At 52.0% G+C, this 51123-nt stretch overlaps 1 protein-coding gene across 1 annotated transcript; it reads left to right on the top strand.

Annotated features, from left to right (window-relative positions):
• Nucleotides 1-7343: 7343 nt before the first annotated feature.
• Nucleotides 7344-31600, top strand: RPH3A (rabphilin 3A). Its single transcript, XM_069870880.1, has 19 exons — nucleotides 7344-7482; nucleotides 8796-8939; nucleotides 16966-17095; nucleotides 17368-17454; nucleotides 17927-18092; nucleotides 18533-18562; nucleotides 20858-20998; nucleotides 22075-22161; nucleotides 22383-22445; nucleotides 23318-23539; nucleotides 24558-24637; nucleotides 24955-25029; nucleotides 25760-25869; nucleotides 26397-26523; nucleotides 27040-27096; nucleotides 27278-27429; nucleotides 29138-29219; nucleotides 29802-29898; nucleotides 30243-31600. Exons 1-19 carry the CDS (start codon nucleotides 7406-7408, stop codon nucleotides 30371-30373), a joined length of 2058 nt encoding a protein of 685 aa, XP_069726981.1. The 5' UTR covers nucleotides 7344-7405; the 3' UTR covers nucleotides 30374-31600.
• Nucleotides 31601-51123: the final 19523 nt, after the last annotated feature.

Below are 51123 nucleotides of genomic sequence, written 5' to 3'. Positions count from 1 at the left end.
TTGCTCATTTCCCAGGACAGGTGAAAGTGTTGCAAATGGCACTAAAAAGCTTTCTGGAGTTATAGCCTGAAATGTTCTAGAGACAAAACCAGCCACCTCGGAAAATAGGATGAGGCTGCTAACACTGCTCTTCCCAGGGTCAGGCTGCCTCAGAGAGAGGACCTGATTATCTTTCTTGTGGGTGTCTTTGTATTAATTCTAGCTTCAGGTATAAACTGGAGCAGCAATCTGTCTTTGAGCAATTAAGACTTCTTCGTTCCACTGCTAAAAAGCTCTGAGCTCTGCTTTGGGCTTGGTCCATGCTTCACCACTCCCGGCATCTAAAAAGTGTATGTGCATCAGCCAGATTCCTGCTCCCCCTCCCCAACCCTGTACCAAATTCTCGGGAGGCTGCAATAAAAAAAAAAAAAAAAAGATAATACAGGGCTTCAAAACCTTTAGAGTTGGCTCTCGGGATGAAAAGATGATAACAGATGAACCATTTGCTTTAATTACTGGTATCAAAAGCCCAGGCTGCAGCTTAGCCTGAAAATAAATATTGTTAATGTTGTGATTCTGGGCTTTATTTGATAATGCATCATTCATCTGGTAGGGATTTAGCGAGCTGCTCGCTTTTGCTGTAGGGGCTGACACAGGAGATCTGTGCTCAGCCCTTCCGTGGGGATCAGGCTGGGGTACGTGGAGCTGTGGGGCTGAGCATCTGTGGGGCTGTAGCATCCCGTGGGCACTTTGCTGGGAGAGCAGCGTGGGGTGGGTGATGCAGCCCCGCAGCCAGGCGAGTGCCGGCTGCTTCTGGAAGAGCTGTGCTCCATCCCTGCAGTGTGGTGGGAGCTGTTTGCCATCCCCTGCATGCAGGGTCTGCAGGGGGGCTTCCAGCAAAGCCCCCCCAGCATCAGACCTATTAATCCCATGAGGAGCAACCCACCGGGGTGCAAACGCTGCCCTCTGCTAGGCACTGTCTCCAGCTGCTGTTCTGCTCTCTCCTCCTTTGCAGTCTTGCTTTTGCACAGCCCTGGCTCCTGAGGAGAGCCAAGAAGGATGCTGCATGTGGAAAAAACACATTTTATTTGTGGAGCACCCTTTGCAGCGAGAGTGAAGCCTGGGAGCCCATTGCAGGGCTGCGTTTCCCCTTTGTGGCTGTGTGGGTACGTGTGTGCTGGTGTTAAATGTTTCCTGGTCTTGGGAAGGGCAATGGGAGGAAAACTGCTGAGGGAGGGTGAAGTGACTCACAGCTCGGGAGTCTCATTTTGTGCTTAAGTTCTGAGGGACTTTCTCTGCACCCTGAAAATGAGATGGTCCTCCGTGCCTGCCACAGGTCCCAGGGGCTGTGCTGGAAGCAGAGACCCTTGGCCAGCTCGCCAGCACTGCTGGTGGCCCCAGCCCTGTGCCCTCTGCCTGCCTCCTGGCAGGTGTCCCTCTTGGAGACATCACTGCAGTCGTTACTAATTAGTGATAATAGGTAATGAATGGTTCCAGGTGGTCCCAGTTGAGCACACAAGGTCTGGGCAGGGAGGAGGGCTCTGCTCCCTCAGGCAGTGCCCCAAGGCCAGCCTCATTAGTTCCTCCTCCTCATTAAGTTGGAGACTGGGGAGTGGCTGAGGACCATGATGGCTTATAACCATGCACTGGAAGATGCCCTGGCTCTGTCCTGCTTGGTACCTGGGTGGCTCTGAGCAGGATTGCTGTCCTCCAGCCCTGGGAGGTGGGTATGGGCTCTGGGTCCAGCGTGTCAGAGATGTGGGGCAGCTCTGGCTGCGTGAAACCAGATGCTTAATGAGGGTGTGTGGGGAGAGAAAGGAGATGGATTAGTCCCTGGGAAAGTTGGGAGCCCGCTATTTAAAAGATGAGGTGCATAGGTGGACGAGGTGCTGAGGGGCATGGTTTAGTGTTTGATAGGAACGGTTGGACTCGATGATCCGGTGGGTCTCTTCTAACCTGGTTATTCTATGATTCTATGATTCTATAGGGATATGATTTAGTAGTGTATAGGTATGGTTGGACTTGATGATCTCCAAGTCTTTTCCAGCCTAGGGATTCTGTGATCTCCTGGGGAGGTGCAGACACTGAGCTGGGCAGCCGTGGGCTCCTCTCTGCTGGTGCCTGGGCTCTTGGGAGGATCAGCTGCAGTGCCAGGAGACCCCTCTGCATAAACCCTGCCTGGGCATCCCTGTGGCCCCTGAGGAGGGCAGGTTTGCAGCCCTGAGCATCCTCTGCCCAGGGTTGTGGGCTGGGATTGGATGCAGGTGCCCTCCTCCAGCTCTTGCAATGCGGCGTGGTGCCATGGTCCTCAACCGCTGCTGGGGCATCTTGGGGCAACCATCCCTGCCTTGGGGAAACCGCTCCTGGCAGCGAGGAGAACTTCAGCCTCCAAGCACGCTTGGCATTGCCGGGCTGGTGGGTACTTCTCTGCCTTTTCACGTTGCTAAACTTTCTTCAGCTGCTGCTGCTGTGGTTGCGCGGGGGTCTCGGTGCTGCCCTCCTGCCATCCTCCCCGGTGGGTCTGGTTCATCCTGGCAGCTCTGGCTGCTTGTCCTGTCCTCGGCGGTGCCCGAGTTGAGGGCAGGGTGCCAGCTGGGTGTGCTGAAGCGGTGCAGCGATCTGTTGCTAAGCAGCCTTCGGAGTAGCTCTGCCGCGGCGAGGGGAGCGATGGCAATGCCTCCGCTGCGTTTAACAGCTCTGGGTAGGCTCGTGGTGAGCTTGGGCATCGCCCGTCTGGAGACCCTCAGCTCTAGCAGCCACGGGTAAGTCGTACAAACCCAGAAATGATTTTTTTTTTTCTTTTTATTGTTGTCTTTCCTGCGATTAATCGATGGGAGTAAATTCTTGTGACAGCATCATAACAGTGTTTGGTTTGTGAAGGAGCTGCTGGAGGAAACGTCAACGTGCCACTTAAATAAAATTGACTGCGCGCTGCTGCTCAGCTACCTTGGGTTGGGTCTTCATCTGGAGGATGATAGGGAGCTGGGAGTTCAGGGGAAGGGAGAAAAAGGCATCTCTCAGCGCCTTATGTGAATTTAAAGGCAGCAGAGGCTTTGGCCAAACCAAAGGCATCTGCATTCAGGAGGTCTCCCTGCCCGGTTGCTCTGGGCTGGGCTGTGGTGTTCATTTAGCTGGAGGGCAGAGGAGGCAGGAGCAGCCCGTGGGCACCAGAGGATGGCTGAGGCTTCATTGCTTTGCATTTCTGGTGTGCCTCAAGTCTGTGGCTCGCTGTCACCTGTGGGCTGCGGCCACCCCCGTCGGTTATCTGTGCGGCCGCGTTTAGCATTAATTAACCTACTTGTGCCAAGCTGGCCTGGAGAGCTGCGGGGCCTCGGTTCCCTCTAAGGGTCTGGCACAAGGATAGTGGATGAAGCAACTTGTCACTTCTGGGTCAGAGTTGCTGGGCAGTCGGGTCCTTGTGGAGCTGCCGTGGCCAGAGTCTCTTGGTGCTTCTCCTGGAGTCATAAAGTCCCATTGCCCCCGTGTCAGACCTGTCCAGGTGTCCGTGGGCTGAGCTCTATCTCTCTTCTTTCTCTTTTAAAGACTTGAATGTGGGCTGTTTCCATGAAACGGCTTGCCCAGTTTTGCCTGAACTTTCTAAAACGATTTGCATCTCAGATGAGACAAAGTGTGGATGCTGGCTGTCCGGGGATGCTGGGACTTGAGGGAGTCTCAGAGCGTGGGACCCTATGGGGCTGAGCCACCTTCTTGCTCCTCCATCTGGTCCGATCAGTATTTTGCAGCGTTGTAGGGCTGGTTTGGGGCTATTTACACCTTCCCCCATCCCTGCAGGTAAATCCAGTCGTACCAGATCCTGCCTGACCCTGGAGGGGAGTGAGCACCGCGTTATCTGCTCAGGCAGCTCCCTGTGGTCCCTGTAGCCACGCGGAGATGCTGTGCAGGGGATGCTGTGGGGTGTGTGTGTGGCTCCTGTGCTGGGCTCTCTTTTTCCTGGGAGATGAAGAGCCTGGATGTTGAGATACTCAGAGCAAAGCTGGACAATTGGACATACAGTGTCTGCCAGGTCTCTGGTTGGGACCTGGGGTCTCCTGTGGCTTGCTCAGCTCTCCTGAGTGCCAGGCACCGACCCTGGTGCTGGGATGTAGAGGGAAGGGTGGAATCCAATCCAGACTCATGAGATGGTTGCAAATGTCCCCTAAAAGTGGTGTCTGGGCACACATGTGCAGGCTGAGAGGTGAAGAGGCACGAGTCCCATCCTGGAGCTGCCAGTGCACCACGACTTCTGCATTTGCTCTTCTCATTGCTCAGCTTCAGGGGTTCCTACTGAATTCTTACCACACCAAAATATTCCCCCTTCTCTCTGGGTGTGGGGCTGGGGAGCTCCATTAGGTGATCACTTGCTTGTATCATATTTTTCCCTCCCCATCCCTGCTATCCGGGTGGGGAGCATCAATTGGATCCCGTGCCCAGGCTGGACCTGGAGTTGGCATAAAAACCCTGTCAGCCTGACAGAGGATGGTGGTTGGATCCATTTGAGTTCAAAACCTCCCGTTCAGTGATGACACGCAGAAATAATCTCTCGCTTGGCATCCGAGCAGCAGTTTGGGTTATTTGTTTGGGGTCTGGCTACTGGCTGTGAATAACAAGCCGATGCTCTGCTTGGAAGCGTGTTCTGCCAAGTGAATGGACGGGCTCTAAAACCTGCTCTTTCAAACCAGATTAATCGCATTAGGCTTTGTCAATGCAAAAATTACCTCATCATTGGCACTGGCAGGTGGTGTAGAGCAGCAGACTTATTCAATATTTAAGAAAGCTGCATTGCAGAGCTGAGAAGGCTGGAGAAATAGGTTGCCTGTGTCAGTGTCTTTGCTGGTGGAGACGATCTCTGCAGACACCGCTAAGTGTGAAATGTTGAGCTCACCGTAAAAAACTGATTATTGCACTGGGAGTGTTTAAAATACTGGTTTTTTCTGTTTTATACCCTGGTATGTTATTTCCAGATGGCTAAACTGGTGCTTTTGGGCAGCTCGTTAACGGTCCCTCTTTGCAGATGCCTGGTTGGTGGGGGCAGTGTGGGCGCCTCGGGTGGCTTTGGGTCCTGCCTGGGGCACCCTGTGTCCTCCGTGGGGCAAGGGGAGCTCCTGCTGCTTTTCCCTGCCCGCTCAGGGCTGCGGGAGGGCGAGGGGCACCTGCCGGTTGCTGACACTGCGTGTGCTCCAGCTTTTGGGTGCTGGCGATGGGCACCTCTTGGCTCAGAGCGAGTAGTGTCTGTGCATGGGACGGCAGCCCCGATGGCTCAGGGAGAGGCAGAGTGATTCATGGAAGACGTTAAATCCCTTTTTATTAAGGCATGATCAAATTCATGGGCTCCGTCATACAGAAGTAATGGAGCGGCGTGATTAGAGTCATGTGGCTCTTCCTTAAGGCCAGAAATTAAGACCTCACTTCTATTCCTGGCTCTGCCCGGGATGTGCTGTGTTCACGCCGGCGGGAGCTGCCGTCTCGCTCCTCCTGACCTCTGCTTGCCACCTAGGAACTCGGAGCAGCCAACGCCGTGGGGGGACAAGAGGGACCTGGGGGAGCAGGTCTGGGGACCCCTTGGGGGCAGCCAAATCCTGGAAGGTCTCAGCATCCTCCTAGGGTGTGGGATATTTCCATTTCATTAACTACATGCTGCTGCATCCCATTGATCACAACTTGGATTGCCACATCCTTTGGCTAGTGAGCGAGGACTTGGTGGAAAAAAGCCACTGTAAGCTGGTATTTTGCTCTTCACTATGCGTTAAAAATGCAGAACGAAGCAGTAGGACAAGCAAGAGTAGTTGCTGGAAGTAATGCAAAGTAGATCTTCACAATCTATTATTTATAGGCGGAGGGAAAGGCTTGTGTGTTCCTCCAGGAGCCATCCCTGGGCTCTTCTCCATCCGCAACAAAGCCAAACACCCACAGCCTCTCTATTATTAGCAGAAAGTTCTAGTTGGAGGAAGGAGTTTTCTTCCCTGCTGGTTGAGGTGCCCGTGATCGCTCTACTCTGCGAGGAAGAAACAAGCATTTCCCCCTATTCTTTGTGGGGCCAGGGTGTCTGTCCTGCTCTGTGTGACCTTGGATAAATCCCTTGTCTTCCTGCATCTCTCAGAAATGGGTGCTGGCCACAAGCTGCTGTGCTTCCAGGGCTCCCGCTGAATCCACGCGCAGCCCCGCGAGCCCCTGGCCGCGGCGGGACCCTCCGTCCCCAGGAATTCGCTGCTGCAGTGCAGAGCGTGGAGCTGGCAGAGGGGATGGAAAGGAGCAATTTGCTTATTTAACTGACCTTGTCAATCAGAGCCGTCTGCTTTGGCGTGGGAATAGTCGCCGTAAGACACCAGCAGAGCACTAATTACCCCACGTGCTTCGCTGCTTTTCTATATCTATCTATCTCTCTGTATTTTTGGAAGTTATCAGTAAAGCAAAGGTGATCCTCAGATCTCTCTGACTCTTCAGAGACTGAAGGAGAAACCCCTGCAATATCGCAGAGCAGAAAGTGGGGGATGGGAACTCTGTTTTTGCCCCTTTCTGGGAAAACTGTGCGTTTCTTTTGTGGCTCAGAATTTGTGATTTCAGTGGGGTGGGATTGCAAGCCCCCGTTTTCCATCGTCTCCTCGGGGCAGCCTCCCCAGTGCTCCCTTCGGAGTTTTGCTGAGAGCTGGAGTCGCTTTTTGCCCTCCAAAGGTGTGTCTGCAGAGTTTGGGCTGAGCTTTGGTCCTTCTGGGATGCACAGTTTGGTTTTTTTTTAATTAAACCTGGCAGTTTTGTGGAAAGGAGAGGGGTTTGGAGAGGTGTGTTTTTGATGAATCTTCTGGAGATGAGCAGCCAGAATATCATCTTTGGGTCCTGTTGCCACGTCCTCCTTCCATGCCTCCCCAGGTTTCATTTTGCAAAAACTTCAGTCAATAGAAGTGGGAAAAGGAGTTTTGTCCCAGAGGTAATGTGGTTTGGGGCAGGACAGCGAGACATGCTGGGTTTGGGGAAGAAAGTTTCCTAGTTTGTAGATTTTTCTCTGAAACAGAAACATCCTCTTCCGTCCCAGCTCTCAAGCCTCATAATTAATGTGAGGTCATGTATCTCATTAATTACATCCGTGCTGAGCACGGCTGCGTGGCCCTCCTGGGAGGATGGGGGTTGTAGCTCCTGTGTCTCACGCGTGATATTGAGACAGCAACTGAAATGATGTTCCTGTTCCTCTTGCTGCTCCCGCTCCTCTTAATACCAAAAATGAAGCCCTGCCTGGTGTAATTTTTTGGGTTTTGTTTTTTTTCCCTTCAGGTTGGCTAAATCCACCAGGTTATCTTTGTCGGCTTCGGTGCTATCGGAGAGCAGCAAAGCAGAGCGATTGGCTTCCCAGTCGTGCTGAGCCGACACTCGCCCAGGGAGCTCCGTTGTGCCCAAACTCACTCTGCACGTCCCCGGGCCCCCTCGGCTGCCAGCGATGACTGACACAGTGGTGGGTGGCAGCTCAGACCGCTGGATGTGCCCTAGTGACAGGGCCATGTCTCTCCGGGCCAGGTGAGGCGGCGGGGGTGTGGGATGCTGCTGGTACCAGAGGGAGGAAAGTCGCTGGGGTGGGAGGTGATGAGGATGCAGCGACCCTGGTTCCTCCTCTGAGGATGATGGGAGTTGGGTTTGTGCCATCGATGGGGACTTCTTCATAGAATCACCAGGTTGGAAGAGACCCACCGGATCATTGAGTCCAACCGTTCCCATCAATCACTAACCCATGTCCCTCAGCACCATGTCCACCCGTCCCTTAAACCCCTCCAGGGAAGGTGACTCAACCCCCTCCCTGGGCAGCCTCTGCCAGGGACCAATGACCCTTTCCATGGAAAATTTTTTCCTAATGTCCAGCCTGACCCTCCCCTGGAGGAGCTTGAGGCCATTCCCTCTCGTCCTGTCCCCTGTCCCTTGGGAGAAGAGCCCAGCTCCCTCCTCTCCACAACCTCCTTTCAGGTAGTTGGAGACATCAACGAGGTCTCCCCTCAGCCTCCTCTTCTCCAGGCTAAACACCCCCAGCTCTCTCAGCTGTTCCTCACCTAATCCTTGTTTCCTCTCTTTCCCTGTGCCTCCCAGCAGCGAGAAGGAGCAGTAAGTATCTCGCTTTTTTTGGCCTCTTGCTCTTTACCTGCCACTCAAATGATCTTAAGAGAACAGGAAAAAAACCTGCCCTGGGTGCAAGAAGAAAACAATTAATTTTGGGAAGGATTGTGCAGGGTTTTAGTGGATTTTAAGCTTTAAGACCTTGCGGGTCTGCTCAGCCCAGAGAGAAAAGACCCAGGAAAGGTCTTTAGATGAGGAGAAGAATGAGGGGAGGAGAGGTGTTTGCCTTTTGTGTCGTTCTTCAGTGCTGCTGATTTGCAGTGTTGAGTGGCAAACGTTGCTGTGTCACCAGGTTAAAGCTGCTTGCTGTTCAAAAGGTTCTTTGGAAATGATGATAGGAGAGGAAAAACTCTTGTGTTTGATGAAATGTACCCAAAAACCTGTGTGCTCCTGCAGCCATCGCCCCAGTACACAGCTCACTGGCAAACCAGGGTGACACGGGATGCAAGATGAGCCGTGTCAGTTGGTGCTTAACATGGAAAAGGATGGTATTTTTGAAAAAGAAATTGGTTTTCTCCATATGAAACGAGTGGTTCCATATGAAAACCCCTCCAAAATGGAAATAAGAGCTTCCACTTAGTGGGTGGGGGCTTCCTGCTATAGGAAGGAGCTCAGAGGATGAGGGGGTGTGGTAGCCCTTCTTCCCTGGGCTTGGGAATTGATGCCTGGCTGTTGATACCCGCGTGCGATTGCACACGCGTGAGGTGCGTGCCCTCTCCCTGCAGGCTCCCCGCTGGCTGGGCAGCGCAGGGCGGCCAACCCGACCGGCAGCGCAAGAGCGAGGAGCTGACGGATGAGGAGAAGGAGATCATCAACCGAGTCATCGCCCGCGCCGAGAAGATGGAGGAGATGGAGCAGGAGCGCATCGGGTAAGGCGCCGGTGGCACCGTGCTGGTGGGATGAGAGGGACCTGAGCCTCGCCGGTGCTCCAAGGGAGAAGCGCCTCGCTTGGCTGCTTTCCTGGCCAGCAGCTACTGCACTGCAGTGTTTCTCCTGAAAGGGAGCCTGCAGGGGATCTTTTTGAGCTGGCGTTGGTCCTTGGCCAGGAGGAACCTGTGAGCAGGGGAGGGAGCTGCTCAGCGTGCTGCTGTGTTCTGGACCAAGAATTTATAGTCTCATTGATTTTTTTTTTTTTTTTTTTCTTTTTCCTTTTGGTTCAGAAGGGATCATTAATAACGTCTCATTTTGGGAAGTGAAGCTGATGCTGCTTGCCTGGTACTGAGCCCGAGCACCTGTGAGCGCAGGCAGAGCCGTGGCTCGCGTAAAGGTGTTTTATCTTGTTTTGGGAGCACGGATGGATCCATCAGCACCTCCAGCCACATGTCCTGATGGTTAATCCCTCCTGTCACCCAGAAATGAGCTTCTGTGAAGCTGAATAGGTCCGAGTGCTGCCCAGCCGTGTGTTGGAAGCAGCTCCTGGTGGGGTAACCGTGGTGGGTGCTGCGGGCATCCTGGTGCTGATGCGCCTGGTGTGGAGCAGAGGGCGAGGGGTGCCTGTGTCTGCTTTTTTTGCTGCCTTTCCGCCCTGCCTGGGCAAAGGTGCCAGGTGAAATAATTCTAATAATTAGGTATTGACTTGCTGTGTTGATGGTTTTCTGGAGGGGGTCTCCAGAATCCTGTTTGTTGGGTGTCATGCCTTTTTTCATTAGAGAGGAGCACTTTATTCTTGCTGAGCTTAAGCGGCGACAGCTTTTTTCCTCTCCTTGCAGGGAAAATACTCGGGCCCAGGCAGGAACTGTGCTCTCTGCTGCCTCAGAGAACATCAAAGCCCCTCTTGTAGCTGTGGGAAGGGTTTACTTAGCAAGCAGGCGCTTGGCCCTGCAGGGCAGCTGCTTGGTGAAATGGGGAGAGGACCTGCCTGCTCCCGCAAAGCTCACACCACAGCAGGAGCTTTAATCCATCACCTCAGCTGCTTAATAACCCTTAAATATTAAGTGTGTTTGCAGTGCAGGCATGGGGTGTGCTAGCTGCAGCACACAGACTTCCTTGGTGGCTGCAACCTGTTGCCTCTTATGTGGTGGATTTATTTACTTCTATTTAGAAATAGACTCAGAGAATGGTTTGCTTTGGAAGGCATCCTGAAAGCCCACCCTGTTCTAACCCCCTGCCACAGGCAGGGACCCCTCCCACTGGATCAGGGGCTCCAAGCCCCATCCAACCTGGCCTTGAACCCCTCCAGGGATGGGGCAGCCACCCCTGCTCTGGGCAACCTGGGCCAGGGCATCACCACCCTCACAGGAAAAAATATTTGTTAGTAAAAAATACTTTGTTAGGAGCAGGTCTGTGAAGAGCTGTGGCATCGCCTCGGTGGGGGCTGCTTGGATGCGGGAGGGCTCCTGGCTGGCGTTGCGTCGCATTACAACATGCGACGCTTTGCTGGCTTTCTAAAAGAAACCAGGTGAAAGTAGCTATGAACGGTGGTGATTCATTCCCAAAAAGTGCTTACAGACAACATTTGTCCATTTTCAGCCTGGTAATAATTACTCTCCAACACCATGCTCTTTGGATTATGCTTAAATGAACTTTAGCAGTGGGGGAGATACATTTTTTTTTTTTTTTTTTTTTTCTTTTTTGCATTGTGCATCCCTGCAGCTGTTTGCAAACTGGCAGAAGCTCCCCCTTTTCCCTTCGTTAGCCGAGTCGGAGGAGGTTTCTCCTCCTCATTCATGAAAAAGCCGGGTGGAGGACTTCGTAGCGCGAGGGAAGGCTGGCGGATGTGCAGTCGCAGCTGATTTGCCTCCTGTGTGTAGGCGTAGCAGGAGCCTTGCCAACTCCTTTGTGTTTGTTGGCTTGCACAACAAGAGCTGTAGGATGTGCAGCTACAGAAATATGGGACAGCAGCTATATCAGTCTCGTACAGAATCACCCGTTCAGGAGCTGCTCGGACGTTATCCAGAGTAGCTGCTTATATTACAAAATAATCTGGGTTTGCCAGGCTGTCCCTCGGCTGGATGGGCTGCTCCGGGGAGCTGCCACTGGAACACCTGATTTTCTGCAGTTGTCTGGGATTTTCTATTCCTGTAATAGGGGAAAAAAAAAGAAAAATCCATAAAAAATCTGGTTTGAGGCTAAATTAAGGAATAGCTTACACAAAAAGCATGTTCCCCCTTTGGAAGGTACATTCGATGAACACTTGGAGTTGTCTTCATAAGTGAATGGGCTTGAGGGGGTGGGTTTGAGCTTCACAGAGAATACCTGAGCCTTTGTGAAGTCTAGAGCTGGATGCTGGCTGCAAATGAACTTCCTCATGACTTGAAGTCTCTCTTCATTTAGTGCCATCCGTTGGAGTGTCCCCTCTCCTGTATCCATTGTCCCAGGTGTCCCTTGCCTTGGCTGGCCAGGGCAGGGTGGGAAAAAATTGATGCTGCTTGTCCAGACGATGTTTGTGAAATAGGACTTTGTGTCAAATCCAGCTCAAATTAATCTAGCAAAGGAGTATTTTTAGCACTGAGGGTGGATGGAGGCCCACGGGATACGTGATCTGGATGCTGATGAGGATTGTAGGACGGGGACACTTTGGTGTGTGGGTTGTTTTTTTTGGCTGGGTCATTGTCTTATAGCACAGAGAAGGATAATAGGAGCTCAGATCATCTTAAACAGTGATACAGTGTGAGGGTGTCAGGCGTAAGTTGATGAAGGACTTCAGAGCTGTCTGGGGATTAGGATGATCCTTTGGATCAGTGCAGGGGTTGGAAGCTGGTGGGCGAAGGGCTCGGGGGGCAAAGCGAAGCTGCTGAGGGACAGATCCATTCTCATCCCTTCATCCTCCCTGCTTGGCCTGGGCTCGTGCTTGGGGAGTCTCTGTGGCAGCTCTGCCATGTCCTGCTGTGATGATGCTTTGGGGGTGGTGATGCTCCAGCTCTGGTCCGCGAGGAGCTTATTCCTCCTGGCTGCTGTGGGAGCAACTGGAGGCGCTGACTGGCTCTGTTATGGACCTATAATTGGGTGCCATCAATAACCCACCGAGCCTGCTCCACTGCCTAATGAGGTCCACTGTGCTCTCAGCATCGAAGAAAGTATCTTCAACCACCCAACGCTAGAAATTATAATTTCTGGAGAGCGCTTTGCGGCATGAAGCTGTTTTTCCCAGGGGCGATGTGACACATCGCTCTTGGATCTGGCCATGCCTCTGCCTGGGTGCAGCTATTCCCTCCCCTCCAGTCCCCTCTAAAAGTGCGATGGTTTGACTGGTCTCCCTTTGGGTCACAGCCCCTCACCTTTCCTCCAAGGGGACCACCTATCAAGCAGGGTTGCATTTTAATTTGGCTGCTTATTGCTGGGATGACACATGCATAATGCTGGAGCAGATGGCTGAAGTCACAGGGGATTAAGTCATTAACCTCGGTGGCCGGCAGCAGGGATGCTCTCTGGGGACCACAGTCTCATATTTTCTTCCTCGTGTTCAGACAACACGAAAATAAAAATAAGGGCTAGGAAGGGCAGGGTAGTTGCTGGAGGCAGACAGAAACGTCTCCTGAGATGCCAGCTTCTAGAAAAGATGAGGTTAATTCATGGCCAGAAGACAGTTCACGTGCTCCTTGAATTTTTGTGGGGCTTTGGTTCGTGTTTTCTCCCCGAAGCCCCTCCTCTCTCACTTCTATGGGTGGAATAAGCCTGCAAAATAACAACTGTGGTGTAACACATTGCAGGAGGCAGCGGGCACCCGGAGTGATGCCCTAGCACGGCGCTACATGCTTTGAAATGCATGAGTCCTCCAGCCTCCTTGGGCATCTTCCTTCCGTGGCGAGGGCTCTCAGCAGAGGGTGAGCTTTGCAAGTTGACCTGTAAAAGCTTAAACGATGCTTTACCTTTAGTTACCTGTGCGCTTATAAAAGAAGGAAATAGCTTCTAATTTTTCATCCTGATTTTAATTATATTTTCTTTAATCTGTAGCTTGGCTTCTTTTCTTGTCTCTTTTATACCATTAGAATTAGCCTTAATTTAATATTCAGCCCTTTAAGGCACATGATTTCCCCATGGAGGCAAGTCAGTGCTTAATTCTGGAGGCGTTTTGTGACCTCCTTTGTGTTTTACTTGATTTTTTTTGCCACATAAGTGGTGGCTGAATCTGTTCCTGCCTTGAGCTGGGGAGCATCTAGTCCTGGACCAGGTCAGGTCCCCAACTCCTGTGCAGCAGTTCATTGTCTGCAGCATTAAACATCCTCCCTGATGCAGTTTAAAACCCATTAGGTGTGTCTTTAGCCATTCATTTCTGCAGAGTGGCAATGAATATTTAAACACAACAAATTCTTGCGTGCCTGCCCTGCTGTTAGGTCTTGTTTCCCGAGATCATCTGCACTTAATGCCAGTGGCTTTCTGTCCTTTGCTGGATTGGTCCTGGCACAGGGGAAAACGCTGATGCTGTAGCACTGCAGGTCACTCTCTTACGTAGCATCCATCCCAGCTTGAGATGGTCCCTCAACCCCATGAGCAGCCTTAGTTGCACCCCCGTGGGACCCTCCTCTGATATCACAGGAGGTGTTTGCAGGTCTTGCTCCAACCACGAGCCCTTCCCCTGTCTGTACCGGGGCAGGAGGAGGTCTCCCACCAGCCTTTGCTGTGCAGGGACCGCTCGCCTTTCTCTTCCCAACCATATTTATGGTGCCAGGCGGTTGTTAGATTATCAGGGTACTGTTTTATTGCTGTTATTGACCTAGGTGCATGTTAAGCATTTCAGATATAGCGTATCACCTGGTTCTTATGTTTTGTTCCCATCAGCGACTAACACGCGTCTCCGTGGCAGATGATGGATGCTCTCCCTCTCCTAGAGGAGCGATGATGCTCCTGGGTGCTGGGCTTAGCCAACTCCCTGCCACTGGCTCCAATTACTCCTCTCACTGTTTTTTTTTGTTTTGGTTTGGTTTTTTTTCCTCCTATTTTAACAATTTGAAGCGTATTTCCTGCTCTTTGAAGTCCTTCAGAGGCCAGAAGGATGGGCACTTTGAAGTGCATATAATGGTAAGGAAGACGTTGCAGTAGTTCTAGGGACGCGCAAGGGAGAGTGATGAATTGGCTGGCTGGCTTATGGGCAATAAAAATAAGAAACAAAAGATATCTAGGGGAGAGGGAGAGAAAAGCTCGTTGCTGGCTGCTGCGTGGGCAAGAGCAGGATATCCCTGTGGTTATTCTAGGGCAAACAGCCCGTGCACGGGGCTCTGGCACGCGTGCAGTGTGGTGCTGGATGAAGCTGAAGGGAAAGCTTGGCTTTTTGTTCCCAGTTACCACCTTAATCAGGAGCTTCCCAGCCTGTGGGTCTCGATGTGGTACCCCCTTTCCCAAGTCATCCTCCTTTCTGCAGGGTTCATGCCAGGACTTAAAGTGTAACTTTTTATACGCTCCTCTCGCTGCAGCATTGGCATCAGCAAAAAAAAAAAAAAAGCCCAATTTCTCTGGCTTGAATGGGTATTTTAATTAGGCAAAAGTGCTTCGTTTGAAACTGGTGCCACAGGTGTGTGTACTGACTGCTGAAGCTCTTCCACTGGGTAAAAAAAAACCTCTTAAGGAGCTGCTTCTGGTAAATGAGAGGCTGGGAAAGATTTTGCAGTTAAATAATGAATCTCTTGAAATGCAAAGGCTCTTTTTTTTCCGCTTTGATTGTGCCGTTTGTTCTGGTTTCTATAATAAGTTTGTTTGGGCTTGCAGATTTCCAACTGGAAGCTGCTTCTTTTGGAGCTGAGCTTTTGCAGCACTGCAGGGGAAGTGCAGAAGACACAGGCTTGTACTTGTGCTTTGCTGCTAGGAAAACCAAGGGTTTTGCCCCAAAAAATGTTTCCACTGCTGAAGTGGGAGCAATGAGCTGTGAGAGACGCTGGATGATGTGGGTTATTTGCTGCTGGGGGGTTTTCGTGGGGACCCTGCGTTGCACGTGGTGGGACGTAGGCTGGGAATAACTGTGGTGTGATTCCTTTCATTCAAACAAGAAATATTTGGGGAACAGCCAGTTTCCAGGTTTTAATGGGAATAATGCTCATTGTTGGCTGGGAGTTTATGGGATGATGCAGCTTTTTGAAATCACTGGGACCTCCGTGTTTTGCAGCAAGGTGTGTCAGAGCTTGGGAAGGTACCAGGAGCGGATGATGGCTCTAGCAGCTTATTCTGTAGGAAGAAGTTGCCTCTGGATTATCTGGAAAGCACTAAGCAGATGCTCAGGGGCAGGGATAGGCAACTACATCAGGAATAAAGCTGGAGCAGGCAGTTAGGCTGTCAGATAGCAAAGTAGAAAGGCATTAAAGCACCTCACTGCGGTCCAGGGATGTTATTTTTCAACAAGACCTGTTTTGTTCAGGAGACAAACTAGCTCAGGAGGAGAACAGAACTGGTGTATTTAAAGAGCCTGTGGTCCTGTCGCCGCTGAAACTCCAGGCGATGAAGACTGAAGGAACTTGCAAGCTCGTCCATCTGCCGTCTGGTGACACCGTAGCTGTGAACACAGCGAATCCTCCCAGCTGCTGGTTCTGTCTGGCTCTGCTGGCTGCCCAGCTCAGCTTTCTTGTCTCCTTGCTGGGAACGGGCTGCGGGTTTGTTATGACCACCAGGAGCCTCCTCCACATCAGCAGGGGAGGAGAGGGAAATTCCTCAGTGGGTTTTAGCACCGCTGATGTCTTCCACCTAAATGAGAGGTTGCAATAACGCGGCTTTTGTTGGGTAACGTTAGGTGAGTCATGAAGCTGCATCCCCCTTTGGGCTTGACGCAGTGGCTGATGATGCGCTTTGAGATGCAGCGAGTTTCCAGTGGGGCATTTTATGAACTGGAATAGGCTGCATGTTCCACGATGCTTTATTTTTTCCTCTTCTTACTGTTATTTCTTTATCAAGCACCCCTGTACGATAACACTGTGCTTTTCCACGTGTAGTCCGTGGGTGCCAACCATCCTGGGAGTGGCTGGAGAACAACTGCAGGGGCACCGTGTGTAGAGCGGAGCTCATCTATGGTTTATGAGCCATTCCAAGGTGCTGGCAGCCGAGCTGTCAGAAATCTGCAACTGTCGCCAGACATGTAGAAAATGTCTTTTAGACATCGGGTGGTTTTTATGGCTGTGTTAGTGGCTCGGTCAGATCTGGGTCAGGCTGCCAGGGGAGCGGAGGGCAGCCCCGCGGGCGAGGGGGCTGCTGCTCTCCCTGGTGGGCTTGGGTCTCCTCCTCCTTTTCCTCATTCCCTTTCCTTCCTCACGGAGTGGCATAAATAATGCATCCTTTCTCCCTTCTAGTGCTATTTTTAGGGCCAGGATTCTGGGTTAACTGAGCTCACAACTTGCTGCCAGCCCTTGGATGCTCGGCAGCTCCTGCTCCTGCCTTGCAAACTGCTTTTGCTGCTGCTGTTTTTTTCAGAAGTTGCTTAACTGTTGTTTCTTTTTTTTTTTTTTTTCACCTTTGCAGGAAAACAGATGTGTTTTTATAGCCTGTTCTCCAGCAGGCTTTTGCTTTTCACTCAAAGGGCTGAGGATTTCTGTAAAGTAAATTATACGCAATATTTTTCCTAAGCAATGAGAAAACCAATTAATTCATTCGGTCATCCCACCAGAGGCCTGCCAAGGTCTCCTCTCGCAGCTCCTCTGCAGGCAGTCGCTGGCACTGGGTGGAAAGGTTTGGGGAAAAGCTGCTTCGTTGATGCCAAACTGCTTTGTGCGAAGGTGGATTTTATGTGCGTGTGTGTTTGTGGGAGCTGGGACTGGTGGCAGTGTCCATGGCTATAGGGGAATGTAATACTTCAATGTGTCCCCTGGGATGTGTCTTGTCCCCTGGTTGCATTCCCAGAGCTGGAAAGGAGAGGCTCTGCTGGAAGCCGTACCAGGAGAAGGAGCAGCTGGACCAAAGGCGGCAGCTGCCGTGTGGGAGCGGGACCCCTGCACCCAAGTGATGCCTTTGCTCACAGCCCCGTCCCCTTTTCTCTGCCAGGCGCCTCATGACCCGGCTGGAGGACATGCGCCGCAGCGTGCTGGGGGACGGGGTCAACCGCTGCATCCTCTGCGGGGAGCAGCTGGGGCCGCGGGGATCCGCCTGCGTCGTCTGCGAGGACTGCAAGAAGGTGAGGAGTCATCTCTCAGCCCCTCAAGCTCCTCTGTGGTGCGAAGACGTGCACCTCAGCCTTTCACTGTGCGTTTCGCTTGCCAGCATCCTTCCAACGTCACCCCGGGGGACGTCCCTGGGGCTTCTTGCCATTGCTGACTGTGCGCCAGGATTGCTCTGGTTGGGCAGCTCTCATTACCCTTGCGTTCCCCAGGGTGATGCTGGTGCCACCGGGACCTCTCGGTGGCTGTGGCGTCCCCGCTGCCACCTGGTGCTTTGCTTTCCCTGCAGAACGTCTGCACCAAGTGCGGGGTGGAGACCACCAACAGCCGGCCCCACGCCATCTGGCTCTGCAAGATCTGCAGCGAGCAGCGAGAGGTGAGTGTGGCGGCCTGGGTGCTTCTCCTGCCCTGGGTGCTCCTCATGCCCGAGTGGGGATGTGATGCCTGCCTTTGAGTTTTCACTCTGTGCACTGTCCCCACCCCAGAACTCCAAGACCGGACCAGTTCCACACTGGGAGATGCTCCCAGGGACTTTCAGCCTGTCCCCTAGCATTGTTAGGTCTTGCCCAGCTGCTTGAGTCTGGTTCTTAGAGGATGAGCTTGTTTTCTAGATAAAATACCATTTGGGTTTTTTTCCCTCAAAACCAAAGTCTTGGGGTTGAAGAGGCTCTTGTGGGCAGAGATCGGCTCCTTGCCACCCACAGTGTGTGAAAGCTGAAGAGTTATTTATCAGGAGGGGCTGTGGGGTTGCTGTGGGGCAGGGGGATGTCGGGGTGCGTGTCCTCAGCGTTGTCGGCACCCAGGATCCCCCCGAGATGTGGTTTCCACCCTGCTGCCTGCCCCCCCAGGTGTGGAAGCGCTCCGGTGCCTGGTTCTTCAAGGGTTTGCCCAAGCAAATGCTGCCCCAGCCGATGCCCATCAGCAAGAACAAGGGACCCCAAGCCCCGAGCGAGCCCAGCCCATCAGAGCCGCCTGCCCAGGACCAAAAACTCCCCTCCCGTGCGCCCACCCGAGGTAGGTGACAGCGGGGAGCTGACCCCTTCCCTCCGTGCGAGGGGCAGGATCCAGCCAGCGTGGTGCTGGGTCTCCTTCCCGTTGTTTGCAAAGTTTGCAAAAAGCATCCAGAGCAGTTGTGGAGCTGCTGCCTTGTTGTCTGAAGAGTGCAGAGGTTGTCCCACTGCTCTCCCTGCCTGCTGAAGCTTTTTCCAGGCTGTCCAAGTCAGGATGGCTGGCTTTGCAGGGATGTCCTCAAACCAAGCAGCCCTGGGTTGGGACCTGGGGTGCCCAGCTGGGGGTTTAGGCAGCGCCCGGGTATGAATACGATGATTCAGAAGCCTAGAAAGAAAATAAGAAAGGAAACGGAGGGGGGAAGGAGTGGTAGCACAGCCTGGGTTGGCATCGGTGGGTGGGTGGGCTGCAGCTTCACTGCTTCTTGCTCTGTTTGTGCCCCCAAGGCCAGGCGGACGCCGAGCTGGACTCTGATGGTAAGCGCTGGCGTTTGCACCCTCCCCTGTGCCGCTGCCTCGGTGCCGCCTGTGCTGAGCCCCCTCTCTCCTTCCCTCCTTTCCCCATGGTGTTTTCCTCGGGGAGGCTGCAGGCAGGACCCCTTCTTGCTGCTGCCACCCACTGCGCGGGAACCGAGTTATTCTGGGGCTTCCCCACCTACCGCACATGCCTGGGCTTGGAACGCTGCAATTTCAAGTGCTGAGCAGAATTGCCTCCGTAGGAGTCGTTTCCTGATGCTGATTGATGGGTGTTTTTCTGGTTATTTAATGGCAGTCCTTAGAAAACCTCCCTTGGAAACTTTAGGAGGCTCCCAGGGCGCTCGTGTGCGTTGGTGAGCGATGGGGCAGCTGAGCTGCTCTGCCCCTCTTGGGTTTTGCACTTAGAAGCTCCTTGTGGTTCACACCCAGGCTTGTGCTGGGCTTGGGTAGCAGAGCAAGGCGAGGATGCAGCAGCAGATTTTTATGGATATGCTTTGCCCCCACAGCACTCGCAGCCCCCTGAGTCTCTGCCTACATCACATTTAATAGCGATGCTGGCTGAGGGAGCTGCGATAAGTGGCAGCAATCGGTGCCTCCTGCTTACAGGGATGAAGCCACGTTCCTTGCCAGGGCTCACCAGTTTCTAACCTCATACATGCTCTGGACCCGCATCCCTTGGATGCTGCTGCCGGCACCAGCAGGAGCCAGAGTTGGTGCTCCCACTGCTCCAGGACCGGCTGTGCTGCCGGGGGTTCATTTCGAATAATAACCCCTATTTTCACGGTTCAGCATCAGAGTCCAGAGGTGATGAGATTACCTGACCCTGCCTTTTGCTGCTCCTGCACGGGTGATGGCGAGGCTGCAAACCCTCCTCTTCCTCTCCCTTTCCTCAGTGGTGTGGAGGAGGCAGTTGAGGGGCTGAGGGCACAGCCTTGTCCCCCCTAGCAGCCCCCTCTGTCCCACCCTTCCTTTAGCCCGGAGTCCGTTGTGGCAGCGAGAACCCGGCTGCCAGATGGCTGGGGGCACACAGGAGGTTTTAGTGGCTGAGTCGTGGCTGGTGGGGGCTTCGCTCCTTGTTGTGTTGCAGGGAGGTGGCATCTCGGTGGGTGAGGTGGGTGGCACAGCCTCGCGCTGAGCTGTGCTCCCTGCACCCTGCAGTGGGGATGCTGGGGCGAGCTCCGCGTAGGGGTACCCGGGCTCCGCTCACGGTGCTGGTGGGAGGCTCCAGCTGAGCCTTGGCAGAGCTGTGCCCAGACTGGTTGTGCCGAGTGATGATCTTCATCTTCCCACACGGCAGCAGTTGGGGAAACCACTTAATTAAGCCTGTTTAATTGCAACGGTAATGGGCACCATTAAGCTTTCTGGCCCCACAACAAGCTGCTTTTATTAAACTGCTGGCTTGCCTGCAAGTTGGGGAGGTTTGTCAGGCTCCACAGGTTCCTCCTGGTGATCAGCATGCTCCTGATGTGCCCATGATTTTCCTAAAGCTCTCTTGGAAAATTATTTATCGCACCGCTATTTCTGCACTGTGGGGCTCCTGGATGTGGTTGCTCATTTTTCCTCTTCCCTTCAGCATCGTGGCTTTTCTACCTCCCTCCTTTCCCCCACCCGCAATCTGTTGCGTTTTACTTTTTCCTTGTGCCCGGTGACCCTGAGAGCCCAACCAAGGATAAACATCCCATTTATGTCACAGCAAAGATTTATACCTGGTGTCTCCGCCACGAGCCAGGTGAGCGCCGAGACCTTTTCCATCCCGTCGGTGGGTTGCAATTTATCACCACGAAGCGGTCTCAGCACCCTGGTGCGCGCGGCTGGGATTTATCTGCTGGGGTGGATGGAAATGAGAGGCAAAGGCAGCTGTCACTGTTGTCTCGCTAATAAATGGAAGATGATCAGCAAAAAGAAAATATCATCCCCCTGTCCCAGGGACTGTGAAGCTGTAATGACATTAGGGGTTTGATGGGTGCTGAGGACTGGATGATGGATGCCTCTGCCCTTGTTTTCCTGTGGGGCTCTTGTGTCTCCTGGTGTCCTCATGGTTTGTTGTGGTTTTTTGGGTTTTTCCAACCACCACGGGCAGGTTTGATGGTGCAGAGCCCTCCTGTTGCCCCAGACGTGGTGGGTGGCTGGCAGTGCTCGATGCTCTGGGAGTCACGCTGCGCATCATCTACCCACGTGCTCCTCCTGCTGATAGCCAGACTGGGCATCACCCAAGCAGCTCCTCTCGTGCCTGGCTTTGGGGACGGTTGGGTGGTCGGAGCATGACCCTCACTGCCTTTATCGCTCTCCCCGCAGGCAGCAACGCGACGGCAGCTGCCCGGGGGAGCCACGCAGCGCCCAGCCGTAAGCCGGCCGAGGGCAGGCAGGGACCGTGCGGCAGCGAGGATGCTGACGGCCACGACTACAATGCCGAGAGCGGGGTCAGCAGGGGCCCTGGTGAGAGCTGCTCTTCTGTGGGCTTGGGAGGAGAAGGAGGGCTGGGGAGCACAGAGCTGGCAGGGGTTGTCTCAACAAGGGTTGTCTCTGCTCGACGTGCAGCACTAAGTGATGCTGAGGGATTTCACACTGCAGAGCATTGGTGCTTGCTGCCCTCCAGTACCTGGAGGAGGCTACAGGAAAGCTGGGGAGAGACTTTTTACAAGGGCATGGAATGATAAGACAAGGGGAATGACTTTAAATTGGAAGAGGGAAGAGTTAGATGAGGCATTAGGAAAGAATTCCTAATTCCAGGGAAGCTGTGGCTGCCCCATCCCTGGAGGTGTTCAGGGCCAGGTTGGATGGGGCTTAGAGCCCCAATCCAGTGGGAGGTGTCCCTGCCCATGGCAAGGGTGGAACGGGATGATCTTTTAGGTCCCTCCCATCCCAAACCATTCTGCAATTCCCACACCACTTGCCCGCTGTTTTACACCGCTCATGTAGGCACTGAGCTTACAAATGTAATTGGTGAAGCTAAAGATGGCTGGAAAATGTCCCAGTCCTCTCTGACTCCTTGGGAAAGAAAGGAGTGTTCAATGCCAGGATAGTTGGCTCATGCCTGGATGCATTTAGGGCTGCCCGGGCTTCTGCCATGAGAAGCCAGTGTTTTAATTCATGTTAAAATTAACCCTTGTGAGGGTGCCCCCGTGCCCCATCGCTGCCTCGGGATGTGCGTGCGCTCCGGGGATGCTGTGCAGCTGCTGGTTGGGTGTTGAGGTGGACGGGGGTGTGATGGGTATCGCAGTGATGCTCACGGGTTTGTTCACCTGCCAGCTCAGCCCAGTGCCTGGCTGTATCCGCATCCATCCATCCATCCTTGTTCCACTTCTCCTGCATCTCCTGCTTCTGCAGGCAGATCGGCGTGGTACGAGGTCCCCCTAGTGAAACGCTCCCCGCTTCAGCCTGGGCTGCGCATCTCAGCACTCGCCATCTCCATCCATCAGCCAAACCTCTCTCCCTGGCTGGAACACTCTCCATCAACAGGCAAAGCCCCCAAAGCCTGAAAGGCTGCGGCTGATTCTCCTTTCTCCTTGCAGGCGTGAAGCGGACCAACTCCCTGCAAGCCCAGCGGCCGCCCCCACCCGCTGCTGCCAGCCCCGCGCCTGGTCCAGCAGCACCCCAAGGTAGGACGCGATGGGGATGCAGCCAGGATGCTCAGTCCCCGGGGGGGACACCCCAACGCGCTGCTGTGGGCAGGGACCCCCCTGCTTGGGACAGCGTTGGTGCTGGGTGAGAGGGGGATGGGGGCTATCGCTCCGGTGAATCATAGAATCATAGAATCATAGAATAGTTTGGGTTGGAAGAGACCTTTAAGATCATCTAGTCCAACTGTGTCCGTCCCCAGCTCCGCCAGCAGCAGGAAGACCGGATCCCGGGGTGGCTGGCCGGTTCGCGGAGAGACAACAAGGTAAATCTGTGGATCTGCTGTGGAGGGTAGGGAGGCTCCAAAGGGGTCTGAGCAGGCTGGATAGCTGGGTTGAGACCTATGGCGTGAGGTTTAACAAGGCCAGATGCCGGGTCCTGCACTTGGGGCACAACAACCCTATGCAGTGCTACAGACTAGGAGAAGTCTGTCTAGAAAGCTGCCTGGAGGAGAAGGACCTGGGGGTGTTGGTTGACAGCGACTGAACATGAGCCAGCAGTGGCCCAGGTAGCCAAGAAGGCCAATGGCATCTTGGCTTGGATCAGAAACGGCGTGACCAGCAGGGCCAGGGAGGTTCTTCTCCCTCTGGACTCGGCACTGGTGAGACCGCTCCTCGAATCCTGTGTTCAGTTCTGGGCCCCTCACCACAAGAAGGATGTTGAGGCTCTGGAGAGAGTCCAGAGAAGAGCAACAAAGCTGGTGAGGAGGCTGGAGAACAAGAGGAGTGACTGAGAGAGCTGGGGGTGTTCAGCCTGGAGAAGAGGAGGCTGAGGGGAGACCTCATTGCTCTCTCCAGCTCTTCTGGGCTCTTCTCCGAAGGGACAGGGGACAGGACGAGAGGGAATGGCCTCAAGCTCCATCGGGGGAGATTTAGGCTGAACATTAGGAAAAATTTTTCATGGAAAGAATTATTGGGCACTGGCAGAGGCTGCCCAGGGAGGGGGTTGAGTCCCCTTCCCTGGAGGGGTTTAAGGGATGGGTGGACGAGGTGCGGAGGGGCATGGTTTAGTGTTTGATAGGAATGGTTGGACTCGATGATCTGGTGGGTCTTTTCCAACCTGGTGATTCTCTGATTCTAAACCGGCTGCCTGTGAGGGGCTGGGGGGCAGAGCACACTAATGGGGTCCCTCCCACAGCCAGCCCACCGCTGGGACCCCCAGAGCCGGCCCGTGCCACTGCCAGGGAGGAGCGAGGAGGGGGCTACGCTGTGTCCCCTGCCAGAGAGGAGAGGCCAGCCCGGCAGCCCCCGGCCTTCCAGCAGCCCCCCGCCGTCCCACCGGCGCCTGCCGCCCCGCTGCGGCAGCAACCGCAGGAGGAAGAGGAGGAGGACGCCAACAGCTACGACTCTGATGAAGGCAGTATGTACCCAGGGCGCCTGGCGGAGAGGAGGGAATGGGAAACCTGGCATTTTGAGGTGGTTGCTGTGGGACAGTGACTCGCATCATGAAGCGGTGGGTCTCTAGCAGGGGGAGTCCTCGGGGAACGCTGCTTCCAGATGGGGCTCGGAGCCAGGGCAGGATCTTCAGTTGGTTTTGCACCACATTACTGAGCTCTGACATTGTTGGTTTAGGCTCTGTGCTCACACAACCTTCCTGTTTCCAAATTCAAGTCCCAAAAGCAGCTGCCTCTTTCCGTTAGAGCATCCTTCACTGCGGGAAGCATCGCTAGACCTGTCTGTAGGAAAGGCTTGTTGTTTTCAGTACCTTTATGCAGTGAGATCTTGGTGTTCAATCCTTTGCTCCCCTAAAAAGAAATCTCCTGTGTGAGGGTGAGTGTCTGTGGCAAGGCAGGGCTTCACCTGACCAGCCTGTTCCCACCCAGGATGGGAAAAGCTGCTCTGTGCCCTGGGTGGGTGCAGAAATCGTGCTCAGATGGGACCAGGTGGACCCAGCTGAGGTTCTGTGCTAACTCTTCATCCCTCTCATCTTTTCCTGGTGAGCATGCAAAGATAAGCGTGAACTGGTTTCCAACAAGTCAAAACAGGAGTCAAATACCAAACCTCGGGGTCTGGGAGGAGGTGCTGGCCACCTGAGCTGCCACATCATCTCAGGGTGGCCCTGGGGTGGGGTTGCCCTCAGAAGGGTTTGTAGAGCTACGTCCTCCGTTACCTGATGAATGTTTAAGTCGGCTCAAAAGCTCCAAATTGCCCTCCCTAGGTAGTTCCACCTCTGTGATGCTCTGATGACCAGAGCTGATGGATCTGGCTGCATTTGTGTGACAGGTTGGCTGATGCCAGCGCAGTCTCACGTGCATTATAAGGCTTTTACGTTTTAACCACAAATCTTTCCAATTACTACTAATCAGGCGTGATTAAACATGGTTATTGGCTGGGATTTTAACGAGGTCCTGTTTCCAACTCCTCTCTCCTGCTGTCAGCTACGCTGGGAGCGCTGGAGTTCAGCCTGCTCTATGACCAGGAGAACAGCTCCCTGCACTGCACCCTCATCAAGGCCAAAGTAAGTGGTCCCTTCCCTTTCTTTTACTGCCTAAAGCCCATCTGATCCCAGCTCCCCTGGTCTGATGGGTTGGAAGCAGTGTGGCCACTGGCAGAGACCCAGCTGGGGCTCCTGGCTGGGAAGGTGAGCTCTGTGGGGCTTTTCCTCGTGTGGGTCTGATTTTTTCTGCGCTTCAGAACACCCGCACCTACTTGGGGCAGAGAACGAGGCTCTTGGCTTGCTGAGCATGTTTTCTCTTTACTGAGTTACTTCATGGGTAGCTTTTTGTCTTCCTCTGCTTAAGGAGCATTCATGCACCAAATTTTATTATCTTTTAGGGCTTAAAGCCAATGGATTCAAATGGCCTGGCAGATCCCTACGTCAAACTGCACCTCTTGCCTGGAGCCAGCAAGGTGAGGCTTTGCTTGGTTTGGGTGCATTTTGAGTTGAGGGTGGAGCAGAGGTTTCTTGAAGCCTCCTGAGGTCCCTACCTTGCGTCAGACTCTCTCCTCTTGATTTCTCTGCGCAGTCACTCACTGCTACTAATTTACCCAGGAGGTATCTCTGAAAAGTGATGATGCTTGCAGAACCTCTCCTGTGCCCGAGGAACAGCTTATCCTGCAGACAGGGATCTTCTTAGGGATGAGGGAGTGCTCCAGAGGAGGTGACACTGCTAATACATCGCAAAGCATCTGACATAAAATCTGATAGTTACTGGGGTCTGAAAGACCTTTTGTTCTGAAGCTGCAGCGTGTTCTCCTTAGAGCTGTGAAGAAATCACTCAGAGTTTATTTAATGGTTAATCCCCACCCTCCCATCCAAAAAAACCTCTGGAAATCTTACTTTCCAGCCCTGCTAAGTTGATCTCAATGGGGAAGGAAGGGCTGACCACCACTGGCCCGGTGTCCAAGGGGTGTTGGAGCCTCGCTCAGGGGCTGCAGAGCTCTTTCCTGCAGCAGAGCTTTGCTCAGATGAACCAAGTGTAACACAAGGAGAAAAGCTGAAAACAAACCCCTTAGATTTACAGGTTTGTGAGCCAGAGGTGATGGAGCATCTAATTTACGTTCCTGTGCCTGGAACCTAAATTTAAGTGGTGGGGAGTTCAGGGATGTAGTTACACCCTGTTTTGGTTTGATGCTGTAGTCAAATAAGCTGCGAACGAAGACGCTGCGCAACACCCGTAACCCTGTGTGGAATGAGACCCTGACCTACCACGGCATCACAGATGAGGACATGCAAAGGAAAACCCTCAGGCAAGCGGAGGAGCTGGAATATCTCTGGGGTGGTGGGATGAGGACTGTGGGTCTGCTTGCATCTCCTTGCAAGCCAGTTGTTCCTCAGGGGGGCACCGGCAGTGAAGTGCAGGTGTTGACAGAGCCCCTGAAAAGTGGGTTTGGTCAAAATCAACATCCATCACATGAACGTGCTGATTTTGAGAGGTCTTTTTAAAAAGAGAAAGAAAGATATTTTGACTCTGTCATTTAATATGAAAGTACTGGACTTACAATTATTCTTACCAGCAGAGAGGTTTGTGTATTTCATATCTGTATGTAGTTTGATGGTGTCCCAGCAGAACATCCAGATGTCTCTAAAATTTCTGGTATTTCTTTCCTTTAGGAAATTTCTCCCTTTTGATTTCTTGCCCCACTGCAGCATACATGTTAAAAATGTTGCTTTGCTTTGTCCACCCCCTGAGCTGTGCTGTTACAGGAATGGGTTTGTGCTTCGGAGTCAGGTACTGCTCCAGCCTGGCTGATGTTCACTTTCCTGTCCACTTCAGGATCTCCGTGTGTGATGAAGACAAGTTTGGTCACAATGAGTTTATTGGAGAAACTAGAGTTTCCTTGAAAAAACTCAAAGCCAATCAGAAAAAGAACTTCAACATCTGCTTGGAGAGAGTAATACCAGTGAGTCTCTGACAAATTTCTTTCTGCTGCCATTAACGTTGAGGTTGCTAACAAACGACATGTGAGGGAGCTAGTGGTGAACTTGAAGCTGGAACCAGCCAAGAGCTGGAGGTGCCTGACTTCACTGGCGTCTTTAGGAGTTGGATTCCCACCCATGTCTGTGCTGATGTTGCACGTCAAGGCTGGGAGATAAGAGTGTGGTAGGAATCCAGGAGAAGTGACTCCAGGGTTCTCCCTGGTGGCCACACATCTGCTGGTGTTGCCAGTCTATGCTGGTGCGTGTCGCTGTGGAGGAGAGGGCAGGTCGCTCCATCCCTGAGCTCTGCTCCCCAGTGCTCTGCGTGAGGTGCTGAGTCTGTTGATGTGGAGATTGATGGAGCAGATGAACGTACCTGAGCCCCCTTCCACTCCCAAGGCCAGTAAAGAGCCAGGCTGGGCTCCCGGGGCTGTTTTTGCTGTAGGACTCTGCCAGCTGCGGTCACTCATGGCAGTCTCTTCTTCTCTTCCCCATCCAAGATGAAGCGTGCTGGAACAACTGGCTCAGCCCGTGGGATGGCGCTGTATGAAGAGGAGGTAAGAGTCCTTGGAGGACAACATGCACAATTCACCCATCTCTCATGAACAAGCCCCCTTTTTTTACCCCCTCATGGAGGTACGAGGTTCCCTTATATCCATCTTGTCTTTTCTGCTCTGCAGTTGACAGTCTTCTGCACTCAGCCCCTGTGTCCCCGTCTCTTGTTGCTTCCTCTTGCAGGTAGATCGCGGTGGGGATGTGGAGGAACGTGGGAAGATCCTCGTGTCCCTCATGTACAGCACCCAGCAGGGCGGCTTGATTGTCGGCATCGTACGCTGTGTGCATTTAGCAGCCATGGATGCCAACGGATACTCTGACCCTTTCGTTAAGCTGTAAGTGGGAGCTGGGGACGGCTCGGTGTCAAAACACGTGGTCGGGGAGCCACCAGCTGTCCTGAGGCAGTAGCTGGTGCTCTGAGAGCTCCTTCCAAAGCCACTGGAGAGAGATGAGCCTTTCCCAAATCCATTGAGACTCGTGCAGGACTGAGCTGCCCACTGATCATGCACGTGCAAGATGATAACGCCCTGTCTTGGCTGGAGCTTGGTGAGACTGACCCAGCCCTTAGGTCCATCCACTCCCCGTTCGATCCAGAATGCACAGACCCAACGACCACCCCGTAGGCGCAGAGCTGGAGGATAAGAGAGGTCTTTCTCCCTTGCTTTGATCCACAATGCCTGCATAGTGGAGAGGGTTTGATGTCTTTCTGAGCCTGACAAGGAGCATACGCCCCCTCTTGCTGCCCCATAAGCCCGTGTAGCAGCTGGGAGCCTGGGAATCGTCCTGCTGTGCCTATCTCCGTCCCATGCCGCATCTCCACTGCAAATAAATTGGCTTAATTGGTCCAAATAGTGGTATTTGCTGTGGTTTCTGCTGGTGATGCAACTTGGAGCGGGTCTCCTTGAGCAGCAGGGCACCCAGCAGCGCCCTCAGCTGCAGAGGCTCCTGCCAACATAAGATAATTTTAACTCAAAGCTCATAAACTGCAACACGGAGAGGACCCTGCAGTCATTCCTGGTTGTGGTTTTCATTGCTGTTTTGTTGTTGTCTTCAGGAAAAAAAGCTCTGTTCTCCCTAAAACTTATGCAGTAACTCGTGTTGAACATTTTGCGCATCTTCTCGTAGCTGAGTGCAACCGAGTAGTTTTCCTTCTCAAACTCTCTCATTTTCTACGTTTTCCATTCCCACAAACAGAAGATTATGGCTTTCCATTTTTAAATTGGCTTTCCATTTTTAAATCAGCTTCCAACACAGATTTAATTAGTGTCAACTCTACAATTTAGGTAGGGTCTGCAGCCAGGCTGTGAAGTCCAAGCCCTCATTTTTCTCATGGTCTCTTGCCGAACCTACCTTGACTGGGTATACTGGTCTGTGTGGTATTAGACATTAATGGGCTATTTTTAGCTTTATATTTTGAATGTTTCTCCCCATCTCTAGATGTGTTTAGACATTCTTGGCTGGATTTTCCAGTGGCCAGGCTCGGTGGCCCAGACAACCGCCCTCATCTCCGGGTGACCAGCCTGGCTGCTCATTTTCCACGTTCTCTGACTATTTCAGCCGCTCCCCACTATCAGCCTTGGCAAGTTCCTCCCTAGCAAAACACAGAGCTCATCCATTTTTTTGCTCCCTAAAACACCTACAACCATTTCTTTTAGCATGGCTTGGGGAAAAGAGACTTGAGAGCGATGTATGGTTTGAGGAACATCAATAGCACCTGTACAGGCTCGCTGCTCTGAGCAAGAGGTGCTCCCCCAGAAAAGCTTCTGCTGAGCTTAGTGCTCTGCACAAAGCAGGTCTTTATGATTTCCTATGTCTTGTCTAGCAATCCAGAGGGAAAAACTCCAATATTCAGGATTTTACTCATTATGCATTTTTTTAGATAATTTTAGAAGGTGGGAAAGGAGACTGGCTAGCCCATTTCTTTGCCTGAAATATCTCAAGTTGTTTTTCTCTAGCCCCAAAACTTGATTTTTTTTTTTAAAGCTTACAAGCTCTCACTGTTCTTTTGCACTTGAGTTTTGAGCTGTTTTGTGTTGCCTTCAGTTGGCTGAAACCTGACATGGGAAAAAAGGCCAAGCACAAGACACAGATTAAGAAGAAGACATTGAATCCTGAGTTTAATGAGGTGAGGATAGATCTATTTTTATTTTTAACTCTACTTTAAACTGGTTTGATCTATTTTATTATTAAATCAACATAGGTAATTACTGTGTTGTGTGGAGGAGGTGGAAGACAAACTCCCTGAGGTCTGGGAGGTCCTTTTCCCCCTTCTGCACCAAGGAATATTTAAGGGGTGACTTTGCCATGGGAGATCTCACCAGTTCAGTGCTGGGAAGCACCGTGCACCCTAAATCCTCCCTGCTGCTGGTGCTGCTGACTCCTTGCCACCCGGCTGGGGCTGTGGGTGGGTCGAGCATCCCCATGGGGTCCTGCAGCTGGTGCTGCCTTGATGGGACACCTACAAAATGCTCGCTTAGATACAAGGAGTGAGCTCTGCATATGGGTTTGTGCAGCGTGCTGTGATCCTGGGAGGAGAGGGTGCCGCAGGGGAGAAGCGTTTTGCTCTTCATGAGTGTGTTTTAGATATCCTCTCCCTGGATTTTGAATTCAGGCTGTACAGAGAGATCATTTGCAGTTTCTTCACTGCAGTTTTGCGGGTGTAATTTCCTGGAATGCCTGGGGTGATGTGGGTGTTCTCCTTCTGCAGGAGTTCTTCTATGATATAAAACACAGCGATCTGGCCAAGAAGTCACTGGACATTTCTGTCTGGGATTACGACATCGGAAAATCGAATGATTACATTGGTAAGCTGCAAGTCCCTGTGCTCCGGGCTGTGGTTTTGATGCCCGACACAGAGCTCACTGGATGGGAGGGAGGTGTGCGTAGGTCACCTGCCCCGTGAGGAACCCCGGCTGAACTTTGAGGTGGGACCATGCAGGTTGGTTGGGTGCTGGTATCAGGCCATCAAATACAGTACAGCCACCTCCAGCATCCCGTGGGGTCCTCTGTGCAGGCAGAGCACAGTTGTTTTCTTGAGATTTTAAATCCAAGAGGTGGAGAGAAATATCCCGATTGTGAAGTCTGTGCTCACAGAAGCAGTTTACTGGGAAGTTGAAGTCTCTGAATGTGATGTCTCCCTTTCTCCCAGGAGGCTGCCAACTTGGCATTACGGCTAAGGGGGAGCGCTTGAAACACTGGTATGAATGCTTGAAGAACAAGGACAAGAAGATTGAACGCTGGCACACCCTCCAAAACGAGAACCACGTTGCCAGTGATTAAAGGGAGCTGCTGCCCACACCTCCCCAAACAGCCCGTCCTCTGGCAAGCCCCTGTAGGTCTCTGGTGTCCGTCTTCCAGCGCAGTCACGCCTTGCTACATGCCTCTGGTCCCAGGGCAGCATCCTCCAAGCATCCTCTGTGCCCTGTCCTCACCACCTCCTGAAAACCAACCCAGATCTTTTGTATTCCCCTCCTTTGTTTTTCTCGGGGGGGAGGGGGGTCATTGAATTATCCTGGTGTGCGATTTTGTCAAGCAATAGTTACCTTCTGACTGCTCCTCTTTCTCACTAGTCTCACGCACGCTGCGGTCGCCTTCCTGTTGTGTGTGTGATGCTCTGTGTTCCTCTGGCTCTCTGCTCACGTGGCTCATCCCATCACCAGCAGCTCGTGGCTCCTTTCGTGGGATGTGTGACCACCAGCCTGGCTGCGCTGTCGTCCAGCGTGATGGGGTTTGAGTGCTGGTGTTGGAGCAGCCTCTTCTGCTTGTGCGATATCGATACCTCAGTTGCAATAATGAAAAAGCTGTTTGGTTTTGATGTGGGTCGTAACCATAGCCTGGTATCCGTGTTGTGATTAGGCTAAAGCCTGTGTCACCGATATAATCCTGCAAGTCCTGCTTGAGCTTTAGTTCCGATCTGGTACATTTGAACAATATTGTGGTACATCCTTTGCTGAGAGGATCCACCAACGATGTGATAACAATAATGAGAAATAGGGAGCTGCTCTGTGCTTGCGGGGAAACAGAGATTTGGGTTGGTTTGTGTTTGTTTTCAGCCTCTACGTGTGGTTCCTTTCACCCGAGGAACTCGCATGCTCCATTGCTGTAGGAGCACACTCATTTTTCAAGCTTGTGACTACCTCCTCTTCACACCTTAGCTGTGTAATAGTGACTAGCTGAACCCTGAGGGCAATCCTTGCACCCTCCTCAGGCCCCCCTTTCCATTGCTGACATGCAGGAGGGAAGCAGAGGGAGAAGAACCTTCCCACCAACCAGCTGATGTGTGCAAGGATTATTGCTTTAAAAATGCTACAAGCACTGAGATTAGCTGGAGCAGTTACAGGTCTTCCGACTTTGGGGTTGTGTTGTTTTGCAAATTGCATAAGAACTGCTGTCTTCAACCTGCGCTTTAAGGATCAGCTGGAGGTGTTTGATTTATTCTTGATAGCAGGAGAATCACGACGCTTTCAGACTGATGCTGCTTGGGTTGGGTACTGTTTGCAGTCTCTGGACAACCTCAAGCAATGTCGGTAGTAACATGACAAGCACTCCTGGAAGGTGTTGGTCAGCCACACACTGCGTGGTGTTTGAAAGCTGAACCCCAGTCCCTTTGGTTCGTGCTGTCATCCCATGAATTCCCTTGCACCCATCGCTCTAGTCTCTGGCGTATGGCGTGTTCTCCATTTACCTGTTCAGCAGAGCTGTTTCTTTTGAATTGGATGAGTTATTTTCCCATTCTGTTTGTGATTTTTTTTTTTTTAATTATTTCTTTCCTCCACCCTTCCCCTGGCAGAGTTTGCTCTGCCTTGCTACGAGCATCTCTGCGAGGCTCTGCTTTCTGCAGCTGGTGGGGGCTTTGTGCTGAGCGCTGCTGACGTCTCTGTGTGATGCTAAGCTGTGTGCTGAGCGATGCTTCTGCTGCAGAGCAGCCCTTCCCCAGCTCTGGGCTTGTGTATCCAAGGAAATCTGCTTTCCCCCTCGCCCTGGCAGGGAGCTGCCAGCCAGCTCTCCACCAGGAGACACCCTTGGACCATGGATGGGGAAAGCAAACCCAAACACCATGGGCATCCTCTGCTGCTTTCAGCCTGAGCTGGGACAGCTCTGGCCACTGAGTTGAGAGCTACTCATGATGCACAGAAGGAAACAATGGGATAGGATGCTTTGAAAATGTTCCCTTTCTTTTTGTGCAGTTCTTGACTCTCCACAAGCGATGCCCCAGAGATCCTGAGCCACGCTGCCCTCGGCACAGGCTGTGAGAATGACCCAGACTGAAAGGACCTGGTTCTTCTAGATCCTTTTCCTCTGTGTCTCATGCTGCTTTCTGCAGCCGTGCCAGGGCGCTCGCTGCTCTGGGCACAGGAGGGTCGGCTGTAGGATGCTGCTCTCCTCCCTTCCTGAGTGATAAACCCACCCAAAGCCTTTGCATGTACCCTTTGGAGCAGCAGCTGAGCGCAGGGCACTTCTGAGCTGTGCTGGGGAAATGCGTGGCTGGGGATGAATTACTTTTATAATACAAAAAACCCCAAACATGAGCAATTCCTTATTTTATTCCAGACCTGCAGCAGCCCAGCCTCCTTTATGTGTGCAGAACAATTAAATTAAGGTTGCCTTTACCAGTGTCCTTTATTGCCATTCTCCACTCAGCCTGCTTTCCCTTCAGAGAAACGATACTCAAATCATCTCTTTGCACCCATAAAACCAAAGTGCAACTCACCACTCAATCCCCCTCTCAGTATTGTGCAAACCTAGTCTCTCTCTCTGCCACCCTCTTCTTCTGAGGTTTTCTGATGGTAATTTCTGCCCTGAATGACTTCTTTTCATTGTAAATAACGCATGCACATATGGATTGGGAATGGTGAAAAAAAAAAAAAAAAAAATTAAAAGAGCCTCTTCTACTGCTGTTTGCATTCAAACTCGCATGCAGTGATTTTACAGCAAAATATCAGTTTACAACTATTAAGAAAAAAAGAAAATGTTACACAGGAACTAGAAATATTCCAGTCTTCCGCTGCATGCAGCACAACATCCTCTTTTGATGTGGTATCTAATAAAGTGAGACTATTAGAAAAGAAAAAAAAAAAAACCACAAACATGGTGGGTTTGGATTTCTTTCATTCCCTGGGGGAATATGAACCCTGGTGTGGGCTGGTAGGGGTGGGCAGTTGGTCCTGGTTCTGAGAATTTGGGGTGGGCTTGGGAGCGCTGGGAAGTTCTGCTGGGTGCAAGGTGTTGAGGAGGAGATTGGGGTGGTTGGGTGCAGCCCCTTCTCTGTGGGGGAAGGTGCCAGCTCTGCAGAGCTCAATTTGCTCTCCTGCCCTGCTGGGGGTAACGGGGATGATGCGAGTGTTGGGGAGCAGTCTGGGATAAAATCCTTTGTGCACAGGCGAGGCATCCATGGGTTCCCACTTGCTTTGTGCCTTGTTGAGCGCAAACCTGATGGCCGTTCGCACGTGTGGAGGTGGTTGCTGCTTTGTTCTGTGGGTCCTCTTCGAGGTTCAGATTGGACGTTAGGAAAAACTTCTTCGCTAAAAGGCTTATAAAGCACTGGAGCAGCTGCCCAGGTAGAGGTTGAACAACCATCCCTGAACAGAGGTAAAAGTTGGGTAGGCAAAGGGCGTAGGGATCTGATTTAGTAGTGGAGAGGTACGGTTGGGCTTGATGATCTCAAAGGTCTTTTCCAGCCTAGGGATTCTATGATTCTCTTGTAAAGCAAACCCCCTCCATGAGAAATGAACCTCCTGGTGCCCTTCTTGATGCCCCAGCCCTTCTCCCCAGGTTAGAGGAGATGGAGCCATTCCCCTCGTAGATGCAGTTCACGTTCTCCTTATTTTTTTCTTTATTTTTGCATTTTAAGGCTTAGTTTCCAGCAGATCCTGAGATGCAGCCCCCAGAAGGCAGGAGCTCCTGGGATGGCAACAAGCGGTGGTTCCATAGGGCCATGATCCAGACCTGGAGAGGGGGATGTGAGTGGTGGCCTCGCCTCTTTGGGGACGCCCAACACCCTCCGTGTGCCCAGAGAGGGTCTGTGGGGGCAGAGCTGAGCTGTGGGGGGTGGCTGCGAGGCCAGGCTGGTGCCGACAGAATCATAGAATCACCAGGTTGGAAAGGACCCACTGGATCATCGAGTCCAACCATTCCCATCAATCACTAACCCATGTCCCTCAGCACCTCATCCACCCATCCCTTAAACCCCCCTAGGGAAGGTGACTCAACCCCCTCCCTGGGCAGCCTCTGCCAGTGCCCAATGACCCTTTCTGTGAAATTTTTTTTTTCCAGCCTGAACCTCCCCTGGTGGAGCTTGAGGCCGTTCCCAGCGACAGCAGCAGATGTCACTGATGCTCCAGGTATGGCTCGGGAAGGATGCTCCCAAGGGCTGGTGTCCCCTCAGCACCCCCCATCCCGGTGGTGGGACCCTAGCTGGACCTTTTTGCTCTGAAGAAACGGTTCCCGGAGGTGTCTAAAAGCCTTAAAATTGAGTTTAACATCTTTTTATCCCTGCTTTTCACCCCGAGAGCTTCCCACTGACTGTTCCTCTCTGCTGGCTGGTGGTGTTGCTGCAGGTGGCCAGCAGAAAGGTCCCAGCCCAGAGGTCCCAGCAGCTTGGAACCCCCTCAGCTCCTGCTGAGCACCAGAGCAGCATCCCTGCATCCCCTGCAATTAAGATGCCGCCTTGATTAATTGCGGGTGAGGCATCGACAGCTGTTGGGGGCTGCGAAGTCCTGAATGGAAAGTGCTTCAAAAGAGAGAAAGAGGCATTTTGAGTGAACCCACGGGGATAAGAGAGGGTCCTTTGTTCCCCCTGATTGATATTTCTGCTCCCATTTTCTTCTCAGCCTCGCTGAAAAGGAAGCCCTTGGATTGCAAATTGCGCTTGATCAGGACCATTATTTGCATGTTCTGCTTTTGTAGGTGGCTTTACAGTTTTAATTACATCTCAGAACATCTGAATCCTTCTGCTGTTCCAACTAGTTTCCTTGCGTGCTAATTAGATTTAGACCTTCGTTGCAATCAATAGATTCTCATCTCAGTACTGGCCAAGCCAGTCATGAACAGTAATTTACAGCTCTAGTTGTTCTGAAATCAATACAGATTTGCTCTTCATTGAGAGGGCTGTAAAACATGGGTGACAGCAGGCACGCTAAGCAGTTGACATGGAAGCAGGTCCCTTGCTGGTCTTGGAGAGCGGCCAGTAGACTCAGAGTGAAAACACCTCTAGGACCAGCGCATGGAGTGGAACTTTGCCACTGAGCGAGCGCTGGGCTGAAGGTGTTGACAAAGTTGTTGGGTTCTTGCTCCTCTCCTGAAGTGGGAGATACAAAACACAGTGAATGGACAAACAGTTCCTCTCGAAGATGTACGTTCTCCAGAAGGTCGTGGCAGCATCCGACCACTCAATCTGTGCCAATATCCTATAGTCCCCTCTTTTAACCTCCCTTCTTGGGGTGTAATTCATTAAAAGAACATGTTATGAAGCTCTCGTAACATGCCCTGTGTGATCCTGGAGTGTCCATGGGTTTCCATCTTCTAGAGAAACAATAAAAATAAATAAAAGCAAACTTTTACTATTTAACATTTCACTTAAAAATTAGAGAAGCTCAACTAAATAAATCCCTTTTCTATCCGCTTTCAAGCCCAGCTTTTCAAAAAGCCTGCAGCTAGAAATCTCTTTATCTCATAGGGCACAGATAACGATGTAATTATGAGCTCAGATCAATGGCTTTCATCTCATTGGTGCTCAGCCTAAAAATAGACTGGTTTTCTTTCACTCAGATGCATAGAGCTGGGGCCAACATCTCCTCTGGGCTGCTGGCCCATTGCGGAACCACTTCGCAGCGGCTGGGGATGGTCTGCACTGGGGTCTGGAGAGTCCACAAAACCTTTCCCTAAGGGAAACTGAGGTTTTGGCTTGTCTTGTTCCTGCTGGGTTGCTTTGGGTCACGAGTGGGAGAGGCCAGTGAAGATGCTAACCTCCTCCTGACCACCTTATGGAGTTATCTCCACACCCCGACTCTGCGGAGACGTCACCTGTGAAATACGGAGCCGCCTTTTAGAGGTTGTGTGAGTTCTGGTGACTTTCTCAGGAAAGAAAAAATCCAAAGAATAAATATCAGCCTTCTTTATTGCATGCTGCATAATAGGAATATAACTTATAGCTGTTGGAGAGCTGAGGGGTTGGCAGCCACCATAAATCACCAATTCCAATAGACGCTGCTTGCACTTAAACAAAAGTAAAGGATGTACAGGCAAACAGTGAGCATAATTGGAACAGGGAGTGCAGTATTTTGTGTCAGAATAACAAATATGCTCGGTGTTCTGGTATTGCTGATAGTCTGGGATGGGGTGGCCTGGCACGGCGTCTACAGCCCCGGCACATGGGAACTGGATTGATGTTGGACTCAACTATAATGAAACCGTTTACCTGCTAATTGCACGCCCTGCCTGCCTGTTCACGTTGGCCAACGTCACCCAGCTGGGAGGGGAAAATGGCATTTAATTAGAAACAAGCATGTAGGTCTGATGTCCCTCACTGCAATCCTACCAGCCCATAGCTTCAGGTCCACGGCTTTGCTGTTTTCCAACCAACGTATTCAATCAAAGCTTGGTTGTCACACTGAGCTCTTTTCAGCTACCAGGAGCCACAGCTTTCCCCTGGAGACGGCGTTTCCATCGAGCAGCATTATCTGTGTGCTCAGGTGGCTGTTTGGGGTGGTTCTCCTCTGAGATATACGCAGCTCGGCAGGGCAGACAGGCATTGGAGGTGGCGTGCTGGGTGCTGGGACAGCCCCTGTGGTGATGCTTGAAATGAAAACACTGTTCTCAGCTCATTCTTCCTAAAAGCATCCATCTGCAAATGTTGAGGTGGCTTGTCCTTAGTTGGTCTTTGCCTCCATTAATTTAATCAGTCCAGATGAAATTGTATTACTGCTCATTTTAAATGAGTCCCCACAAAATGGGGACTGGATTTGAATGAAAAAGTATGCTTGTAAGTGAGGTCAGGCTTGGCAGAAAGCAAGCAAAGAAAGAAGGGAAAATTCTGACTGAGAAGCCTTTGCAAGACTAAAATTGATGCTGCAGCAGTCCCTGCTGGGGTGGGAAGGGGCTCACCCCACCCCCCCGGTCCCTGCCATGCTGATACAGCCCATCACCTCAGCAGCTGCACTGAGTCAGAGGCGGAAAACTGGTTTTCACTGTGATCCAGGTGGAGTTAATCTTAGCTGGGAAGAGTTTCTTGTAGAAAATGGGCCTGGCAGGAAGCAGTGGGAGCTGAGAAGCAGTGGAGTTGGATGGTGTGGAGGATTTGCCAGTGTGTGACTGCTACCCAGGGTAAGGCAAATCCATTTTTGCATCCTCATCCTTGGGTGGGAGGCAGAAGGCACCTTTCAGGTACGGTTTGGGGATGCCAGGTGATGAATCAAAGCCCCTCACCCAAGGTCACGGGCAGAGCCGGCTGCTTGCAGAGCTGCCCTCTCCTCCTCCTGGGCAGATCAGGCAGTAGGAGCCCAGCGCCTGCCCTCAGTGATGGATTAAGTAGCTGGAGCCAAGACGGAAACTGCAGTTATCTGGTTTTAGGGAGCCAAGCTGTCTTTTTGAACCCATTAAGGTTGCCGAGCTAACTGATTCCTCAGGTGTTCTGGCTGTGAAAAGCATCACAACAAACCACCTCCTTCCGAAAGCTGTCAAAGCCAAAAAGACTCATCTTGATCAGGTTAAAGCTAGAAAAGAAAAGCTCTGGCCAAAGAAAAGCAAAAAAAAAGATTTACTATTGGGTCAAAGGGAATTGCTATTGAGGAGAAGCCTTTAGGGTATTTGTAAACTGGATGGGCTGGATCTATGAAAGAAGAAGCCTAAGAAAATCTTGGGCTCTCTATCACTCCGCTTTGTTCCTGGGATGAGGGGCAGCATTATTAATTAAGGGCTAGATAGGCAGAGCTGAAAAGCTGATCATTATCTACCTGATAAGAGCCCTGCCATGGAAACCCTGAGTGGTACAGCCAGCTCTGAGAGCCTCAGCAAATCAGGGCTTTATTCAGCCTGCAAACAAAGAGTATTTTCCTGTCAAAACCCGAATTATTCAGATATGCAGGACTCCTGCTCAGTGGAAAGGCAGGTGGGATCTCCAGGGGCTGCATTCAGCATCTCAGCCAAGTGCCTTATCTCCAAAGCTCGGCTGCCTCCGGGGACAGGTTGTTAATGCACCCCCAGCTCTGCCCTCACCTTGCTGGAGTTCATGTGCTGGAATTGCTTTCGTCCCCAGCTGTTTGCTGTTCTCAGGGTGTATTTAATGACCTGGCCTTGCAAATTGGCTGTGATCGAGTAGCTGGCAAGTTTTCTGAAAAACAAGCCTATTGAGATAGCGAGGCAAGAAAACAAGGCAGGAAAACCTGCCTGAGTGAAAACTAATCCAGAGGAGAGTAGATCAAAATGTGCTATAGAGACTGAATATATCTTATTTATACCCCTGAATCCAGCTCCATGCATCAGTTTCTAGCAAATCCAGAGCTACCAACCCCTTTTCCACCTGTTTGCATAAGCGCAGCAGATTTAAGCTGAGTTTCTGCATGTAGAATGCTTTGGGTTAGAAGGGACCTTTACAGGTCAGCTAGTCCAGATGTTAATCGCACCCCTTGGCGATGGCTTCTTCTCCCTGCCTGGGGAAATAACCTTCCTGCCAGCCAAAACCCACCTGTGAACTTCTGAAAACCCAGTGGTCTCCCCATCGTTAATCATCTCGACCCATGACCTGCCCTGGGCTGCAGCCCTGCTGGGCGCAGCTCTCGTTAGAAGGCAGAAGCATCAAGCACAGCGCGTTAACCATCTGCTGAATTAAAAACCCAGCAGAAGGGAAAACAAAAGCCAGAAGGTCCCAGAGCTCTGGTGCTGAGCCGGCGGGCGCAGGTATCGCATCTCAGTGCATGGGAAGCAGGTCCCATGCCAGAGCAGCTCTCCTCGAGATAGAACGTTATCGATTCCTTTTGTTTTACAAGCAACGTCAACATGATAATATTTGGCAGCAACATTAACGCTGAAATATGAGCTGCACTTGGGCCTTTTTATATTTAATCGTTTGAAAAATGACACGGGGATGGTTTAGTGACCGATAGGTCTTTTCCAACCTGGTGATTCTATGATTTGTGCCCCCAGCACTCCGCACACCTGTCAGGCAGTGCTGCTGGGGGTGTGGGGTGATGCTGATCAACAGGCTAGGCATTTGGGGGTGCTGGTCCATCCCCGGGGGGCAGGGGGATGTTCAGCCCAGGTTAAGGCACTCTTGTCCTTCCCCGACTCTTCTTCCCCCTCTGCCCTCCTTCAGCTTTGCCCCAGCAGCTCAGCAGGGATCCCACCATCACTCCCACTTACATCCCATGATGTGACACCTCTCTTCATCCTCCCTTGCCATCAGCACATGAAGAGCATCTCCCTCCCTCCACTTCATTTCTTTTTTGCTGTGGTTGTTTTCCACCCCCGAGATGTCCAATTCACGGGGCTTTTATTATGCTTTTGCAATAAAAGCCTTGGGGCACAAATCAGAAACCTCCCTTCCCTTTATTTCTCCCCACTGACCTCCTCGTGCTTGCCCAGCCCTGTCTGGGTAGCAGGAGTCCCGCAAAGGTGGGGACTAACACCAGCAGGAGGACTTGGTGCCCTCGAGTTTGGGTAGATATTTGGAGGGGAAGTTTCCCCAGCATCACCTGTGATCTGGGGAGAAGCCCTGGCAGGCTGTCCCCACCTGCACACTTTCCCCAGGGGAGCAGATGCATCCCCAGGATGATGGAGTTGGTGACAACAGCTGAGCAGCAAACCTGGACTCTCCACAAGTGCAAACCCAGCAGCGTTCAACCTGCTTTCCAAGGGGTAGAACGGGGTGAGCCAGGAGCATCACTGTGGGCTTCTGGGGATGACGGGAGAAGCTTGGGGGCACGTCCTTGCGCAGAGGATCTGTCTTCACTTGCAAGTCAGAGCTCACCAGCTGCCTCCAGGGACTTGGGAACAACAAGGGTGCTGGGGATACACATGCCCTGATGGGGACTGCTAGCAGATGGGGCTAGACTTGGCTGCTGCCATCCCTTCTCTTACCAGGCACCTTAATAGCATTAGGCTGACAAAAAAATGGTTTTAAAAGTCTCTCTTCCCAGCTGCAGCATTTCCAGCTCCGTTGGGCCAGAGTGATGTTCGCCCGGCACTTAAGCAATTGGGTGAATTAGCAGCTCAGGCCAGACCCTGGCAGATGCTCGCCTGGATTGATTTTCAGCCCTTTCATGCCATCTATTATGAGTACGTCCCAATAAATCCTGGGGGATGGCTGGGAATGTTCCTAGCAGAGCTGGGGCTTGGCAACCTGGTACGTGCCAAGGTGTCACCAAGGCCACCTTGAACTTCACGGCCGTGGTGGGGACCCAGCAGTGGTCCCTCTCCTCTTTGGGGCAGCAGGTCTGGGCTGTCAGGGTGAAGATTGGGGTGGGGCTTGGTTTGTGGCTGCTTCTCCTATTCCTGGGGACCTGGGCATGGGGACATGAGTGAGTGACCTGTTGGCAGCGCTGGTGACAGACCCACATCTTGGCTGGGGGGACAGGACTACAGTGGGATGGAAACCCATCACTCTGCTTTAGCTCATGGAAAGGTCGGTCCTTGCCTGTTTGTGATTGTGGTGACCTAAAATTGCACCTCCTTAAATGTTGGTGAGTTCCTGATGGGGACAAGGCACACATTGCACTGGGGGGAGGTTGTTTTTAAGCATTAATGTGGAAAGGAGCGTTTTTAAACATGGCAACTTATTTATGCCTTTTTTTTTCCTCAGCATGAAAAGGGACATTTTTAAACTTATCCTTTTATTTACATCTTTTCCCCCTCAGCTTTTTATTTATATGTTTTAGACAGATACTTATCAGGGCAAGGTGTGACTGATACCATGGATCTGTTGCTGCCGAGCTCACGACAGCAGCACGTGGGCAGCAGATCTGGGGTTTCTCGCACGTGGTGCTGGTGCCACAGACCAGCTCGGGGGCCAGGGACCAGGGTAGCACCAGCCCCACGTGGCACGGGGAGGGAGGGAGGCAGAGCTCTCCCAAGGAGCATCTTCCCAACGCAGCCGAGCACTCGGTTCTGCTCATGAGTCCTTGCTTGCTCCATCAGCAAATGGGTCCTGCTTGAGCTAAATAATTCAGGCTCTGCAGCGACTGCTGGTCCCGCTGGGCGTGCAGCACTGCCAGAGAATGCCAACAAGGCCAGCGCTGCAGAGCAGCAACAGCAGCTGTCGTTTGGGCCTAGAAAGCTGCAAACTGAATCCTCCCTCCCTGCCCAAGTGATGCCACCCAACCCCTGGGGCAGGTCCCTTCTCCATGAAGAAGAGCTAAACTGCCTTTTGAAGCCCTGAAAGCCGAGACGCATGGTCCAGGGTAAGGTTCTGGCACAGAAAATCTGCTCCTGGCTGCCTGCTATGATATACAATTGATGTTGTGGCTTTGGGGACAGGAGTGATGATGCGAGGTGCTTTCAGACAAGGAACACCCAGGGGACCGGTGGGCAAAGCGACCTTGTCCCCGTGTCCTGGCCCCTGCAATCCAAGAGGTGCCCGTGATGCTGGAGGGGAGCTGAGCCACCCTAAGTTGTCTTGCAGCATCCCTGACCTTCTCCTCCTGCTTACCCAGGGTTCCTTTGAGGCAGTGGCTGTGAGGAGAACTTTTAGTGACCTTCCAGTACCTGAAAGGGCTACAAGAAAGCTGGGGAGGGACTGCTTACAAAGGCTTGGAGTGATAGGATGAGGGGCAATGAGTATAAACTGGAGAGGGTCAGATTTAGTCTAGACATAAGGAGGAATTTCTACACGATGAGAGTGGTGAGGCACAAGCCCAGGTTGCCCAGAGGTGGCTGCTGCATCCCTGGAGGGGTTCAAGGCCAGGTTGGATGGGGCTTGGAGCCCCTGATCCAGTGGGAGGTGTCCCTGCCCATGGCAGGGGGTTGGAACAGGACGGGCTTTACAATTCTTTCCAACCCAACCCATTCTATGACCCTTGGGGATGTGGGCATCCAGAGTTCCACCACCAGCACCCAAACGGAGACCCAGGCCAAGGCTGGGATGGTTTGAGAGGAGGCAGCAAATGCAGTGGGTCCTGCCTCGTCTCATCGGCTCAGACGGGGAGCCCAGGAGGGACTGGGTGGTCCCTTCCAGCTGAAAGCAGAGCTGGAGCCCAGGGATGCTCGGCAGTGGGAGCACCGCGGCCTCAGCACGGTCGTGCAAGGCTGTGGGAAGCAGAGTGATGCTGAGAGGAATTCAAATCACTTCACAGTGGGAATCAGCACCGGGCAGAAGGGAGTTTGGGGAGAAATATTCCCATTTATGTAGAGAAATTGTGCCAGCCAAGCAGGTTTTGACAAGAAGCCATGAACAGGCAGAGAAAAGAGAAATGCCACCGGCTTTCATCTTTATGTCTTTTTGCAATTTTTATCTCTGAATTGGAATTACCTTTTGAGCTGAAAAAGCATTAACTGCTGATAATTAAGCCCCAAATGCTTCGGTCTCAACGTCAGGTGTCACCCACACACCCTCATTCGGTCCCCAGCCCTATTATTTTAAATTGATGCAATTATTCATCTTGCACAGTAATATACTTTTTGTTCTCTGGTGCCCAGCAGACCTTAAAGCAGAACAAATGCGTTAATAAAATCGAGACGGTGCTTCCTGGAAGCCAGAGCACTGGGTTATTAAGAAGAGGAGCAGGTTTGGGAATCTTTAATAAATTATTGCCTAATATTTCTGTCTTGCAGCATATCTACACGATTAGTAAATGTTTTCTGTTCACTGATTAACTTTGTTTGTTTCTTAATTAGGTTTAGTGCCGTCTGTCTCATGCTTACGAAATAATTGTTTGATTAATGCGCCTGAGTTTACATTTTCATTAAGCCCCCAAATAGTTCTGTACCAATTAGCCATGCCGTAACACGCAGATCTGGGACATTAGCATGACAATTTTAGCCCATTAAGTAATAACTGTTATATTGATTGGTGATAATGGAGCAGAGGCAGTAAATCCACACTTGGCTGAGTGACAGCATCCCAGGAGGTGATGCTGGGGGGACCATGGCTGCGCTCCAGCAGCACTTGCTGGTCCCTGCTCCCTTTTGCCACCTGTCAGTGATTAATTGGCTTTAATTGATTCTTTCAATTCGGGTGTTCAGGTGAGAATGTTATTTAGCCACTGCCCTACGTGTGTTTGGGCAGGGTGGGTGATGCTTCCAGACAAATGTTTGTGTGGGATTGAGCCAAAATGAGAGTGCAGCCTGCCTGTGCCTTCCCAGGAGCCTCTGCTCTGAGTTAAGACTTGTAATTAGTAAATACTAATTGGTAATTAGTGACAATGGTGAGTTTAACACTTTCGTTTCAACAGAAGCAAGTGGTGCCTTGTGGGATGAAGAATAGGTGGGGATGGGGAATGGGATGGGGACAAGGGGAGGGATGCAGTGGGAAGAGAGGTGGGGATGGAAGGGGCACAGGGACAAGATGGGGACACTGCCAGGGAGGCAGCTTGGTCACCGACCACGAAGGAGGTGAGACAACCATATGGTCATGCCAGAAATGTGCCTGGAGATGCGCTTCCATTGGGCAGGAAGAGAACATGAGGGTGAAACCAGCCGTTTTCCATTTTCCTAGGGGATAAACCAACCTTCAAGGACGTGACCCTGGTCTGGCTTTACTGCTAGTGACACCCCAGAAGAGCTGGTGGGAGAGGGCGTTACTATATTTGCTCTCACCACTACTGTGGCTCTTTTTTTTTTTTTTTTTTTATGCTGGATTCTGCTCTCAAAAACTAGGACACGGCCATTACACGTGTCTGCTGCAAAGCTACAGTAATCTCCTGCCATTCCTCGGGGCCGGGGAGGCTGTGTGCCCGCAGCCCTTTGGCAAGAGAGCAGTGGGTGAGGGTTGGTTGAGAAGCTGAGCGTTCCACGGGCTCCGGATCCAGCGCTGGAGCAGCTCAGCTGCAGCAGGGGGAGGTTGAAGAGGCTGGACATCCCCAGGAGCCCCTTGGACCTCAGTGTTGCTGTAGAACCAGGGCTTTGCAGGACCCTGCTGCGATGGTGTTTATGCCTGGGGTGTCCCCAGGGCTCTATGCTGGGTCCAGCCCTGTTCAATGTCTTTATCAATGACCTGGATGAAGGCATCGGGTGCACCCTGAGCAAGTTTGTGGATGATACTAAGCTGGGTGCAAGCGTGGATCTGCTGGAGGGTCGGGAGGCTCCAAAGGGGTCTGAGCAGGCTGGATAGCTGGGTTGAGACCTATGGCATGAGGTTTAACAAGGCCAGATGCCGGGTCCTGCACTTGGGGCACAACAGCCCTGAGCAGCTACAGACTAGGAGAAGTCTGGCTGGAAACTGCCTGGAGGAGAAGGAGCTGGGGGTGTTGGTTGACAGTGACTGACCATGAGCCAGCAGTGGCCCAGGTGGCCAAGAAGGCCAATGGCATCTTGGCTTGGATCAGAAACGGCGTGGCCAGCAGGTCCAGGGAGGTTCTTCTCCCTCTGGACTCGGCACTGGTGAGACCGCTCCTCGAATCCTGTGTTCAGTTCTGGGCCCCTCACCACAAGAAGGATGTTGAGGCTCTGGAGCGAGTCCAGAGAAGAGCAACGAAGCTGGTGAGGGGGCTGGAGAACAAGAGGAGCGTCTGAGAGAGCTGGGGGTGTTCAGCCTGGAGAAGAGGAGGCTGAGGGGAGACCTCATTGCTCTCTGCAACTACCTGAAAGGAGGTTGTGGAGAGGAGGGAGCTGGGCTCTTCTCCCAGGTGACAGGGGACAGGACGAGAGGGAATGGCCTCAAGCTCCACCAGGGGAGGGTCAGGCTGGACATAAGGAAAAAATTTTTCATGGGAAGGGTCATTGGTCCCTGGCAGAGGCTGCCCAGGGAGGGGGTTGAGTCACCTTCCCTGGAGGGGTTTAAGGGATGGATGGATGAGGTGCTGAGGGACATGGTTTAGTGTTTGATAGGAATGGTTGGACTCGATGATCCGGTGGGTCTTTTCCAACCTGGTGATTCTATGTGGGTTCCAGGTTGGGAGACCTGTGGGATTGGGACTAGGCTGGCGCTGCACCAAGTCTTGTGGAGGTCTGAGGCTGGAAATCCTAGCCAGGACAGCACCATCGAGGGCAGATTGTGGCTCTGTCAGAGCCTGGCTGGCTGCCCAGCCCAGGGCAGAATGGGGTTCCTCAGTGATGCTGTGTGCCTGCTGGGGACCCCACGCTGTCCCTCGCCCTGTCCTACTCCCATGCTGGTCTTCCAACCCAGCTGTCCTTGAAAGCCACCTTGTTCTCTAGCACGGGACATTTTACCGGCTGTTAATTTGCAATGAACCGTTGGCCTTGAAATGACTGAAATAGTAATATTCTTTTGTACAGGAGCAAGCAGACCTGGACTTTATGGGCTTTATTGTCCTTTCAATGTATTAACGTTGACGAGAATTATCTACAGGAGTCTCTCAGGCATCATTTGAAGGAGGGCAGCCCGTGCCGAGGTCTGCTCCTAGCCAGGTGCGTAGTAGTAGTCACATTTGTAGTAATAATAATAGTAATAATAACAATAACAAAAAATACAATGGTCGCAGTGGTGATAAGGGGAATGGCTCTGAATGGCACAGACAAGGCTTGTTTCTTTTGCAAGAAAGGAGAAGAGAGCTGCGCTTCTGCCCAGCAGTTTCTCCATCCCTGTGCCAGTCCTAATGGTTGGACTCGATGATCCAGTGGGTCCTTTCCAACCTAGTGATTCTATGATTCTAATTCCCAAAATCGGGCTGGGAGAAGCCCCCCGGGAGCCACCCCCTGCCCTCATTCCAGCCCTCTGATGCTCCTTGCCGGTGAGAAGGAGGTCAGAGCAAATGGCTCTGCCAGCAGCAATCACTGACAATTTCTATGTGGGAGATACTGGGGGAGGATGGCAAAACGTGGTGAAATGGGGATTTTTTTGAAGATTTTCATGAGTTTCCCTATTCCAAGCAGGAGTGAGGCTGGGCTTACCTCCCTGTGCCCCGTCTTTTCCCCATCCAGCAGCATTCTGAGTGCAAACCAGAGCCAGGGAGTGCAAGGAGCATCTCTGGCTTCTGCTGCTCCGTCGCAGCAGCACTCGGCACCGCCTGGCACAGCACGGGGGAGCAGCCGGCTCATTTATAGCCAGCGTTCAATGGAGATGCTGAAACCCTGTACCAAAGCCACGCAAATCAATTTTGCCTCAGGATCCGCTCCTCCATTGAAGCATCAGGACAAACCCCCGTGTGCAGATGGTTCCTCCGTTCCTTCCCTGGCAAAACACCTGCTCTGCCTCCCCTGCAGCAGCCCCTGCGCTGCCTCCCCTGCTGTCACAAGGGTCTGGGGACCTGTTCAGGTTGGGAATGCCCTGACCCACTGGCCACCCTAGGGATGGAGCAAAACCTCCCCCAGGGTCACGTCCAGAAGCAGGCGCAGCTGCACGTGGAGCTCCAGTGCTTCTGGAGCAAGGGACAAACCAGTCACCACCAAGTTTACATATTCCATCTCCATCTGTGATTGAAGATCCGTGGAGCTACCCTTGCCTGGGCTGGGCTTGGCTGCTGCCATGGGGCAGAAGGCAGAGCATCTCCTGTGTCCCAGCCCTTCCGCGCATCCATCACTGGCCCTGCAAGTGTTTAGTGTGTGACCTGTGCCCGAGACCCGCGCTGCCGTGGGACTCGCTGCAGCCACAGTCCAACCCCGATGATTTATTTCCCTGCATCCTAATGGCTTGAATCCTGCCATTCCCTCTGTGTGGGGCACATCCCTGGGGTGGGTGCTGCTAGGGGACCCTGGATGCATTCCTTCAAACCCTCCAAAGGGCATGGAAATCCCTTCCCTTGAACACTTTCCCCCCAAAAGCCAGAAGTTTGCGGGGCAGGAAGCAATTCTCCCCACGGAGAAGCTGGGGGCTGCGAGATACGGTTTGGCCACGCTGGCTACCGCAGCCTCGTGGCACCACAGTGGCACAACCAGAGCCTGGCACCCAATTAGTGGAAAGAAATTAAAATTCAATCTCTTTTTGAACTTTGACAGGTGGTGCTGGGCTGTCACACAGGCTGCGGGGATGTGGACTGCAGTGCTGCTCTCAGGACACCTCTCTGGTGATCATCGAGCCTCAGAACAGCCCTGGGAGGTATTTTCATCTGCATTTTATTGCAAAATGCCCCATCCTGGTAAGTTCCTGCAACACTTATAGCTCTAGGTATTTAGGGGAAATACATAGGATACATCTCCAGAGGGTGCTTCAGGGTTGGGCTGCTTGGGGTAGCATCTTCCACCTCATGCAGGTCCTCATCATCTCCCACTCATGCCACCCTCCTAAGCCCTCCTGGGGCTGTGGGGTTCTCATCCCCTTTCCCTTTTGTGAGGGATGCATGGTTGGATCCAGCTAGAAATGCATCGCCTGCAGAGCCCTGCACTGCAGAGCTGCTGCCCACCCTCTTGTGTCCTGAATTGTCCCCTCCTGCCCCAAAACGTTCCCTCCTACCTCACAGATCATCCCCTCCTGCCTCGAACTGTCCCCTCCTGCCCCGGGCCAGCCCAGCAGCAGGTTGGCTTTTTCTAATGTATTAGTCGGGCAATCTGATTTATGCCCTGCTCCCCCAGGACCTGCTAACAAATGAGATGTTGTATTTCAGGAGTTTATCCTGGGGAACAAATAAATAAACAGAGAAATGGAAACCTCATGAATTTTTTAAAGAGCTTATAAAAATCTTCCCCCCCCCCCGCTTTTTTTCTGAAGGCAGAATGGCTGAAAGAGGAAATATCCCCTCCATCTGCATTTTCTGCACTTCTTTTCCCTTCAATCTCTTAATCCTCTTCTTTCCAGCTTTAATCCACATGGTTGCCTCTTTCTTGTTTGGGTTTTATTATTGTTATTATTATTAATTTCCCTCCTCTCTAAATAATCACAAAACCACAGCCAAGACGCTGGAGGCCTGTGTCCATCCTCCTGGACCAGCAGCTCTGGCGAGTGTTATAACATCTCTATCCCTTTCCCCCCCCCCTTTCTTTTACCCTAAAATGACCCCCTCGGTTTGCAGCTGCAGGGCATTTCTTGAGCTTGAAGGCAGCGAAGCTTGCGCAGCCGTCTCTGCCTGCACCAGCAGAGCTGGTCCCTCCTGGGAGATTCACATCACCTTTGCTGGCATCCTAATGAGTTAATTAAGAAAAAATTAGGGCAAGAGAGGTGCTAGCCCTCAGGGGATGGTTACTGGGAGATGTTCATGCACATCATGTCCCAGGGGACCCTGGCCACGCAGCTGCTTCTGGGAGATGCCAGCTACGGAGAGAACCCTCGAGCATCTTGTGACTGCTGGAGGGGACCACAGGGCATGGTTCTCCATGAGAAAAAGACAGCAGAGCCACTTCACAATATTCCCCCCAGCTGCCAAGGGCTGGCCTGGCCTTTCCAGTGCCTGGGATGGTGTTGGGGATGTGAGTGATGCTCAGGGCACTGCAGCTCACAAACATCTCCCGCCTCCGACACCCCTGAGACCCCAAAACTCGTCCCTGCAAGCAATTAAATCCACTGGGGCAACCCTGCCTTGCCCTCATTTCAGTTGCTTCATCTTGCTCCTGCCAAAGTTGTAATGACGGAAAATGTAAATTAAAAAGAGGAGGAGGAAAGGCATCCACATTGCCAGCAGAAGCTCATTAGTTCGCAGCGTTTGTTATTTCTGGGCTCTCTCTCTGTTTCCTGCCTCTCATCGCTCAGGTTGGCCAAAGCGGAGACAAGCAGCGAGAGCAGGAGATTTGCTGGATATTAGCTTTTAATCAGCTCTTCCCTGATAAGCTGGTCCCGTTCCCCAATGGGAAAACTGGGATTGCAGGCACATTGTGCACCCCCAGAAGGCTGGAGCACCCGGAGGAGCAAACAGAGGGTTCAGCAAGGATATAAAGAAGAAAGGACTCTCACGAGGCTCCTTGTCCTGCCATTCCTGGTGTCTGGACATGCCTACAAGTGCCAGCATCCTCCCCAGGAGGAAGTGAAATGGTGATTTGTAAATGGTGGGATGAAACATCAACTATAATGTGTTAGAAATAAGTTAACCACCAAGATAACTATAACGACCCTTATCTTCTTGTGGCTCAGAGTCGTTGAGATTGACCAATCCGCTATGGCCGCACCTCAACGACTCTGAGCTGATTTGATATGCAATGAGGTTCCGGGAATAAAGTACATTTGTCATTTCAGGAGGGGAAAAAATATGAATTTGAAAACAATTCTGTGTATAAATATTCTGCGTATAAATTTTCTGTGAAATCAATGCTTGGCAGAAGCACTCTGAGGACAAATCCCGAGGCTTCTCCAGCGCTGAATGAATTGTACGTGCATTAATGGTTAAATTAAATTGTTAAGCATAAGTTTCTTTGTTTCAGAAGGCAGAGCTCTGTGCGGTGACCTCGGGTGCCAGGCTAGGATGCTGTGGCAGCATCACCTGCCTGCAAAAGCCTTGGGGTCCTGCATTTGTCCCCACTTGTCGCATCCTCCTGCCACCACGGGAATGCTGGAATCCAGGGGGAGAGAAACCCCTTACAGCTGCACCCCCGAACCCCTCTGGGTAAAAAAAATGTGCTGCTAAAAGTTGACATTTCCAGTCACAAAGGGTCCAAAATGTGGCTTCAAAACCAAACTTGTTTTTCTCCATCCCAGCTCATTAGTGGCACAGAGCAAGAAAGCAACAAGCGACCCATTTAAATTGTAGATTCTGACCTTTATGCTTAAGATCTTTTCAGACATCCTGTTTACAGATTTTTTTTTTTTGGCTGGCACTTCATAATCCTCAAAATGAGATTTTCTGCAGCCTTTTTTACTCTAATAATGTGCTGCATCCTCTTTTTTTCCCCAATGAGGAGTCATCCCGAGACAGCCTGGGTAATTAGAAGCTTCTGAAAAGACTCATAAATGAGGGTTGCAACCTGTTGCCTCAGCAGGAGAGTGTCCCCACCAGCAGGGACCTGGTGTTTGCCCTGCACCCTTATACGATGAAGGTCACCCCGGTGCCTGGGGAGCAGAGCACTGTGGGTTCCGCACCCCGAGATAAGACTGTCTGCAAAAACCTCTCCAGTCCCTTTTGGCTCAAACCCCAACATCCCTGGCACAGGGATTTATTTGGTGACATTGATACTTGGGGCCACTTAAGACCAATGTCAAAAAGTCCCCTGGCAATAACCTTGAGGCTTTTGGGGTGAAAAACACCGTTAAAGCCCTGCAGAGCTGGGTCCTTATGGTGCAGCTCAGGCTGCTGGGTGTGATTTGGAGTCACTTCGTTTACATAATGGTCAAGAAAGAAAAGGTATTTGCTGTTTCAGGAGGATCCCTGATTGCTCTTGGGGCAAGACTAGCCAGAAAAAGCAAAATACAACAGCTTTTGAAAGTTGTTTTTGCAAGTGCTATTTTAAACCAATGACTCGAAATTTTCCCTTGCACCCGTCCAAATGACTCTTGAGCGGCTGTTCTTCCAGAACTGGCCAAAATTCTTGTTCCTCCAGCCTGTGTGAGCTGCAAAAACCCACAGCAGCTCAGCTGCTTCCCTCCACACTGCCCTTCACCTGCCTCTATGCATTTTCGAGCTCCCTGTGGTGTAGGAGAGAGCTTAAAGGGAAGAGGGTTTAAAGAGAAGCAGATAAGATGCTTGCAGGAAGCAAACTTTGTTGTGATGGATGCTCATTGAGAAGTCACCCTGCATCCCATTAGGAGACCTGGAATTGCAAGCAGTGTTGGGAAGCTGTGGAGAAAACACCCCTATTTTTATATAACACAAGGCAGAATTGATGGATTTGTGGGGAAAATGGGACTGTCTGGGAGCAGGGAAAGCTCTAGGGTGGTGGAATCCACTGGGCAGCATGGGTGCTGCGGTGTCCCCAGCCCATGGTGGGTCCCATCTTCCCCAAGTCCCCCCCAGCCTTGGTTGGAAGGAGGAAGCGTCGCTGGGGTGTTTGCATGGCCAGACCCAAGAAACCCAGTCCCGGGAGGATAAAAATAGTACAAACGGCTCTTCAGCCCACAACCTGGAGCT

This window comes from Phaenicophaeus curvirostris, chromosome 17, assembly GCF_032191515.1.
Source record: "Phaenicophaeus curvirostris isolate KB17595 chromosome 17, BPBGC_Pcur_1.0, whole genome shotgun sequence".
Taxonomy (NCBI): Eukaryota; Metazoa; Chordata; class Aves; order Cuculiformes; family Cuculidae; genus Phaenicophaeus; species Phaenicophaeus curvirostris.
Note: the sequence above shows the minus strand (reverse complement) of the source record. Positions and strands in the feature narration are given on the sequence as shown.

What these genes read in the sequence shown, in the direction of transcription:
- RPH3A (XM_069870880.1), top strand. Translation starts at nt 7,406, where the DNA reads ATGACTGACACAGTGGTGGGTGGCAGCTCAGACCGCTGGATGTGCCCT. An exon ending in TCTTGCCTGGAGCCAGCAAG is followed by an intron (nt 25,030 to 25,759) that starts GTGAGGCTTTGC and finishes TTGATGCTGTAG; the next exon opens with TCAAATAAGCTGCGAACGAA. An exon ending in GCTTGGAGAGAGTAATACCA is followed by an intron (nt 26,524 to 27,039) that starts GTGAGTCTCTGA and finishes TCCCCATCCAAG; the next exon opens with ATGAAGCGTGCTGGAACAAC.